The following is a 67,309-nucleotide window of genomic DNA, read 5'->3' on the forward strand; positions in this document are numbered from 1 at the left end:
CCTATGGATGAGGACAATGGGGGGTGGGGAAAGGGCAGAGGGTGGAGTGAGAAGGGGTGGGAAGGAACATTTGTAATAATATGAACAATAAAAATTTATAAATAAATAAATAAATAAATAAATAAATAAATAAATTTCATGCCTAGACGTAGGCTAGAGAAACCTGCATTTGTTCATCAGGGGACACATTCATTAAAGCAGCACTGTCCTTATTACCAAAAATTTTGGATAATCAAATGAGGTGTGTCCATACAATGAATGAATTGCAACACTTTGAGCCAGGTGCTGAATCTCAAACAGTAATACTGAATGGGAGAGACAGCTCACAGAAGACTGTAATGTGAAGTGTGCGTCCATTTACACTCAGCAGAGAGAGCTAGGAAAGAGATGTGTAAGTACACACACACACACACACACATACATACACACACACACACTCCCTTACCTCCTTCAATATCTATTACCAAACCTTGAGTTCATACTGATAGTTCCAATTCCAACCCAGCAAAGTTCATTCTCTCCATCCCCCTTTCTGTATAACTCTCAGCAGTGAGAAACCTCTTTGAGTTCACCAAAGGGCTCAGTTGACTCTGTATTGGGGCCATAACAACCAGAAATTTGTCCCCAGACACATCAAACCTTCCCCTCCATCAGATGCACCAGCCAAAAGTTCAGCTCCACACCATTAATCTTCTGCTGAAAGCTTGGGCCCAACAAAGGCCTGGAGAAGGGCACTGTGTTATTTTTTAATGTCCTATTTCCTGACTCTTCCCTTTTAATATACACTGAGTGGCCAGATTATTATAATCTCTGAAAGCAGAAATCTGGCCACTCTGTGTGTGTGTGTGTGTGTGTGTGTGTGTGTGTGAATTAGAGGCCCGGTGCATGAATTCGTGCATTGGTGGGGTCTGGCCAGGGGGAGGGGACATGGGCAGTTGGCCGCCCTACCTTCTGGTTGAACTCCTGGTTGAGGGGACAATTTGTATATTAGCCTTTTATTATATAGGATATACACTGAGTGGCCAGATTATTATACGTTCAGAGATCATCATCATCTGGCCACTCAGTGTAAATCTAGTTATTGGCACAGTGTCAATAAAAACCAGTCCTTTTTAACAGCATGTAATTAGACAAATCAATTGTGCAACCAAGGTCTTACATGGCTGTAGTATTTGAAATATGAAATCTCGTGATTTCATATGGCCATCTCAGCTTCAGAACAAGGGTTGTGGCATCTGTGTTGAACCAACGTTCACACAGCCCTCAGACCCACATTGGTCTTACAAGTGGTAAGGGAGACAGGACCTGCAGCAGACAGACACACACCTGCGGTCACACGCACCGCAGGCGAACCTGAAGGAGGTTGGTTTGGTTCGGTTTTGTAACCTAGGAAGAGAAGAGCAAACAAGAGACGTTAAAATCTCAGGCATCACAGAGGCCGAGTCCTACATTCCTTATGATGACATCTCCAGACAGAAGTTGAATTTCCGGCCTCTGTGTTGGGCAACACCATGTGGCTTAGACGTGCTGGCCCAACCGGAGGCCCCTGCATGTTAATTACCACTTCTTAGGGCACCTGTGTGGATGAGTCAGGTCCAAACACAATAAGCCGAGCTTTCTGTGCTCAGAAGGAACCTTTGGAGATCATTGGGGGGGGGGGGGGGGGGCGCCGCGATAAAAATGTTCCAAAACATGAAAAGGCAGCAGGATGGCAGTGGGTCCTTGGGGCAGGCGGCTGAGAACCGTGCAGCAGACCTGCCCGGGAAGTCTTCTGATTCTCTGAGGCGCACTGAACGTGTTCCTTCCTATTGATGGTGATTTCTTTGCAGCTCAGGGAGGGAGATTTGTAGAAGACGATGGCTTGGGAAAGCGATTGCTGTCTGGAATCAATGCCCAGCAGTAAATGGTACAAATGATTTCCGTCTGCAGAAAAGATTGCAGTCAGGAGAGGTTGCTGTTTTATGGCCCTGCGGAACAGTGGCTGGTTCTTAAACTAAATTAGCACGTTTACTCAAGCAAGCTTTCTCATTTGCTACACACACTTCCCTCTCTCTCTCTCTCTCTCTCCAACCTTTTGAAGCAGCCTCGCCGTCATGCTGGTTTCCTCGTGAATGATTTGAATAAATCTTTGACACATCCTTACTTTAGAGCCAGAGAGTCATATTTTTAACTTCTTGGAAATTGTGCTTTGACAGCTCCCCTGTCTAGCTGCCTCCTCGGCATCTCCTCTGGGACATCCAGGAGGCGCCTCAAACTTGACAGAGACAGAGCACCTCCAAACTTCATCTCCAAACTTCTCCTCGCCTGTCCTCCCCATCTGTTACAGGTTGGATTGTGTCCCCGAAAGATATGTGGACACCCCAACCCCCAGAACCTATGAATGTGACCCCCTTTGGAAATAGGGGCTGTACCTATTAAATAAAACAAAGCCATTCGTGACGGTTGTCCTGAGAAGAAAAGGGGAACGTGGACACAGACACACAAGGAGGAGGACATGCGACGACAGAGGCAGAGACCGGCAGGATGCAGCTCTAAGCCAAGGACCACCAGCCACCAGGAGCTGGGAGGGGCAGGAAGACCCTCCCATTCAGGTTTCAGAGGGGATGCAGCCCCGAGGACATCTGAGTCTCAGACTACCACCCCCCAGGACCATGAGACAAACAAAAAAGTCTGTTTTGTTTTTTAACCACCCAGTCTGTGGTTCTTGGTTATGGCAGTTACACCTTCTCAGTAGGTGGTGACTTCATGCTTCCTGAATGAGAGAGAATGCTTCCTGATCGTATCTGATGCAACAGCAAACCCTGTGGGCTCCCCTTGAAAATGTGTCCGAGCAGCCCATGTCACCCCCTCCTCTGTTACTCCCTCAGGGTCAGTCCCCACCTCTCCCACCTGGCTATCTCAGGATTCTGACTAGTCTCTGTGCTTCACCAGGCACCTCTATGTTTCTTCTAGTCACAACAGCCCAAGGGATACTGCCACTCCTGTTTTTAGAAGCTCCCTCAACTCAGCAACCAAAATAAACAACCAGCTTAAAAAAAAATGGGTAAGGACTTGAATAGACACTTCTCCAAAGATATAAAATGGCCAATAATGCCCAGCCGATGTGGCTCAGTTGGTTGAGTATTGTCCCATGCACATAGAGGTCACCAGTTCTATTTCTGATCAGGTACATGTCTGGGTTGCATGCTCCATCCCCAGTGGGGGACATGCAGGAGGCAGCCAATCGATGTTTCTCTTTCATCAGTGTTTCTGTCTCTCTGTCCTTCTCCCTTCCTCTCTCCCTAAAAATCAACAAAAACTTACCTTAAAATAAAATAAATTACTGTCATAACAAGAACCAGGAAATTCAAAACTTGAATAAGGAAAAAAAAAACCACACAAACAGATACCAACACTGAGATGAATCGGATGTTAGAACTATCTGACAGGGATTTTAAAGCAACCACCAAAAAAAAATTATCTGGAAATAAATTTTAAAAAAGAAAATTTTAGCAAAGAAACAAGTTATTAAAAAAACAAATGGAAATTATAGAACTGAAAAATACAATACACCAAAATAAAAATTAAAAAAATCTCAATGGCCTCCATAGAACACTTGATATGACAGCATAAAGATTCCATGAACTAGCTAAAACCGGTTTGGCTCGGTGAATAGAGCGTCGGTCTGCGGACTCAAGGGTCCCAGGTTCGATTCCAGCCAAGGGCATGTACATTGGTTGCGGGCACATCTCCAGTGAGGAGTGTGCAGGAAGCAACTGGTCGATGTATCTCTCTCATCGATGTTTCTAGCTCTCTATCCTTCTCCCTTCCTCTCTGTGAAAAATCAATAAAATATATTAAAAAAAAAAATTCCATGAACTAGAAAATAGAACAATAGTATTTCCCCAATCAGAAAAACAGAGATAAAATAAACTGAAAAAATAAAATAACAAAGCTTCAAACCATGGGACTATAAAAAGAAAATTAACATTTGTATCGTTGGATCCTAGAAGAAGAGAAGAAAGCTGTAAAACTGAAAAAGATATTTGAAGAACTAATGCCAGAAACAAATTTGGCAAAATACATAAACCTACACATTGAAGAAACCGAGCAAATCCCAAGCAAGATAAACTCAAATCTATGGCATGCATATAACCAAACTTCTGAAAACTAGTGAAAAGGAAAACATCTTGAAAATGAACATAGAGAAGCAACACATTGCCTTTAAGGGAAAAACAATTGGGATAACAGTGGATTTTTCATCAGAAACCACGAGGCCAAAAGCAAGTGACACATTTTTGAAGTGCTGAAAGGAAAGAACTGTCAACCATGAATTCTATATCTAGTGAAAATATGCTTCAGGCCGAAACCGGTTTGGCTCAGCGGTAGTGCGTCGGTCTGCGGACTGTAAGGTCCCGGGTTTGATTCCGGTCAAGGGCATGTACCTTGATTGCAGGCACATCCCCGGTAGGGGGTGGGCAAGAGGCAGCTGGTTGATGTTTCTCTCTCATCGACGTTTCTAGCTCTCTATCTCTCTCCCTTCCTCTCTGTAAAAAATCAATTAAAAAATATATTTTTAAAAAAAGAAAGAAAATATGCTTCAGGAACGAGGGGATGGGAATAAAAACACTCATAGACCAAAAAAAACCCAAACAAAAAAACAAAACAAAACAACGCTAAAATAATTTATCACTAGCTGAACTTCCTATAAAAAATAGCTGAAGGAGCCGAAACCGGTTTGGCTCAGTGGATAGAGCGTCAGCCTGCGGACTGAAGGGTCCCGGGTTCGATTCCGGTGAAGGGCACGTACCTTGGTTGCGGGCACATCCCCAGTGGGGGCTGTGCAGGAGGCAGCTGGTCGATGTTTCTCTCTCTATCCCTCTCAATTCCTCTCTGTGTAAAATCAATAAAAATAAAAAATAAAAAATAGCTGAAGGAAACCCAGCCCATGTGGCTCAGTGGTTGGGTGTCAACCTGTGAACTAGGAGATCATGCAGGGTTCAGTTCCCGGTCTGAGCACATGCCCATGGTTGCAGGCTCAATCCCCAGTGCAGGGTATGCAGGAGGCAGCTGATGAATGATTCTCATCATTGATGTTTTTACTTCTCTCTCCCTTCCGCTCTGAAATAAATAAAAAATATATTTTAAAAATAGCTAAAAGAAGTTCTCAAACAGAAAAGAAAATATAACAGCCGAAACCGGTTTGGCTCAGTGGTGGAGCGTCGGTCTGCGGAGTGAAGGGTCCCAGGTTCGATTCCGGTCGAGGGCATGTGCATTGGTTGCGGGTACATCCCCGGTTGGGGGTGTGCAAGAGGCAGCTGGTCGATGTTTCTCTCTCATCGACGTTTCTAGCTCTCTATCCCTTTCCCTTCCTCTCTGTAAAAAAAAAAAAAAAAAAAAAAAAAAAAATCAATAAAATATATTTTTTAAAAAAGAAAGAAAATATAACAGAAAACTTACAGCTTCAGAGAGTAAAGAAAAATGCTGGAATGGGTTAAAATAGAGGTAAATATAATAGATCATCCTTTTTATTACAACTTTCTTAAATCATATTGGATTATTGAAGCAAAACTCATAACTACCTAAAATAAAACAAAATGTATAAATAGAAAATATTTTATTTTATTATTTTTTAATATATTTTATTGATTTTTTACAGAGAGGAGGAGAAAGGGATAGAGAGTTAGAAACATCAATGAGAGAGAATCATCAATCAGCTGCCTCTTGCACACCCCTACCGGGGATGTGCCCGCAACCAATGTACATGCCCTTGACTGGAATCGAACCTGGGACCTTTCAGTCCGCAGACCGACGCTCTACCACTGAGCCAAACCGGTTTCAGCTAAATAGAAAATATTTTAGATATCCATATTTTTTAAATGGGGGTGGGAAAGGAAACTAAAGTGGAAGTAAGATTTCTACACTTTGCTCAAAGTGCTAAACTGAAATCTGTAGACTTTGATAACTTGTGCATGTATACTGCAATACCCAGAGAACCACTGAGAAAACTATTCAAAATGTTACGCTCAAAAGCAGTATGAAAAAAATCAAAATAGAATTTTAAATAATGTTCAAGTATCCCACAGAAAGGCAAAGGAGGAGGAGGAGGAAGAGGACGAGGAGGAGGAGAAGGAGGGAATAAACAGAAAACAATAAAATGGCAGGCTAAAGTCCTAATATATCAAAACATGTAATGTCAATGGCCTAAATATACTGATTAAAACATAGATTGCCAGCCCTAGCTGGTTTGGCTCAGTGGATTGAGTGTCGGCCTGTGGACCGAAGGGTCCCAGGTTCAATTCCAGTTAAGGGCACATGCCTGGGTTGTGGGCTCGATCCCCAGTGGGGGTTGTACAGAAGGTAGCCGATAAATTATTCTCTCTCATCATTGTCTCTATTTCTTTCTACCTCTCCCTTCCTCTCTGAAATCAATTATATATATATCACACACAAATTGCCATAGTGGATTACAAAAAAACACACAGACCAACACATGCTATCTATAGGAAACTCACTTCATACATAATGACATAGGTAGGTTAAAATAAAATAATAGGAACTCACACAACTTAACAAAAGGAAGATAAACAATCCAATCAAATCTATCCCTCTCCCTTCCTCTCTGTAAAAAATCAATTTTATATATATATATATATATATATATATATATATATATATATATATATATTTAAAAATGGGCAAAGACCTAAATAGACACTTTTCTAAAGAGGACATAAAGAAAGCCAGAGACATAAAAAAAAATGCTCAAAGTCACTAATCACCCAAGAGATGCAAATCAAAACAATGAGGTGCCATCTCACACCTGTCAGAACGGCTATCACCAACAAATCAACAAACAAGTGCTGGTGAGGATGCAGAGAATAAGGAACCCTCATGCACTACTGGTGGGAATGCAGACTGGTGTAGCCACTGTGGAGAACAGTATGGAGTTTCCTTAAAAAATTAAAAATGGAACTCCCATTTTACCCAATAATTCCACTTCTAGGAATATATCCTGAGAAATCAAAAAGGATATATACACCCCTATGTTCATAGCAGCACAATTTACAATAGCTAAGATCTGGAAACAGCCCAAATGTCTACCAGCAGATGAGTGGATTAGAAAACTGTGGTACATCTACACAATGGAATACTACACTGATTTAAAAAAACACACACACACACAAAAAAAAACCTCTTACCATTTGCAACATCATGGACGGAACTAGAGAGCATAATACTAAACTAAATAAGCCAGTTGGAGAACAATAAATATCACATGATCTCACTCATTTGTGGAATAGAATGAACATAAACTGATGAACAAAAATAGAGCCAAAGAAAAAAATATTTTAGAATATAATAGAAGTAATCTTTTTATTTGCAGATTTTTAATATAATATTTCCTACAACCTTTGGGCTATCATGCTGCATTAGTACAATTTTGATAATATTATTATACTTAGAATCCTTTTTTCTTGAAATATTCAGGTTTAATGCATGCAATATAATAATTAGATAGTTTTCTTGAGTAATTGGTGTTTATTGCATGTAACATTTTTATATTTAAAATTATTTTTTGAAATATTAAGGTTTATTGCATGTGACATTATTATATTAAAGATGGTCTTTCTTGAAATAATAAAAATAAGAATAAATAGTTGCAGGCACATCCCCAGTAGGGGGTGTGCAAGAGGCAGCTAATTGATGACTCTCTCATTGATGTTTCTAACTCTCTATTTCTCTCTCTTCCTCTCTGTAAAAAATCAATAAAATATATTTTAAAAAATAAGAATAAAAATAATAAATAAACAAATAAGTAAATAAATAAGTTATAGGAAATACACGTAACCTATATAATAAAAGAGTAATATGTAAATTAGCCATCACTCCACGGCAAAAATGGCGGCGCCCATAGCAGACGCTGGCTGCATCGCCCAGGCAATGGGAGCCCAGTCTCTGCTGCTTGGCCAGAGGACTGGGAGCCGGACTCTGCGCTCGCGTTGCCCGTGGTGTGAGCTCAGCGTCCAAGTCAAGGCTGTGCTCCGGGAGAGGAGGAGCCTGTGGGGCCGCGAGCCCAGTTTGTGGCCTGGCCTGCCGTGCTGCGAGAAGGAAGAGGCATGCGGGGTGGCGAGCCCAGAATCTCAGTGCCCAGTGTCCACTTCCCGGCCGGCCCTGCAGCGGGAGGGGAGGAGCCCGTGGGGCCCCGAGCAGCGGCAGCCTGTGCCGGGGTCTCAGGCCGCAGGGCCTTGCAGCTGAGCTGCACGATCCCCTGGCCACAGCAGCGGCCTGGGCTGGGGCACGCACCAGCACCATGCGGTCTCCCAGCGGCAGCTTGGGCTCTGGGGTCTTAGACCAGCAGGGCCTCGCACCCAAGTTGCTGGATCCCACAGCCGTGGCTGCAGCCTGGGCTGGGGTCTCAGGCTGGCAGGGCCTTGCAGCTAAGCCGCTCCATCCCCTGGCCACAGAGGCAGCCTGGGCTGGGGTCTCAGGCCGCAGTGCCACGCACTCCCCGCCATGCGATCTTCAAAGCAGCGGTGGCAGCCTGGGCTGGGGCCGTGCACACCCACCTGGCGATCCCCGGCCAGGCTGAGGGGGCAGCCTGGGCTGGGGTCTCAGCCTGGCCGGGGTTCGAACCCCTCCCAGCGGTGGCAGCCTGGGGTCACAACCATTGAGTCACACCAGCCAGGGAGATATAGAGGAATCTTAAATGTTTCTTTTATTTATTTATTTATTTATTTATTTATTTTTAAAATAGCGGTTACTTTTTTTTTTTTTAAATATATTTTTTATTGATTTTTCACAGAGAGGAAGAGAGAGGGATAGAGAGTTAGAAACATCGATGAGAGAGAATCATCGATCAGCTGCCTCTTGCACACCCCCTACTGGGGATGTGCCCGCAACCACGGTACATGACCTTGACTGGAATCGAACCCAGGACCTTTCAGTCCGCAGGCCGAAGCTCTATCCACTGAGCCAAACCGGTCCCGGATTAAATGTTTCTTTTAAAAATATATATATTTTATTGTGTGTTTTTTTTTCAGAGAGGAAGGGAGCGGGATAGAGAGCTAGAAACATCTGTGAGAGAGAAACATTGATCAGCTGCCTCCTACACAGTCCTCACTGGGTATGTGCCCCCAACCAAGGTATATGTTCCTGACTGGAATTGAACCTGGAACCCTTGAGTCTGCAGGCCAATACTCCATCTACTGAGCCAAACCAGCTAGGACTGCCCAATATGCTAAAGAAAAAAACCCTATCTAATAAAGAGGGAATATTCAAGGGAGGGCAGTTGGGAATGATCGGGATGGCAGGGGAGCGGTTGGGCATTGATCAGGCTGGCAGGCAGAAGCGGTTAGGGGCAATCAGGAAGGCAGGTAGGCAAGTAGTTGGGAGCCAATAGTCCTAGATTGTGAAAGGGATGTCTGACTGCCCCCCAGGGTCCCAGATTGGAGAGGGTGCAGGTTGGGCTGAGGGACACCCCCCACCTGCCCCCCCCCATGCATGAATTTCATGCACTGGGCTTCTAGTTTAATATGTATATGAATACAGGTAAAGCTGGGAAGTGGGAACAAGATGAAGGCTTGTATCAATGTCAATGTCCTGGCTGTGATCTTTTACTGTTTTATTATATAAAAGCTTACCTCTGAGGAAGTAGCGCTTTCTGTGTTATGTCTTAGAATTGCATGTTTCTCCATAAAATTTCCAATTAGCCCTGGCTGGTCTGGCTCAGTGGGTATAGCCTTGGCCTTGGATTGAAGGGTCCTGGGGCCGATTCTGGTCAGGGCACACGCCCGGGTTGTGGGCTCAGTTCCTCTGTGAGGCGTGTTCAGAAGGCAGCCAATCAATGATTCTCTTTCATCATTGATGTTTCTCTTCCCCCCTTCCTCTCTGAAATCAATAAAAATATATTTAAAAATTTCTTTCAATTAAAAAAATTCTACAGCTAGGAATTATTTCTTTTTTGTTATTATTATTAGTTTTAGTTTTTTTGTTACTCTTCACCAGAGGGTATTTTTTTCTATAGCTTTTCAGAGAGAGTGGAAGGGAGAGAGGAGAGAGACACATCAATGTGTCTCACCTTGATTAGTTGCCTCCCATACTCTTCCCAACCAGGGTGGGGATCAGACCTGCAACTCAGGTACGTGCCCTTAACTGGAATGGAACCCACAATCCTCCTGTGCACAGGCAGATGCTCGAACCACTGAGCACACTGGCCAGGGCAGAAATTATTATTTTTAAAAATATATATATTTTATTGATTTTTCACAGAGAGGAAGGGAGAGGGATAGAGAGTTAGAAACATCGATCAGCGGCCTCCTGCACACCCCCTACTGGGGATGTGCCCACAACCAAGGTACATGCCCTTGGCCAGAATCGAACCTTTCAGTCCACAGGCCCACACTTTATCCACTGAGACAATGCAGTTAGGGTCAGGTAGGTGTTTTAAGGGAAAACGGCAGATTAGAAGAGATTACACACACTAACATCTTTTCTGTAATCCACCAGCTTGTCTATGAAACCTGGGAGAGGTTTTATGGAAACATCGAATGTGTTCCCTGCGATCCTCCCGCTGAGGGGAGTGAGCGAATTCTAATCATCACAAGACGTGTAACATGAGCACGTTCACCCTATTTCATACAACGTGAGCTGTAGTCCAACCAGGGAGCCAAAACGGGTCTCTGAGCCGAGGTCCGCCTGGAGAACGTCTCTGGCCCCACAGACACGTGCACCAAGGATGGCACATCCCACGTCGACTTCTGACCCGCACTGACGGACTGGCTGGGGTCCTGGCGGCCAGCACCTGGGGCTCCCCCCGAGGGGCTGCTCAGGAGCAACCCGCCGCTCCAAAGCCTCGCGTGGGGGTCTTTCCATCGCAGTCCCCGCGAACAAGGCCGCGCATGGGAGCCCCTGATCGCCTTTAGACGGAAAGGCTCAGGTGCCCCCAGCACGTGGCACCCAGCACGTGATCGCTGTCGATGGAAAGGCTCAGGTGCCCCCAGCACGTGGCACCCAGCACGTGATCGCTGTCGATGGAAAGGCTCAGGTGCCCCCAGCACGTGGCACCCAGCACGTGATCGCCTTGGAGGGAAAGGCTCAGGTGCCCCCAGCACGTGGCTGCCAGGCCTCGGAGCTCCGGTGCCAGAGGCGGGATGCTGAGCGCCTTTACAGGTGAGCGGCCTCCGGGCGCAGCGTCACCGGCGGAGGGCACGCGGGGCAGGTCTCCCGCGGGTGGGCGTCGCGTCCCCAAGGCCCGCCGGCTGGGTGCGGGCCGGCAGCCGGGAACCCGCCAAAGGGCCGCGGCGAGAGCACAGCTGCCCGGCCCGTGCTGGGCCCGCCAGGAACATTGCGGACTGCGCCTGCGCGGCCGGCCGCCAACCGGGACGGGGCTGGAGCGCCTGCGCAGTCCGCCCTGGGCCCTCCTGTCAGCCGCACCAGGAGCGCGTCGCGGAGCAGGTTCCCCGTGCGCACTGCGCCTGCGCGCCACGGCCCCGCCCCCGGCCCCGCCCCGCGCCGCGCGGGGCCCTGGGAGGGAGCGGCGTCCGGCGGCGTCGCGGCGGGCGGGTGGCGGGCAGCGGCGGCGGGAGGGCCGCGGGGCAGACAAAGCCGCGGCCAATGAATGGGAGCGCGTCCGCCTGCGCGTCCGCGGCCCGCAGACCGCGGGGCCCGCCGCCCAGCCCTGCGCCCGCGGTGAGTGCGCGGACCGAGCCGGCTCCGCCTCAGCCGCGAGCTCGCGCCCCGCACGGCCGTCGTGGCGCCGTCGGGGCCGGGCCGGGGTCGGGGCGGGGGTCGGGGGTCGGGGCGAGGCCGGGGGCGGGGGTCGGGCCGGGCCGCACCGCGGCGATGCTGTGTGCGCCGGGCGGGGCCGGGCGGGCCGGGGGACGCGGCTCTCGGGGCCTGGACCCCGCCCGGCCGCCGCTGGGCCGCGGTCCTCAGCCCCGCCCGCCCGCCCGGCCCCGCTGACAGCGGCGGCGCGGAGACCGGGGCCGCACGGCCGCCCGGGGCGCGGGTCCCGGGCCGGGCGGTGTGGACGGACCCTGAGGGGTGAGAGGTGGGGCCGCCGCCCCGCGGGAGCGGACGCCGGTGGCCGGTGCGGACCGAGGGAGGCGCCCCCGCCGATGTGCCCGTGGGGCCGCAGGGACGGTGCCCCCGCGCGGCTCAGCGCCGACGCGAGTGTCGTTTGTGCGGGTCCGGCCGCCGGGGCCACAGGGACGGAAGTCACCGAGCGGAGGGCGCGCGGCTGTCCCCGGCCGGCGGCTGGGCGGCTCCGCCCGCGGGGACAGGTGTGATCCGGGTCTTTGAAGGCACCCGGCCCGTCAGTGCCGCCAGCGCGGACACACTTAGTTTTGGGGACTTTTCTGCAGATATTTCACTTCCACCGGCATTTCCAGGAAGAGCAACCAGGGGCCTTGACTGAATATAGCTTAGGACCGTGGTCGGCAAACCCTGGCTCGCGAGCCACATGCGGCTCTTTGGCCCCTTGAGTGTGGCTCTTCCACAAAATACCACGGCCTGGGCGAGTCTATTTTGAAGAAGTGGCGTTAGGAGCAGTTTAAGTTTAAAAACTGTGGCTCTCAAAAGGAATTTCAATCGTCGTCCTGATGATATTTGGCTCTGTGGACTGATGAGTTTGCCAACCACTGTAGGAAGCAGAGGCGGTGAGGGCATTGCTGGGACATGCTTAAGCTTTCCCGTGTCCTGTGTGTTTCTAGGTATGACCATTCACGTTAATTAATAAAAATATGAATCAGCGCTGGCTGGTGTGGCTCAGTGTTTAGAGCACCGGCCCAGGCACCAAAGGGTCCCAGGTTTGATTCCCCATTTGATCTCCAGCTCTGATCAGGGGTCAGGGAGATCTCAGGGCGCATATGGGAGGCAACCAATCCAGGAGTCTCTCACATGGATGTTTCTCTCTCTCTCTCCCTCCCTCCCTCCCCCTCCCTCCCCCTCCTTCCCTCCCTCCCCCTCCTTCCCTCCCTCCCCCTCCCTCCCCCTCCTTCCCTCCCTCCTTCCCTCCCTCCCTCCACTTCATTCCCCCTCTCCCTCCCTTTCAGTCTCTCTAAAAGAATCAATGGGAAAAAGTATCCTCAGGTGAGGAATAAATAACAAAATTTTGCGTCTATTATATATAAACCGAATCGCTAAGCATAGTTTCAGATGTGTTTCCCATCGCTGCTGTTTACTAGGCCTGAATCAGCTCAAAGTCGTTCATGTGCCCCTTTCCTCCTCTGTGACCTCACCACCTCCATCGCCGAGCCCCACGCTCCCTGTGCGTCTTCCATTCTGGGGGGCATAGGCACCTCTGGGAGCCGCGCCGCCTCGCCGAGCCTTCGGGAGAAGCTGCTCTTTAATGCGCTCTCCTGCCTGTAGAAAGGGGAAGTGGTTTGTTTAGAAGTTGGCTGGTCAGATCCAGTGCACAGTTTTCAATAATCCACTTTAGACTTTAACGAGGCCAGTGTGCTAAATAAAGCAAGGGCATCCCTGTGACTTGTACTATAGAAACACTAGCCGAGACCGGTTTGGCTCAATGGATAGAGCGTCGGCTTGGGGACTGAAGGGACCCGGGTTCGATTCAGGTCAAGGGCATGTACCTTGGTTTCGGGCATATCCCCAGTATGGGGTGTGCAAGAGGCAACTGATCGATGACTCTCTCTCATCGATGTTTCTAGCTTTCTATCTCTCTCCCTTCTTCTCTGTACAAAATCAATAAAATATTTAAAAAAAAAAAAAAAAAAAAAGAAACACTAACGTTTGATGATTTCTCAGTCCCAGAGATAAAAGGAGGGCACTAGGCAGGACTTATAGGACTTTCATTCTAGTGCCGTGAATGAGCCAGATTCCAGTGACGCATTAATTGTGGTGAGGAAACAAAGTCGTCTGGGAGAGGAATCTGCTTAGGGGTTTGGCAGAGGCTCGGAGGTTCCCACTGGGCTGTCCATGGGGATGTGCCAGCTGTAGCCTTAGGTTTTGTCTGCTTGTCATGATGGACATTTTCTCGGGGAAAGCTCTAGGACAAGTTAGAGATGGTCCACGTAGCTTCACAAAGTTTCAAAGGACAGTTCATCTGCATTGGAAGGAAGCTCAGACTTTTAGCCCACTGACTGACTATTTGTCACTAGTTCAGTTATACTCTGTTCTTTAACGCTCATGAGGAGGTTCGAATGCAACTCAAGCTGTGCAAAGAATATTCTTAGCACCTTGGAGAAGGATTTTTAGTAAATTATCAGGGTTGACTGAACGCTATGCAAAGCAGGTGCTCTGCAGTGTTTGCTCTGTGAGGGAAGGGTGTGGGCCCTCTGGGGGTTCCACATCTGCTGACCGGCGAGAAAACACGTTCCTGCCGACACACTCTGGACTTGGGCCTGTGATGCCGGGGTGCCTGGCTGGACATGTCACCGTCCCAAACAATGCATTGTAGCTACCGTTTGCATCGCATTAGCTGGAGTAAGGTGCTTTAAAGCTTACAGGCTGATTCTTCAACAACAGGGCTTTGGGCTGTGAGGGCTCACTTATATGTGGATTTTTCCCCAGTAAATACTATCAATGTACTTTCTCAAATTTTTCTTAACATTTTCTCTATTGTAAGAAAACAATGTACAATACATGGATAGACTGTATGAGTGGGCTATTTCTATTACTGGTAAGGTTTCCAGGCAATAGTAGGCTACTAATAGTTACCTTGGCAGAGTCAGAAGTCATATGTGATTTTTGACTGCTGGATGGGGATGGGAGTCAGCAGTACTATGCCCTTAATGTAAGGGACGTGAGCATGCTGGATTTTGGTACCCGAGGTGGGTCCTGGCACCCATCCCCCATGGGCATCAAGGGGTGACTGTGTGTATCTGTTTCAGGTCCCTGCCCCTCGGGGCTGCCGGAGAGGGACCACCCCGATGGGGAAGTGGAGCTGTGGTGCGTGAAGAGCAGTGATCATGGTCAGTGTGGTCCCTGACGTGGTACTCGCTGGGCTGCAGCCCCCGCAGTCTGATCTCTTCTGTGTGAGGATTGCCTGGTGGGGGAACCAGAGTGGGTGAGTGACATGGGCCCCGAGGTGGCACAGACCAAGAGCCGCCCATGTTGGGTAGGCGCTCGTTCACTCTGCCTGCTCTGGGTTTCCTTGTGAGTTTCTTTGCCCAAAACAAGTAGTTTCAGAGTCAGCAGCTGTCAGTATTCTAATTGCTCTTGGATTTTTAAGGCACTTCTTACCTTTCAGGAGTTGGCTTGAACCATTGGAATCTATTGTTCCTATTTATGTTTTGCATTCTTTCTGAATCTGGCTGCCCCTGTATGTGCCCCGAAAGGTGGCACCTCTCCACGTGGGGATGCTGAGTGCTCCCACGGCCCTCAGCGGCCGTCCTCTGCGCTGATGCCAGCTTTCTGATGCTGCTGTTTCCTCTGTTCCTCACTCGTTATGTGTCTGAGACGGGACGTGGTGAAAGCTCTCCCTCTGTGACCACTTCTCAGGGGAAGCAATTGGCTGGAATATTCAGCTCCACGTTTTTATTCTTCCTTTCTCATTTCTTTCTTCTTCTTTACAGAGAGGAAGAGAGAGGGAGAGTTAGAAACATCAATGAGAGAGAATCATCGATCGGCTGCCTCTTGCACACCCCCCCACTGGGTATGTGCCTGCAACCAAGGTACATGCCCTTGACCGGAATCGAACTCGGGACCTTTCAGTCCGGAGGCCAATGCTCTATCCACTGAGCCAAACCGGTTTCAGCTATTCTTCCTTTTTCTTCTTTGAATATTAGTGCAAGCTAAGGATTTATTCATTAAATTGTAATCTGTTAAAGTGTGTTTTTGATTTTGATTATAACTCTGATGAGTTGAGATCCCCTTCCCACCCAGCATCCTCTGGGAGCACTTCCTTCTGGACCTTGTGTCAGATGTGTCACCATGTTCGTCTGTGAGCACCTCCCTGCTGTGAGCACCTCTCTGGTGGACAGAGCTAGGAAACATATTTTATTTTATTTTTTTAATATATTTTATTGATTTTTTACAGAGAGGAAGAGAGAGGGATAGAGAGTTAGAAACATCGATCAGCTGCCTCTTGCACACCCCCTACTGGGGATGTGCCCGCAACCAAGGTACATGCTCTTGACCGGAATCAAACCCGGGACCTTTCAGTCCGCAGGCCGACGCTCTATCCACTGAGCCAAAAAGGTTTCGGCTAGGAAACATATTTTAAACATCATGAGTTCATACTGATATTTTTAGTACACATTTAAAATCAGTTTTACTTAAATTCTTTGATTTTTTGTTTGTTTGTTTTTTTGTTAATCTTCACCTGAGGATTTTTTTTTTTTTTTTTTTTTTTTTTGCTTCTTAGAGAGCCTGAAAGGGAGGAAGGAATGAAGGGAGAGAGGAGAGAAAATGAGAGAGAGAGAGAAATATCGATGTGAGAGAGACACATTGATTTGCTGCTTTCCCATCTGCCCCCACTGGGACCAGAGTTCAAACCTGCAACTGAGGTACATGATCTTGACGGGGAATCAAACGGGCTGGTACAAGGGCTGATGTTCTAACCACTGACCAACACCAGCAAGAACAATTTCTTGAATTTGTAAAATTTGTACCATTTTTCTATCCTGAAAATCTTTTTTTTTTCTATCCTGAAAATCTTGATTCTTCATACCATTGACATAATTACTTGTTTTATGCTAAAATGTACATAAAATTAAATAAATAAAATAAAATAAAATAAAATGTACATAAAATTGCTAACTTATAATACTATGTTACCTCTACTACTACTAGGAAAGTTTTAAGTGTTTTTGTTTTTAAGTTCTTTTTGTCCTTAATATACACAGTTGACTGTGAGTAATATAGGAGTTGGGAGCAACGACCCCGTGCAGTTGAAAATCCACGGATAACATTGGATTCCCCCAAAACTTAGTTGGCCCGTGGTATCCATAGGGAGTCTGTTCCAGAACACACACACACACACACACACGGATGCTCTCAGGTTCCCTGTATAAAATGGTGTAGATCAACACATACAGTGGCCCTTTGTATTCATGGACTCCCAACTACAGATCAGAACTACGACTACAGGTATTTATTGATGAAAAATCCACTTCTAAGTGGACCCGTGCAGTTCAAATCTGTATTTAGTCACTTGTGTCCTCCTCAGGATGAATAAAGTACCATGTTTAAAAGCCCTTCATGGCCCTAACCGGTTTGGCTCAGTGGATAGAGCATCGGCCTGTGGACTGAAGAGTCCCAGGTTCAATTCCCATCAAGGGCATGTACCTTGGTTGTGGGCACATCCCTAGTAGGGGGTGTGCAGGAGGCCGCTGATTAATGTTTCTAACTCTGTATCCCTCTCCCTCTCTGTAAAAAATCGATAAAATATGTATATATTTTTAAAAAGCCCTTCATGAATATTCTTTTGTTATTGTTACTAATCTTCACCAGAGGATAGTTTTTCCATTGCTTTTCAGAGTGGAAGCGGGGGTGAGGGTAGAGGGTGGGAGGGAAACAAACAATGAAGTGAGAGAGTTAAATCAATTGTTTGCCTCTCGAACTTGCCCTGACCAGGGGGCAGGGAGCAAATCTGAAATCCAGGTACATGCTGGAATCAAACCCAGTAACCTTTGGTACATGGGCCAACGCTGTAACCACTGAACCACCAGCCAGGGTGATGAATACTCTTGTGTGTGGTTTCTCTCTCTGCCTTCCCCTCTCTCTCAAATTAATAGCATATCCTCAGGATAGGATAAAAAATAAAGATTTTGCTGGCTCCCCAGAATTCTGCAATGTGTCCTGTCCGTCACATCTCCCTCCCTCCTTCCTGACAAAAGTAACTGCTGACCTCACTTTATGGCAGTTACCCTCTTCTTCAGAGTCCCTTGGGTGAAGAGTGCACCTCCACATAGTAAAGAGTTGCCTGGTCACATAATTCTTAAGTCTCTATCATCTCTTTCACCTCCACGGGCATGATTTGTGGAGGAGGCCCCGTGGTTGGACCCATATTCCTCACTTTAGATTTTGCTGGTCATGGTCCTCGGGTGAGTGTGATATGTTCCTGTGTCCTTGGTTCCCTGCAAGTCTGTAGTTGCTCTAGAAGCTTAACCATATTCAGGTGTGACCTCTGGTGAGTCTCCTTCATGAGGGTGTGATGTGGTTCTGTGTGGAGGCTCTGAGGTGGGCATCTCGTTTGGATGTTGGCAGGCAGTGAAGCACATGCCTGTGTGCTCTCTGCCATGAGAAGGTGTGAAACGAGATGCTGGGCTCAGTCCCTGAGGGTGCCTGGTTCATGAGCTGGACTTCCAGCAAGAGAAGTCTGTCCTTCCCCATATCTGGTTATCTAATGTCAATGCTCACATCTCAAACTGAAGATCAGTGTGTAATCCTGTCTCTTCTTCAATTTTCAAAATAATGAATCATTTTTCTATCATCCTCCAAAGGTGACCATTTGATTTTATTTTGGTATTATAAACTCATAGGTTTAAACATCTTGGGTGAGTTTTAAGCAGGGACCTCCTTGTCTGCATGACATTCAGTGTTTAGTCTGTGAATTGGTTGTTTCAGAGTTTAGCTGCAGGCTTCTTAGCTCCTAATTGATGTGTCCTTTCTGATAGCAAAGGGGAATGAAATTGATTTCAGAGAGTTCAGCTTTGCTGATTATAGGAGCAGCAGGTGCCTCCAATACACGACTGGCGGGTGAAGGCATCAACTCTAGCCCAAACCAGCCTCTGTATGACATGGAGCGTTTTTTCTGTGTTGCCCCAATCCTTCATTAATAGATTGTTCGATTTTAAATTCCTGCCTTTCATTTTCTTTTCTAGTTTTTTGTTTTGTTTTGTTTTGTTTTGTTTTTAATATATTTTATTGATTTTATACAGAGAGGAAGGGAGAGAGATAGAGAGTTAGAAACATCGATGAGAGAGAGTCATCAATCAGCTGCCTCTTGCACACCCCCTACTGGGGATATGCCCGCAACCAAGGTACATGCCCTTGACCGGAATCGAACCCGGGACCTTTCAGTCCCTAAGCCGATGCTCTATCCATTGAGCCAAACCGGTCCCGGCTCTTTTCTAGTTTTAAAGCATTTTGAAAAAGCGGCTTTTAAAAAGTTAAAGAATGAGCTTTTCTATTTTAATTTACCATTATAGCATTTTTTTTCTATGCAGATTGCGGCTGATAGGTCCCTGGCACTACAGGGCTTGAAATGTGTAAATTAGTTGTGCTTGACCTGATTTCATCTTTTGTAGGTAATGCAGGACCATCAAGATGGCAGCAATCCCGTTTCCAAGGCAACAAGCAGGTCTGCACAGCATGAATTTGCACCTGCACCACGAAGTACTTCATATAACTCCTGGAAAGCAGTGGTCTGCACCCTGAGATGATGTGCTCCTGAGTTACATATTCTGTTTTCCAGTAAAATGTAGGATTAGCCATATACATGAACATCCTGAAAGATATCATTATTTTGAAAACACTGAAGATAATGCATGTCTGGGGGCAAATGGAGAACTTGGATCATTTTCTTACCAACCTAAGATAGCAACAGATGACAAAGCCAGAATAGTTATGGTGAGTCATGGAGAAGAACCAGGAAACCCATCCCCCCAAAGGGGAGGGTGACTTTGTGTCTGATAGAATAAATTTTAAAATAGAAGAGGAAAATGATGGAATTCCAAATCACAGTCTGGAAAGCGTGGCATTTAAGATTGAACAAGAGGACAGGAAAGCAGCTGGCAGTGGTGATGAGCAGGCAGAGATCAGAGCAGCAAGCTACAGCTGTAAGCCCCCGGGGAAGTGTTTCCCGGCTGACCAGGAGGACGAGTACGGGGCCCTGTTCTCACAGTACAGCAGCACGCTGTACGATGTTGCCATGGAAGCTGTGACGCAGAGCCTCCTGTCCAGCCGCAGCATGAACTCCAGGAAGAAGTCTCCGGCCTGGAAACATTTCTTCATCTCTCCTCGGGACAGCACAAAGGCAGTGTGTGTGTACTGCATGAAAGAGTTCAGCCGCGGCAAAAACGAGAAGGACCTGAGCACAAGCTGTCTCATGCGGCACGTGAGGAGGGCGCACCCCACAGCACTCATCCAGGAGGAAGGCAGTGTGTCTCCCCTGGCCTCCCTCTCCTCCCCTGCACTGGTGTTCCCTCCTCAGCCCATCCCCCTGGGAGACCTGGGCACCGTACTGTCACCCATCAAACTTGTCCAGAAAATAGCCTCCAATGTCTCGTCTTCTGAGCAGGTGGCAGAGGAATCTGGATCTGCCCTATCTTCTGAAGAGGTCTCCTCTGATGTGTCCACCTCTGAGAAGTACAGGCAGGAAGAAGCCCTGGTGGAGCCACCCCAAGCCCTCCCCACTCCCCATGACGACTCTGCAGAGAGCGGGCCGGAAAAGAGCCTGCCACTTCCAAAGAGCACCTCTGGATCGCGCAGGTGGTCCGCGGTCTGGAAGCACTTCTACCTGTCACCTCTGGACAGCTCCAAGGCCGTGTGCATCCACTGCATGAGTGAGTTCAGCAGAGGGAAAAACGGGAAGGACCTGGGCACCAGCTGCCTCATCCGGCACATGTGGCGGGCGCACCGCGCCATCGTGCTGCAGGAGAAGAGCAGGGGAGCATCCATGCCCCCACCCTACTCCACGCCCCCAACACTGCTGCCCGCCCTCCTGCCTCCTGAGAGAGATCCAAGCTTGGTGTCCTCATCGCCAGGCAACGAAGTTCAAGAGCTCCCCTCGGCGTCCTCCTCCCCTGACCAGCTGACTGAGCAACTGCAAGCGTATCTGAAGCCTGGGGATTCGCCAGCGGAAGATGCATCGGTGCTGTCATCCTCTGATGATGTGGGCGAGGCCTCGTTGGTGTCCTCCCCGGAGAAGCAGCAGGGTGATGGGTCGAGCCCTCACATGGGGGAATCTGGTGTTGTCTTCCAACAGAACCAAAAGGTGATGAAGAGACTGAAGTCGGAGGTCTGGCATCACTTTTCCCTCGCCCCCACGGACAGTCTGAAGGCAGTGTGCAGACACTGCGCCTGCGTCATCAGTCGAGGAAAGAAGGGTGACGTGGGCACCAGCTGTTTGATGAGACATCTCTATAGGCGCCACCCAGACGTTGTCGGGAACCAAAAGGGCCTCCTGGAGGCTGGTTTGGCCGATCCTCCGTACAACACCTCGGCCTCCACAGAAACTCCCTCCAGATTAACTGACCTTCCATCCGTGGTCACCAAAAGCAGTCCAGTTCTGTTTCCCGTTCACAGCAAAAAGACCTCCAAGCTGTGGAATCACTTTTCTGTCTGCTCTGCAGACCCCACTAAGGTCGTGTGCTTGCACTGTGGCCGGACGATAAGCAGGGGCAAGAAGCCCACTAACCTGGGCACCAGCTGTCTCCTGAGGCATCTGCAAAGGTTCCACGGGAGCGAGCTGAAGACCGATGGCCCCAATACCGTGCTGCCCTCTTCTCCGGGCGTCAGTGTGCCCCTGAGTGCAAAACTATCAGGAGCTTCCTCCTTTGACGACACTGGTGAGAAGTTGTATGATTCTCATCCAGTTGCCAAAAAGATAACAAGTCTCATAGCCGAAATGATTGCACTTGACCTTCAGCCATATTCTTTTGTTGATAATGTTGGCTTTAACAGGCTGCTCGAATACTTGAAACCTCAGTACTCTTTGCCCTCCCCTTCCTACTTTTCCAGGACAGCTATCCCCGGAATGTACGATAATGTGAAACAGATCATTATGTCACACCTTAAGGAGGCTGAGAGTGGTGTGGTCCACTTCACGTCTGGAATATGGATGAGTAACCAGACCCGGGAGTACCTGACACTCACTGCTCACTGGGTCTCCTTCGAGTCGTCAGTCCGACCTCACTGTGAGGACCACCACTGCTCAGCACTGTTAGACGTGTCACAGATTGACTGCGACTATAGCGGCAACAGCATTCAGAAGCAGCTGGAATGTTGGTGGGAGGCCTGGGTGACCTCCACTGGCCTTCAGGTTGGCATTACAGTGACTGACAATCCCAGCATAGGAAAGACGCTGAATGAAGGGGAGCACTCCAGCGTGCAGTGCTTCAGTCACACGGTGAACCTCATTGTCCACGAGGCCATTAAAAGCCAGAGAATGGTGCAGAACTTACTGAGCATCGCTCGGAAGATATGTGAGCGGGTGCTGCGCTCCCACGCAGCAAAAGAGAAGTTGGCAGAGCTGCAGAAGGAGTATGAGTTGCCGCCCCACCATCTTATTCAGGATGTCCCGTCCAAATGGAACACGTCGTTCCACATGCTCGAGCGGCTCATTGAGCAGAAGAGAGCCATTAACGAGATGTCCATCGAGTGTAACTTCAGGGAACTGATCAGTTGCGACCAGTGGGAGGTCATGAAGTCTGTGTGTCATGCGCTGAAGCCCTTTGACGCTGCGAGTCGGGAGATGAGCAGCCACATGTCCACCCTCAGCCAGGTCATCCCCATGATCCACATTCTGAACAGGAAAATTGAGATGCTGTTTGAGGAGACCATGGGCATCGACACCATGCTGAAGTCTCTGAAGGAAGCCATGGTGAGCCGACTGTCCGCCACCCTCCACGACCCCAGGTACATCTTTGCTACACTGTTGGACCCTCGTTACAAAGCCTCCCTGTTCTCCGAGGAGGAGGCGGAGCAGTACAAGCAGGATTTAATCAGGGAACTAGAAATGCTGAATTCTACCTCAGAGGACATACCTGTCTCCAATGGGTGTGCTCCAGGCTCCCCATCGACAGACTGCAGTGGGGACGAGAGCCTGTGGTCACTCATGGCCAAGATAAAAAAGAAAGGCCCAAGAGAAAAGATGAAGCTTCCTGAGGCCATGGTGCTTTCTTACCTGGAGGAGGAGGTGCTTGAACACAGCTGTGACCCACTTACCTACTGGCACCTGAAGAAGTCTGCCTGGCCAGGACTCTCAGCCTTGGCCGTCAGGTTTTTGGGTTGTCCCCCGAGTATTGTCCCTTCAGAAAGGCTGTTCAGCACTCCCACTGAGAACGGTAGCTTTGGCCAGTCCAGGTTCATGATGGAACATTTTGAAAAACTTATCTTTTTGAAAGTGAATCTTCCATTAATATATTTTCAGTATTGAAATCACAATGGAGCCACCAGGCTACAGATGTTGTTGCTCTTTAGGCACCAGCTGTTTGTCACGGGCTGTTGGTTGGCACCAGTCGGTGCCAAGGAGGACATCAGACCAGGCACTCTCAGGTCCACACTGAGTTTCTCTTGCAGTCTCACCGTAATGTCTCTATGTGCCTTACTCCTAGTCCTTCAAGCCAGGTACCGCGGTGTGTGTTTCGAAGCCACTAGAAATAGCCTGTCTTGTCAATTATGAGATATGGTGTTTAGGTTTTAATCCATAACTGTAATTGTTTTTAAAAGCTGGGGGTTAGTTATTTGTTTTACTAGAAAGACAGAAGATGTAAACAGTTTTATTCCACAGGCTTTTTATCCAGTTATGTAAGAACAACAAATCAGGTACTGTATTTTAGTTAAAAATTACTTTAATTGCAACAAAGCAGCCTTTGTGGCTGTCAGATAAAATATGGAAATAGATGGAGTAGGAGCCATCCTGAGTGGTTTTTACCTGCATCTCTAACATAATGTGAGGAGTGCAGAGAATATTGTGGAAGATGCTGTTCACTACAACAGAGATGTGGCATTTGAAGACAAGATAAACTTAAATGTGTCATGGAATGTCAGTCACATGGTGCTGGTAAGAACTTGCCCATGTTGTGTTCGTGTTGAGGTTTCACCTGGTCAGTTACATTGGAGACATCCTGACTCTTTAGAACGTGCTCCTTGCTACCTGTTGTCCAACACGTTTACAGCAGTTCTGGTGATTGAACCTCCAAGCTTCTGACTTAGTGTCTCTGCTTTGAAACTATAGACTTCAAAATAGTGTCTCTATTTTGAAATGTGTGTAGTCCCCCCCCTCCCCCCCATTGGTCAATCACGTGTAAAATTCTTTTCAGAGGAGGTGACTGTTAACAGGGAAGAAGACTGTTACAGGACAGTTGTGAGAGCAGCCTTCAGTGTTCCGTGACAATACGGAAGACTCAGTCATCACGGGTATTTTAGAATCCCAGGGACATCAGAATGAAATGCCAGTTGTCAGATTCTTTTAACAGTATGTCCTCAGTTTTTGCTTCAACATGTAGAAAAGGATCCCTTTTCTTATTTCATACCAATTAAATATTCTGGGTGAAACAAGTCACTCATTGCCTGTGCCCTTTTAGAAAAGTTGTTTCCTCAAAATACTGTACCTGTTATTATTCTCACTTTGCATTGACTATGTTTTGGTATATTTATAAATGGGGAACTCAGTTTCTGAAATTAAACTTTTTATTTGCAATTTTCCACTGTTGGAGTAAGCTGGCTTTTTCTTCTTGGGATGATAAAGCAGTCATATCCTTTGGGTGCCAGTGCACAGGGAAACCTCGTTCATGCAGCCCTTGAATTTGTGCCTTCGTTCCAGATAGGACATAGGGAGGTGATGAAGTGGTCCTTCCGACAGTTTTCTGAGATGATGCGGACTTGTGTTCGGACAGCTCCTAAAGGTTGTCACGGAGACAGGCCCAGTGCCCATGCATAGTGCCCAAACAGAAGAGCCCGTGGGCAGCCTCGTAATCGCCTTGTCCATGTAGCCTCTCCCGAGATGCTATGCGCAAATTCCCGAATCCAGCCTCTGTTCCGGGAGCACCAATTGGTGAGCCATGCTCATGCGGTTTCCCCACAACTTACATGAGAATCCCTATAAATGTGTGCTCAAGCAATACTGTGTGTAAAGACGTTACCAGTTTGAGATCCGGGCTGTCATCAGTCTTCCCTGTGCTGGGTCTAACCAGATCCAGGTGAGTCCAGAAGGCCAGAATAAATTTCCTGGAGATTCAGTGTTGGACTCACGGCTTTCCTCAAGGAAGAGTCCCTCAGCTTTTTATCTGGGTTGGAAGTAGCCCTGCCTCACAAGGTGGAGGTCATGGGTGGCTCCTGGCTGGGGGCCCTGGCTCTTGAGTGCTCAGGTGAACTTGATATGGGAAAGGTTTCCTTGAAGGGTCTGTACACCTGGTGCCAGACTGATGGTCTCAGTCGTTGAGGCCTGTAAACTGCTCCTGCGCCTCCAGTTCACCAGCCACAAGCTAGGGCTCCCGACCCTCAGGAGCCTGTGGAACGTATGAGGCCCTGTGCCTGCTGAGCACCATTTGTCTCGGTTGCCAAGCTCATGTCAGGGATAAGCACTGATGTATCTCCTTTCGTGCTCATGCTCCAATGGTTCAACGTGGGTTTCCACTATAGGGGAGGGTTCACAGTGTACGGACAGCTCCTAATGGTTGTCACGGAGACAGGTCCACAGAGCCGGATGTTTGCTGTTGGGTCCATTACAGGACAAGCTTGCTCACTTCAGAGGACAGAGAACATGGCCCAAGGGATGGACCTCAAGTGATGGGCCGGCAGCGGTTCTTTGCGCATTCGCTCATGTTAACTAGAAACAGGTCCTGTGAGCGCTGCGGAAACAGTCAAACCTGTGTCCCTGGGCTGCTGACCAGGCGGCTGTGACAGGCCCAATGCTAACAGCTGTCTGGTGTTGCTCATAGCTGGTCCTGATACCGATGTTTTCCTATAGAGCAGTGTTTCCCAAACTTTTGACATATGTGCACCCCTTCTATAATTTTTGTAACGCTGAGTACCCCTCGTACTCATGAGAACGTAGAATTAGGCGCAGCTAAGCACGGGGCAGTGCGTATCCCCACCAAACTCCGGTGCAACGTGTACCCCCACCAAACTCTTCCCCCACCCCTGGGGGTGCGCGTACCACACTTTGGGAAACACTGCTATAGAGGAATGCAACTGGAAATGCGACTGCTCTTGGCCATCCCGCTATAGCTCGCTCAGACCGAGTACCAAGCTGTTCCTTCCCTGCTGTAGGTGATATCTGGGCCGGAGGCCCTTCTCTGGTCACTCCTAATGAAAAGCTCTTAGTCTTGGGAACTGTCTCATCTCAGTGAATGAATGCTGTTATATGTTAATAAAATGTTGGTGCTGAAACCAGTTTGGCTCAGTGGGTGGAGCATTGGCCTGCGGACTGAAGGGTCCCGGGTTCGATTCCGGTCAAGAGCATGTACCTTGGTTGTGCGCACACAGCACCCTGGCCTGCCTAGCTCCATCCACAGAAGGGACCTAGAAGCAGACCTCCCGATAGCAGTGAGCACATTTTGTATCAGATCTTGGTTTCTAAAACCATTTCCTGCCAAATGGTGCCCTCAGAGAAATGAATGGTTCCAGAATGTAGACAGAGGCCTAGAAGAGCCAGAATGCACACCTTATGCCATGAAGTAGGACAGTGCTCCAGAAGTTACCATGATGGGGCATGTGATAGCCTGACGGCCCATGGAGTGAATCCTGCACAATCTGAACACAAGATGAGTAGACGGGGTGACTCTCAGACCATCAGGCCCAGCAACAACTTGGACACACATGCCAATAACTGACACATATTTGAATGCTGAGAAATTATCCATGAGTTGACAAATGCCAATCATAGATAAATAAGTACTGAAAAATGGGCAAGGACTCACACACAGTGCCCAATGCTGACTGGCAGAGGTGGAGGCCCTGCAGACTGCTGGCCGCATGGTCAGCAGGCGCCACGTGTGGCACAGCTGCAGGAGGTCCTGGTCTCAAGGGTCTGAAGGCTGACAGTCAGCTGCTGTGGAGCAAACAGTGACTGCAGTGCCTTTCCTGGACACACGGGGGTAGTCAGGTCCAGGCCTCCCAGTAGGCAACTCACTCTCGAATGATCAGATGATAGCTTGTCTTTATGCACTTGAGTTGTGCATATGTGCATGTGGTATGTGTGTGCACACATGTGCAGTGACACCCCATTCTTTATATTAACTTTGATGTCAGACACACTTTGGCTAATTAATAAATGTGGTTCAGTAAAGCATAAATGTGCCCAATCTATATATATAAAAGGCCAATATGCTAAGTGACCGATCGCTATGACGTGCACTGAGCACCAGGGGGCAGACATTCAATGCAGGAGCTGCTGTGATGTGCTCCAGCCATTTACAGAGAAACGGCATTGTGGACTTGGCGCTGACAAAGCAACACTCAGCTTCCCCCAAGTGGGACACAGGCCTTGCCACCACCCCAGAGCAACAGCCCACCAAATCGCAGCCGAAGCTGCCATGGTGCAAAATGCGGCCCACAGCCCAGCCCAGCCTGGAAATGGTGGCTGTGAGCACTGGGTGTCACGTAGCAACACCTGGCTTCCTCTCCGTAGTGACCAGCCTCCTTGGAGTTTCTTCAGCCCAGGAATACAACTTGCTTTATAGCCAGGTGCAAACATTTTACACTGTAACCAAATGTTTGTGAAGCATTTTCCTGTGCCTCATCTCATTTGATCTTCACAGAAGTCGTGGAGTAGGTAGATAGGAGACTTAGGGAAAGCCTATTTTCTTTTCATTAGCCAGAACATGGAGATTTAGAAAGTTTAGATACTTGACCCGACTAAAAAGTAAGAAATGGTGGACCTTAAAAATGACTTCAGGTTTTCTCACTGCACAGAATATAGTCAGACACTGCTTCAGTTAAATGGTTTACCCTTTGTTTTTTCTGCACGATCTACAATAATAACCTGCTTTGTGTTGATATTTACTGATGTGTTGCTAATAATTATCTAAAAGAGAAGTTAGGGTGCTTCACTGGGCTGGAAAAAGTTTGGCTAATTCAGATAGCAGGTCTAATTAAGCAAGCTTATTCTATATAAATAAAAGGCTAAATTGACTCGCACATATGCAATACATATAAAGCTCTCACTGGTGCCAGTTGCAAACACGTGTTTTGATCTGTCATAGTTGAGCGTTAATTTGGTTGATGCTTCTGTTACAGAAAAAGGGTGAATAGTGATATTAAAATATTTCTTCTAATTAGTTTCCTTTCAATATGCAAGAATCCATGCACTGTGCCATAGTTCATCACATAAAAATAAAACCTAGCCCTCGCTGGTTTGGCTCAGTGGATAGAGCGTCAGCCTATGGACTGAAGGATCCCAGGTTCGATTCCAGTCAAGGGCACATGCCCAGGTTGCAGGCTTGATTCCCAGTAGGGGGCATGCAAGAGGCAGTCGATCAATGATTCCCTCTTATCATTGATGTTTCTATCTCCCTTCCTCTCTGAAATAAGAAAACACACACACACACACACACACACACACACATTTTTTTTAATAAAAAATAAAACCTCGGGGAAGGCACTCTCTGGAAACATCACATGTAAGACTGCTAAGAAGAAGATGTACAAACTTTAATTCTCATTCTCCTTGAACGTGTATGTCTGAAGTATCCTCGCGATGGAACCGTGTCCCTGGGAGGGTGGGGTTAAGGGGGCACTCCATCCAGCAGGTGCAGAGGCTCCGACGTCACAGCCACAGACACGCAACCTTCCCCCGGCTGCACTTGTTAGGTGCCAGGCCCCAAAGCGGCTTCCAGGGCAGCCAGCAGCTTGGCCACCGCTCCGTGTGCAGGCCCACGTGGGGCCCTCCTCGGGCGGCGGGTGGCTTCGGCCAGCCTTCGGGCCCGTGGAGGAGGCACGGTGTGCGTGTGGCTGTGCCTGTGCTGTTCTTGTCGGGCGCTGGGCGTTCCCTCAGGAGGGCCCGCGCCGTCTCTCCAGAAGCACCAGCTTTGTCTGCAGGTTGACGCTGAAGGGAGGCAGCGTGGTCAGGTTCAGACTGACCCCCGTGGTGCCCACGACGCTGGCCAGCACCCGGTGTGTGTCCCGGTAGAGGGCCAGGTGCCCCGGGGCCGCCTCCATGAGCAGGTGCGTGTAGGCCAGCATGTGCTCCGACCCGGGCTGCACATCCTCCCTCTTCTCGTATCTGCAGACAGAGCGGTGACCTGGGCGGCCCCACGCCGGCCCACCCGCGGCCCCACCCCGTCACCCTCGGCAGAACAGACCTCCAGCCGCCGTTGACCTCCAAGAACCGGGACACGCCCGTCTGGGCAGCAGCCACGTCGATGTGCAGGACGACGTCTGGGGAAGACCGTGTGGTTAGAGCCGGGCCGGCCGCCTCCGCCCGGGCCCGCGGGGCCGGGCACCCACCTGTCTGGGGCGGCACCAGGTCGTGCAGCCGCTGCATGGCCACGCCGCCGGGGTAGTTGAAGTGGGACACGTACAGGGCCGTGGCCGAGTGGGCGGCATTCAGCACCAGGTGCCCCAGCACCAGGAGGGAGCCTGCTCGGTGCAGCCAGGACTTCCTGCCGTTGTTCAGCCTGCGGAGAGCGCTGTGGAGTGAGTGGCAGCAGCGGGTGGAGAGATGTCCCCACGGTGAACCTGGCGTCCCCTCCGCTGAGTCCTAACGAGTGCAGCCCCAGGCAGGTACGTGAATTACTAACGGAAGTTGCAGCTTTTCTCTGAAATTCCACCCAAAGTGACAATCTAAAACTGCCATCAGAATGTGAGCACCCCGTTATGACTTAGATTCGAGCACAGCCCGAGGCCAAACACTGAATGCCGCACGGCCTGTAAGGCAGCCGGCGGGCAGGGCGGGCAGAGGCCACAGGGACCTGAGCCACGGAGAACACCTTAGGGGGCCCTGACCTGACTCCGCTCAGGCCCTGCCCAGCCTTTCGCACCAGGCGCTGGCCAGCGGCCTGCAGTCGGTGTGAACCGTGTCACCGCACCGTCTTCACGGTTCCAGCCCAGCCTGGGGGGACCGGGCCCTGGGCCGCTCATGGGCTGTGACTGCAGAGCTTGTGAGTCTGAGTCCTGTTTCTGCCTTTTGAGATGCAAACCTACCACCCACACCTTCCCCCTGGTCCCCGGGTCCATGTCCAGGAGTGGGGGGAGGCCCCAGTGCACCGCTGCCTCCTGCCAGACACACAGCTTGACCCTCTCCAGTCCCCCCCACCTGCCTGCCCCCCACGCCGGACTATAGGTCAGGGCGAGTTCAGTGCGTGGCACCCTCCCCACCCCTGCAGGGCGCCACGGAGGACTCCACGCTCACAAGGGGCTGGCTGGGACCCGATGAACCAGGGCCCCTTTCTCAGCCCGGAGGCCAGCCAGCCTGCCGCTCTGAGCATCCGCCTTCACCGACCCGCCTCACACCCTCCCTGCCTGGCCGCGCTCTCCTGCGCCCGTGTGGCTGAGCCTGGACGCTTAGCACAGCCAGGCAGACAGGCCTGGGACACGCGTGCGGGTTAACCGCACAGACGGACCGAGCAGCGCCACTGGCCAGTGCGCGGCCCAAAGGCTGCTGGGCAGAGCAGGCTGCCGTTTCCCTGAGCCTCGGCGGCCGGGGCAGGAGCCCGGGGCACTCACAGGCGGGCGCAGCCCCGGGCAGCCACGGCGTTCAGCAGGGGGAAGGTGTAGATGATGAAGCGCAGCTCCTTGTGGGGGAGCAGCGAGTACAGGGCCACGAAGCCCAGGGCCGGCAGGAGCAGCGCCCAGGCCCTCCTGTCCACGAGGCCCAGCGGCACGAACAGCAGGCTGCTGCCCAGGCCCCGCGGCAGAGCCGAGTAGAAGTACCACAGCAGCGGGGAGGTCTGCGTGGGAGGTCAAGGAGGCCACGTGTCAGCGACAGCCACGCACCCGTCAGCCGGGTTCAGGCCAGGAGCACAGGAAGACACAGCCCGGACAGGTGTCTGTCTGGGGCGCCTGCAGCCCTGGGCCCCAGGGCACCACGGGGTCCCCTTCCCTCGGGGCGAGGCCAGGCTGGGCCTGGGCAGCAGCACCATGTCCAGGGCACGGTGACCAGGCTGTGGGACCTTCCCCTCCCGTCCTCCTTCTCCGTGGAAACCGCTGTCCGGTGATGGGTGCGCTGGGGACTCGGCCGTTCTTCCTGTGGGTTCAGATCCCACAACGAAGCGCCAGGAAGCAGAGTCGCAGGGCTGAGGGGGGAGCTGGGCCGCGAACGCAGGCGGTTTCCACAGGGCGGGAAGCCGGAGCAGACCCAGCCCCCTGCAGGGTCCCCTGGGCGGACAGGGTGGAGGTGCCGGTCCTGGTGCTGGAGGTGCTGCCACACCCTCCTCAGGTGCCCCGTCGGGTGAGACGGCCCCTCGCCTGGCCTGAGCGAGGCCCTGGCTGCGGCACCCTGCCCCACGGCCGTCCCACAGCGACAGGTAAAGGATACGCCCCAGTTGGAGCTCTTGTTCTGGACGGTGTTGTACCAGAGCACGGTGCCTTCCGGCCACACGAGGTAGCGCCAAAACCAGGAGTCCACAGCCACCGTCAGTCCTGGCAAAGCAACGGGCTCTCAGGACAGCGCCGGGCTCAGCGGGCGGCCAGGCTGCGGGGGGAGGGCAGCCCGTGCCTCAGGCCCCGGGCCCACTGGCTCGGGGCCTCGGTCCTCCGGGGAACTTCCTGTGGCCACATGACCTGGGCGCAGCGGGAGGCGAGCGCCTTAGGGGGTGCCCGGGGAGCATGGCAAGGGCTTTCTGATGCTGCTCAGGTTTCAAAGGAGTCTCCTTTAGTGACAAAGCCCAACCCTCCCAACTTCTTCGTTTCTGGAGCGAGAGCCCCACTCACCGAGGCAGAGCAGGCCGGCGGGCACGGCGTGGCGCAGGGCCCTGGCCACGGACAGCCGCCGGGTGCAGAGCAGCAGCAGCAGCACGAGGCCCAGGAGCAGGCTCAGCTCGGCCCGGAAGACCAGGATGGCGAGCGCCGAGAGCCGGATGAAGCGTGCCCAGCGCTGCTGCAGCCAGGCCGCCAGGGCCAGCAGCACTGTGGACCCAAGAGCGGCCGTTACCCTCGTGGGAGAGCCACGCAGGCCAGAGGCAGCAGACACGGCTCAGGACCAGGCCCCCTGCAGGCCAGGCCCCCGGACCTCCCGCCCCTGCCCCTGCTCTGCCCCAACCCTGCATCCTGCACCGTCTCACAGCCAGGACCCGGGCATCTCCAGAGCCTGGGGCTGCATGTGCAGTGCCCCCCGCGGCCGTCCTCCCGTCCTCCACTCCATCCTGCTGCGCTCAGCACGTCCTGCTGGCTCCGCCCACGGTTCACGGGGAATGGTGCCCTGCTCACCACCTCCCCACGTGCTCAGCCAAGGACCCCTCCCCAGGGCCAGGCCACGCCCTACCGGGTCAGCACAGACCCCCAAACCCACGCATCCATGGCCTCCCTGTGGCCCCCAATCTGCCTGGGGCATCGCCAGAACACCCAGAGCGAGCTGCCATCTGCCCCAGTCCCTGCACAGGGAGCCGTCCCAGGTGCGCCCTCTCCTGGAAGTGCACCGCCACCAGCTGAGAGCAGACGCCACTGCCCTCCCGGCTGTCCTGTCCCTGTCCTGTCATTGTCCCCTCACAGGGCTGTCCTGTCCCCTCACAGGGCTGTCCCCTCACAGGGCTGTCCCCTCACCGTCCCCTCACAGGGCTGTCCCCTCACAGGGCTGTCCCCTCACAGGGTGTCCGTCACTGACGCCCACAGGGAGCAGCGATCACCTGGCAGGCCTCCTCAGCGGACACTCACCTGTCACCCACAGGTGTGCCCGAGCCCAGTGAGAGGCGTGGGAGCCATCGGGCCCGACGGTGTCAGCTACGTACCCAGGGGCAGCGCCAGCACGTTGGGCAGCGTCCGCGTGCAGTAGAACATCAGGTGGAACTGCGAGGCCGTCATCCAGCAGAACAGGGAGGCCGCCGTGGCCCCAAAGTGCCGTCGCACTTCCTTCTGCCAAGTCCAGAGTCCAAACATCACCCCGAGTCCGAGGACGGCTCTGACTGGACAGAGGAGACGGGCGTGTGGCTGGCCACGCGGTCTTCGACGCCGACGTGGCCGCTCAGGGACGCCGACAGGGCAACAATGGAGGGGAGGGTCTTTGGTGTTACTAAGGTGACCGGATGTCCGGTCTTTAACCATTTGTCCCGTGGCGTTTTAAAAATCGGGACTTTTTTAAAACGCCACGGGACGCGGGACAAATTGTTAAAAATCGGGACTGTCCCACCAGTCTTTCCAAAAATCGGGACTGCCCGCCAAAAGCGGGACGTCTGGTCGCCTTATGTTAGACATGACTGCACGTGGGGAACAGGTGGCCCGAGGCCTCACTGTGACTGAGACGCGGGCAGGGCGGGCAGGGTCTGTACCAGGGTGCCGCGCCCAAAACCGGCACCAGGAGCCCCCACCTGGCCGGGACACTCCAGTGCCGCATGCTCAGAAGGTCCCCACCCTCCCGCCTGAGCTCCCAGGTGTCCCAGGGACCAGCCGCATGTCTAGCTGCCGGTGTGACTGCAGGCTGCCTCCGGAGAGCCCAGCGGCTGCCCCTCGGGGACCTGCTCCTCGGGGACCTGCTCCTCGGGGTCCTGGCCCCTCGGGGACCTGCTCCTCGGGGACCTGCTCCTCGGGGATCTGCTCCTCGGGGTCCTGGCCCCTCGGGGACCTGCTCCTCGGGGACCTGGCTCCGGGGTCCAGCCAATGTGCCGTGAGGACGTGCTTGCGTCCGTGGGGGAACGTGAACACGGTCCGGGTTTGGACTGGCGGGAACGGAGGCTGCAGAGCTCGGGGCAGACAAACGCACCAGGCTCTGCACCGCAGCCTCGGGCGGCGGGAAGGGGCAGACACCGCGTGGCACGGTCGCGAGGGGCGCTCGGCTGGGCTCCCTGTCCCGGTCGCACCCGGAGAGGGCTGACGTCTGACCTCGCCCGTGCTCTGAAGCGCCTGCTGCGTGGCCGAGGGCGGCCGGGCCCAGGTGGACACAGCGGGGCGGCCTCGGCTGGCCTGGCCCCGGCCCCGGGCGGCCCTTACCTGCCAGCTGAGAGTAGAACTTGGACGAGCCCAGCAGAGAGAGCGCGCACACCGCGGGGCTGGACAGCGCGGCGAGGACCAGCGGCCCCAGGAAGGTCCGGGGCACCACGCCCGGGAACTCCAGGTGGTCGTACTGTGGGGGGAGAGGGGTAGGGGCAGGGGCAGCGGCGGGGGGTCAGGGGCAGGGTCAGCGGCTGGGGGGTCAGGGTCAGTGGCGGAGGGTCAGGGTCAGGGTCAGTGGCGGAGGGTCAGAGTCAGGGTCAGCGGCGGGGGGTCAGGGTCAGGGTCAGCGGCGGGGGGTCAGGGGCAGGGTCAGCGGCTGGGGGGTCAGGGTCAGTGGCGGAGGGTCAGGGTCAGGGTCAGCGGCGGGTCAGGGTCAGCGGCGGGGGGGGGTCAGGGTCAGGGTCAGCGGCGGGGGGTCAGGGTCAGGGTCAGCGGCGGCGGGGCCAGGCCGGCCTCACCTGCTGCACGTCCAGCCGGTGGTAGAGCAGGTCGTGCGCCGCCTGCAGGCTGAAGCTCTCCTCCACCTTGGTGTAGGGGCAGGCGGCCAGGTGCGCGGCGGCCACGGCCACCAGCAGCCCCAGCAGCCGGCGCTGGCGGCCCGCGTCCCGCGGCCTCTTCCCCGCCATCGGCGGCAGCGCCCGCGCCCCTCGGGACCTCCGCGGCGGCTCCGGGGGGAACGGGGGCGCCTTGAGCGAACCCGCGGCGCGGGCGCCGGGGGAATGCGGGTTCCGGGCCGCGGAGGAGGGAGGAGGCCGGCGGCGTCCCACGTGGACACACGCGGAGGCCGCGGGAGCTTCGGCTCGGACCCCGCCGCCCACTCGCGTCCCGGAGCGCGGCCGGCCCTCCCGGCGGAACGGGACGGCGGAAGCCGGGGAGCGGGCGGGGGAGCCCTTGCCCGACTCCAATATGGCCGCCGGGCCCGGCGGGCGCCCCGTCCGCCCTGAGTAAAGATGGCGCCGGGGGCGGTCCCCTTGGACGCTGACCCGGGGCCTTCCTATTGGCCACCTCGTGGCGAGCTCTGATTGGGCCACATGCGGACGGGGCGGACGCTCCCTGCCAATGGCGTGGCGCGGGCTGGCAGGGGGCGGGCCCAGCCCGGCGCCGTCAAGTAGCCCCGGGAACCGCGGAGCCGGTGGGCGGCGGAGCCGGAGCGCCGTTTCCCTCTCGGCCGCTGCCCTCGGCCGCCATGCGCCCCCCGGCCCGGGCCGCGCTGGGGCTGCTGCTGGGGCTGCTGCTGGGGCTGCCCCGCGAGGCCTCCCCGAAGCCGACGCCCTGCAGGCGCTGCCGGGAGCTGGTGGACAAGTTCAACCAGGTGGGCCGCCCCCTCCTCTCACCCCGGCCCCCCGACCCCGAGGGACCGGGAACCCGCCGTGGGCCGAGCCCCCCGCTATGGGCCGGGCCCCCCCACATGGGCCGGGACACCCCTTCATGGACCGGGACACCCCACATGGGCCAGGATATCCCACATGGGCCGGGGACACCCCGTATGGGCCCAGGTCACCCCCCAGATGGGCCAGGACACCCCACATGGGCCGGGGACACCCCGTATGGGCCCAGGTCACCCCCCAGATGGGCCAGGACACCCCACATGGGCCGGGACACCCCGTATGGGCCCAGGTTACCCCCCAGGTGGGCCCAGGTTACCCCCCAGGTGGCCCGGGCCACCCCCGCGGTGCACAGGGCCCCCAGGGACGGGAGCCTGAGCCGCACCCCCGCAGGGAATGGTGGACACGGCCAAGAAGAACTTCGGCGGCGGGAACACGGCCTGGGAGGAGAAGTCGCTGTCCAAGTACGAGTCCAGGTGGGTGCCGCTCCGAGCGCCGCTGTCCTGGGCGCGGCGCCCCCTGGCGGCGTGCAGGATCCCTGCAGCGCGGTCACTGTGCTCTGGCCGGAGCTGACCCCTGGCCGCCGCAGGCCCTGTGGCTCCCGTCCTCACAGCAGACACGCTGGCCTCTGCCAGGCGCAGGGACAGAGTCCATCCCACGAGCTGTCAGCGCCGGCCTCCCCTCTGCCAGAGCTCCCACGCCCAGCTCCAGGTCCCCCTGGGGACCCCCTGACTGCCCATCACCCTGAGGATGGAGAGGCCTCCCTGACACCCACCCCCTCCAGTTCAGTCCTCTGCATGGCACCCCGCGTGGCCACTGGTGGGGCCTCAGCACTGCCCTGTAGGAGGGCTGACGGGTGCCAGGCTGACCAGGTGCCAGGCTGACCTGACCAAGTGGCGGGCTGATGGGTGCTGGGCTGACGGGTGCTGGGCTGATGGGTGCTGGGCTGACCGGGTGCCGGGCTGATGGGTGCTGGGCTGACAGGTGCCAGGCTGATGGGTGCTGGGCTGACCGGGTGCCGCGCTGATGGGTGTCGGGCTGACCTGACCAAGTGCTGGGCTGATGGGTGCCAGGGCTGACGGGTGCTAGTGCCAGGCTGACAGGTGCCGGGCTGACCTGACCGGGTGCCGGGGCTGATGGGTGCTAGTGCCAGGCTGACGGGTGCCGGGCTGACCTGACCGGGTGCCAGGCTGACCTGACCGGGTGCCGGGCTGATGGGTGCCGGGCTGACGGGTGCCGGGCTGATGGGTGCTGGGCTGACAGGTGCCAGGCTGATGGGTGCTGGGCTGACGGGTGCCGGGCTGATGGGTGCTGGGCTGACGGGTGCCGGGCTGACCTGACTGGGTGCTGGCACTCCCTTGCAGCGAGGTCCGGCTGCTGGAGATCGTGGAGGGCCTGTGCGGGAGCAGCGACTTCGAGTGCAACCGCCTGGTGGAGGAGCACGAGGAGCAGCTGGAGGCCTGGTGGCTGCGGCTGTGAGTTCCGCTCCGGTCACGGAGCCACACGCTCCCTTTTCGGTGACTCTGAAGTCACGTCACCCTCAGGGGAGTTTTGGCGGCCGGGCAGAGGGCGTCCGCACCCCGGCTTCCCACCCCGGCCGTGGCCCAGCAGCCCAGCGGGGACGGGAGGGTGGCCCGCCTGCGTCCTGGGGTTGCGAGAGGCCGGAGCGTGTTTGCAGTGACCTGCGGTTTTCTCTGAGACACGCGTGTGAGGCTTAACAGACACTCTTAACTCCCCAGGAAGAAGAAGCACCCTGACTTGTTTGAGTGGTTTTGTGTGAAAACGCTGAAAGTTTGCTGTCCTCCGGGAACCTATGGCCCCGACTGCCTCGGTACGGCTCCTGGCGAGACCCCGCGTTACCACGACGATCCCTCCTCCGAGCCCACCGGAGGGTTCCGCTGGCCCTGCCGGGGCCGGCACGCGTGGGAGGCAGCTCCGTGGCCCTGGCCAGCTCTCCGCACAGCAGAGGCCGTCTGAGGGCGCGGCCATGGGCGGCTGTGCCTCAGTGGGTCAGGGCTGAGCCCCCTCGGTCGGCATCACTCACGTGGCCGGCGGGCAGTGCGGCGCGGTGTTCACGGTCAGGCCCTCGCTGACCGGAGCCGCTCCTGCCTGCCTTTCCCGCTTCTGGTGGCGTGTGGCCTCCTCCGGCCGGTCTAGCTGTCCATCGGCTCCATGCCCGCCCCCCCACCTGAGCCTCCTCGTGCTGAGCCGCAGTGAGGCTGCCCCACGCCCTCTCCACGCTCAGGCCGCGGTGCCCAGGCGGCTCTGGGGTCTTGGCAGGAGGCTGCTCCGAGCTCGACGTGGCACTGGCTCTGTGAGAGTGTGCCCTGGTGCCCTGATGGCTCTGTGAGGGCGTGCCCATGTGCCTCTGCATGCCCTGATGGCTCTGTGAGAGCGTGCCCATGTGCCCCTGCGCGCCCTGATGGCTCTGTCCCACACGTGCCCTGGTGCCCCTGCGCGCCCTGATGGCTCTGTCCCACACGTGCCCTGGTGCCCCTGCGCGCCCTGATGGCTCTGTGAGAGCGTGCCCGTGTGCCCCTGCGCGCCCTGATGGCTCTGTCCCACAGCGTGCCAGGGCGGGTCCGAGCGGCCCTGCAGCGGGAATGGGCGCTGCAGCGGAGACGGCAGCCGGGAGGGCGACGGGTCCTGCCAGTGCCACCCGGGCTACCGCGGGGCCCTGTGCACCGACTGCATGGACGGCTACTTCAGCGTGCTGCGGAACGAGACACACAGCGTCTGCACAGGTACCGCCCGCCCGGCGCCCGGCGTGCAGGGCAGGGGAGAGGAGGGGGGAGGGACAGGATAAGGCACCGGGGGTCGCACTTCCTGTCCCTACACAACCCCCAGGGAAGTGTCCCTTTCCCCCTGACCCCTCGGGGGCAGCTCGGGGCAGTTCTGTGGCTCCCACGGGACCTTTTCTTGTGACCGGCGGGTGGCTGGCGTGTTCTAGTGCAGGGCCTGCCCCCTGCGCCCTGGGTCCCTGCTGAGTGGCCCAGTGCATGGGGCGTGGGGTGCAGAGGCCGGGGGGGGGGGGGGGGCCTGCTGTCACTCAGGCCAAGCCCCGCCATGTCACTGAGGACGGCGGGAGGGCTGGGGCCGCATGGAGGACCTCCTGGTCCAGGTCCCTCGGCGAGGACACGCCATCTGCTCACGGGGTGCTGGAGGTGGGCCTTCGGGCCGTTACCTGGGCCCCCTCAGTGCCTTCAGGCAGACAGACCCTCCGCTGTGCTCGGCCCCACGGACCCCTCGGTGCCGTGGGCGGGCGCCCTCTCGGCAGCATGCTGGCTGGCTGCTGGGGGGCTGTTAGTCCACGGCTGGCGGCGTGTCAGCGCGTGTCCTCCTCGGAGGGAGACCCTGGCGTGCAGGAAGCCACCTGGTCCCCTCCTGACGGCGCCCCCTGCCCTCCAGCCTGCCACGAGTCCTGCAAGCTGTGCACCGGCCCTACCAGCAGAGACTGCACCCAGTGCCAGGCCGGCTGGGCCCCCGAGGACGGCGCCTGCGTGGGTGAGGCTGCTGGCCGCCCTGCCCTCCCCACCTGCCCGGGGGGGTCTGCCCTCCCACCGCCCGGGGGGGCTGCCCTCCCACCGCCCGGCTCTGCCCTCCCCCTGCCCGGGGGGGGGGGGTCTGCCCTCCCACCGCCCGGCTCTGCCCTCCCCCTGCCCGGGGGGGTCTGCCCTCCACTGCCCGGCTCTGCCCTCCCCCTGCCCGGGGGGGGGGTCTGCCCTCCCACTGCCCGGGGGGGGGTCTGCCCTCCCACTGCCCGGGGGGGGGGGGTCTGCCCTCCCACCGCCCGGCTCTGCCCTCCCACTGCCCGGGGGAGGGAGTCTGCCCTCCCACCACCCAGCTCTGCCCTCCCACTGCCCAGGGGGGCTGCCCTCCACTGCCCGGGGTTCCACTGCCCACAGCGGGAGGCCCTGGCTCACGGCGTGTCGGTTGCAGACGTGGACGAGTGCGCGGCGGAGACGCCCCCCTGCAGCGAGCAGCAGTTCTGCCAGAACGTGGGCGGCTCCTTCCAGTGCGAAGGTGAGGCGGGCGCCGCCTCTGACCGCTCCTCTGCGCTCCGGTTCTCAGCCCCGGCGCCCCTCCTCCTTTACAAGCCGGGGGCGGGGGGCAGTCCAGGAAGGTTCCAGAAGGCGTTCCACAGAGAGGGAGTCCCCACGGCCTCCTGGGAGGCACGGGCTGCGGGGGGACCATCTCCGCGTCAGTCGGCCCTGCCTCGGCCGAGGTGGCCGTGACTGCCCAGCTGCCCGCTGTAGCCCGTCGGCAATTCTCACGCTCCCCCTGCTGTGGGGCCGCTTCCCGAGTGCTCCGCCAGGGACGGCCGTGCTGGCCTCGGGCTGAGGCTGGGCCGGGGAGGCTGCCTGTCCCTGTCGCATGGACCGTCAGCCCTGCTGCCCGAGCGGGGCTCCGGCAGGCGAGCCGAGAGCCCCGAGGTTGTGTGGAGACCACTGCCCCCAGGTCCCCGTTCTGTCCCCTGGGCCTGAGCTCCAGGCCCATCGGCATAGACTCCCTCGCCCGTCCTTTGCGGGAGACGGGTGGGGGTGCAGAGCGCCTGCCAGCCCCGCACGGCGGGTGTGGGCCCCTGTTCTCGGCTCGGGGGTTCAGACCCGGCTGCCCTGGAGGCGGGCGGCTGCTGTCACTCACGGTCTCTCCTCCTGTTTCCAGAATGTGACCCCACCTGTGTGGGCTGCACGGGGAAGGGCCCGGGACAGTGCAAGGAGTGCATCGCCGGCTACACGAAGGAGAGCGGCCAGTGTGCAGGTCAGCACGTGTCCGCGGGGCCATGGGCCCGGCCGAGGGGCCCGGCTGAGGGCCCCCAGGAACGGCCAGCGCCGGGGACGGACCGGCTCAGGCTCCCTGCAGCCCCAGAGGCAGGGGAGGGGGCACGGCGACACAGGGCTGCCCCGGTGCCCACACGGCCCCGCCCCTCGTGCTGTCCGGCCTCGCACCCACATTGGCCGCCAGCTCCTGGGGCGTCCCCAAGGCCAGACCGCGGGGCCTCGGGTTCCAGGCTTCTGCCCGCAGCTCCCCTGGTGCCGCCTCTGCTTCCTCCCGGGAGCCCAGCGTGGAGCTGCGTGTTACTGCTCTCCCCGCACTCCCCTGCTGGCGTTTCTGAGTCCTGGGCGCGCGTGTGCGTGGGTGTGTGTGTGTGTGTGTGTGTGACAAACCCCATCACCTATAGTGCATCTGGTGTGTCCATTAATGTGTGCGCGTATATGTGTGTGTCCGTGTATGTGTGTGCGTGGCGAACCCCGTCACCTGCGGTACGTCCGCGCAGAGCACTGGCTTATCGGGGACTTGCTTCCAGACGTGGACGAGTGCTCGCTGCCGGAGAAGCCCTGCCTGAGGAAACACGAGAACTGCTACAACACGCCTGGCAGCTACGTGTGCGTGTGCCCCGAAGGCTTCGAGGAGACGGAGGACGCCTGTGTGCAGGCAGCGCAGCCAGCGGGGGAGGGTGAGTGGGGAGGTCTCCCTGCGGCTGGCCGCTGCCCGCTGCCCTCTGCCCTCTGCCCTCTGCCCTCTGCCCCCTGCCTGGGGGTCACGGGCCGCATGAGCTCCTGGTTAAATCCACACGGAAAGTGTTTGGCGGTGGCAGGGTTCCTGGCAGACGAGGGGCTTCCCTGTGGGGACAGAGCTCCCTGCAGACACGAGGGGGGCGGTGCCAAGGGAAGCCCTGGACCATGACGTCAGGAGATGCTGCAGAGAGGGATGGGCTAGGGAGGAGGGGCGGGGCCTGGGTGGAGGGCGGGGCCTGGGGCGGGATCTGGAGAGGGCGAGGAGGCTGGGGAGGAGGGGAGGAGCAGATCAGACCAGGGCTCTGCCCCCTCCGAAATCCTTGGCTGCAGCTGTGGCGGGGGGGCGGGCGGAGGGTTTGGACCGCACCGTCTTTTGGGGCACAGTTCCTCCCGGACGTCTAGAAGCCCTAGGAGCAGGTGGGGTGAAGAGCAGTGTCCACAGGGACGCTGGTGGGTGTCCAGCCTGAATCCGCTGTGTCAGACTCGCCCAAGTCCTGGCAGGACGCAGGAGCGAGCACAGGCCGCCCTCCCGCCCTGCTGACGGTTTTCCCGGCTCCTGTTTGCTTCCTGGCAGAAGCCACCGCGGAGACCCCCACACCGCCGCCCTCCCGCGAGGACCTGTGACTGAGGAGCCCCGAAGCCAGACCCCTAAGTTATTAGCCGACGCCCGGACGGCCGCCCGCCCCGGCCTCCCCGGTCCCCAGGCCCCGGAGACGCTGCCTTCAAACGGTTGATGCCACCGGCCCTTCAAAAAGCTGCATTTCTGGTTCTTACACAGATTGTCTATTTTGATACCGTTCTTTATAATAAAACTCACCACTGAAGGTAGGCCTACAACACATGTGCGCTGTCTCCTTGGGAAGTGTGTGCGCTGAGGCTGGCGTTGTCGTGCGGCTGCACCTGTCCCGCGGGAGCCGTGGCTGCTGAGCTGCGGGCACAGGCAGGAGCAGCCTGCAGCTTCGGGGTCCCCTGCCCCCTCCCGGGCGCCCCCTCTGCGGGCGCGCCCCTCACCCTCACATTCAGTCAAAAGCTTAACTGGGTGCTGTCAGGACCCAGCCTGTGGCCCCTCGGGTGAGTGGTTGAGGGATCCAGAGAGTGGGGCCTTCGGGCGGGGCAGCCAGCATTGGGGTTTTCAGCACCACTGAGGAAGGGCACACTGTGGGATGGGGGGGCTGGACGGGAGACCGCCCCCATGTTCTCACAGGCCAGTGGGGCAGGCGGGCTCGGCCTCTGCTCCGGCCCCGGCTCGGACACCCCGAGTGACGCAGTCTGGCCCCTGGGCAGCTTGCCCCTGGCTCTCCCTCTCCGCGTCTCAGCCCCATGCCCTGCATGTCTGTGTGTGGGGGGGCGGGGCATGAAGCTGCGTGTCTTTGTGTCTGTGTGTGTGTGTGTGTGTGTGTGTGTGGAGGGGACATGGAGCTGTGTGTCTGTGTGGGACATGGAGTTGTGTCTGTGTGGGGGGGGCATATAGCTGCGTGTGGGGGGAGCGTGAAGCTGCGTGTCTTTGTGTCTGTGTGTCTGTGTGGGACATGGAGTTGTGTCTTTGGGGGGGGCATGGAGCTGCGTGTCTTTGTGTGTGTGTGTGTGTCTGTGGGGGGGACGCAGAGCTGCCAGCCCTGGGCTGGGGACCCCCGAGCTCCTAGAGGGACCTGGAGTCTGGTGGGCTCAGCAGGGGACCGACTGGGAGCCCACAGGGGCATTCACCGCCGATGCCATGGTGCCAGCTGAGGGGTGAGGCTGGGTCGGCCAGAGGTGGTGGGAGAGGTTGTCCGAGGAGTGATGGCCGAGGGTGTGGAGGGGGCGGGTCCGGCTGTGGGACTCTAGGGGGGGAGGGGGGGAGCCTGTGGGCAGGAGGAGCTGGAGGAGGTAGAGCAGGTGAGCGCTGGGGCAGGCGAGGGTGCCAGGGAATGGCGGTGGGTGGATAGGGAGGCCCAGAATGCTCTGAGGAGGAGGGTGGGACAGGAAATTCCCTGGAGGGAAATGGGTGGGAGGGGAGGCGGGGCGGTGACCCAGGCTGGCTCCCAGGAGGGACAGGAGGGGAGACAGGGGAAGCCCAGGCCGGCTCCCAGGGGGGACAGGCCATGCTGGACACTCTGGTCAGCCAACCCCCCGGCGGGCCTCGTGGTCCGGGGAGCAGAACTGACCCCCCCATTCCAGCCGGAACCAGGGAATCGCAGGCCTGGGGGAGCCACCGAACTGGACCTGTGGCCGCTGGGTGGCGCTGACAGCCCATCATGGCCCGGTCACCCAGCAAGCTGCCCCTCCCACCCTGGCCTGTGGGCACCGGTGTCCCCTCCGCCAGAGGGCCTGGGGCGTCCTGAGGAGCTGGCAGCGCCAGGCAGTGGAGAGGGGCCTGTGTCCCGCAGCTGGTGCCCCCTCCTGGCCTGTGTCTGGGCCCCTAGGGGCAGCAGCCCTCCCTCCTGCTGGGACCACCTCTTGGGCCTGTGGGGCCTGGGGAGGCACATGCCAGGCTGGCCCTCACCGCTCTGCTCTGGGTCCCCCACGTGGGTTCCCGTGGCCCCTCCCCTTCCCCACCCCTCCCTCCCTCCCCTGGGCTCTGCTCAGCGGCCCCCTAGAGCACTGCCCTGGCCCCTCTGAGGCCCATCCCTGTGAGGCCCCCCTGTCCTCCGACCTCAGCAGGGGACGGCTCCTCGGAGAGACCCCGCCTCAGGCCTGTGGCCAGGACGCAGAGGGAGGGACCCCGGCCTGTGGGGGGGTGGGGGGCACCTGACCCCACAGGACCTGGCAGGCTAGGCCAGGGGTGAGGGGCACAGGCAGGGCCCTGGGACCACGGTGGTTGAGGGTCCGTGGGCTGCGGTGCAGGGACGTGGGTTCTGGGGGCTGGGATGTTGGGGCCCTGGTGTGGGGTCTGGCCCTGCCTGGGGTGTTTAGCGGGGGAATCCCCCCTCTGGCAGCGACCCCAGCTGGCCTTGCAGCCTCCCCTCCAGCCCTGGGGTCCGGGGGGCAGTGGGGACCACAGCGGGGGCCACACCACCTGGCCCTCCGGGCTCCTGGGCCAGAGGGCGACGTGGCCAGCAGGTGGCGCCGCGCAGCCACGCGGGCAGCCCCTCGCCTGAGCTGGGAGCTGGGCCCAGGCCCGCAGGAGCAGGTGGGAGGGGAGGGTGCTGCGGGCGCTGCCCAGGTTCAGGGGGCCCGTCCCTTGGGGGGACCGGGCCGGGAGGGCTGCTGACCTGCTTCCGGCCTGGACACCGGGAGGGGCCTCTGGTCACCGTGGGGACCTCTTCTCCTCGGAGCCTCCCCCGACTCTGCCCCGCCCCCCGCCCCCTGTGTTCTGCTCCCCGCAACCCGGGCCCCGGCCCTGGCCCGGCTGAACCTCACTGCTTTTTAAAAAGTGTTTTATTGATTTTTTTACAGAGCAGAAGAGAGAGGGACAGAGAGCTAGAAACATCGATGAGAGAAACATCGACCAGCTGCCTCCTGCACACCCCCCACTGGGGATGTGCCCGCAACCAAGGTACATGCCCTTGGCCGGAATCGAACCCGGGACCTTACAGTCACTCCTCCCGGCCCGGGTCCGCCTGTGCCCCGCCCCCCCATCCCGCGGGGGTCCCCCCCCCCAGCGGAGGGAGGAGTGACGCAGGGTGACGCGGCCGCACTTCCGGGAAAGCGGGGGGCGGGGCCTGCGCACTCGTGACGTCACGGGAGCGCCCCGCGGAGGCGGCGAACGGGATGCCAGTTTGGGGGCTGGAGCACTGGGGGCCCCCAGACCCCCCACCATGGGCTCAGCCCCTTCCCTGCTGGCTGAGGGCATTGGGGCCCCAATTCCTGCCTGATGTGCCACGGCCCCCCCATTCTCCATGGGACCCCCCATTCTCCACGGGGACCCCCCATTCTCCGCGGGGACCCCCCCACTCTCCACGGGGACCCCCCATTCTCCGAGGGGACCCCCCATTCTCCGCGGAATCCCAAATTCTCCACGGCCCCCCCATTCTCCATGGGACCCCCCATTCTCCACGGGAACCCCCCATTCTCCGCGGGGACCCCCCATTCTCCGCGGGGACCCCCCCATTCTCCGCGGGGACCCCCCATTCTCCGAGGAATCCCAAATTCTCCACGGCCCCCCCATTCTCCACGGGAAACCCCCATTCTCCGCGGGGACCCCCATTCTCCACAGGAACCCCCCATTCTCCACGGGGACCCCCCATTCTCCGCGGGGACCCCCCATTCTCCGCGGAATCCCAAATTCTCCACGGGCCCCCCATTCTCCATGGGAACCCCCCATTCTCCGCGGGGACCCCCCATTCTCCGCGGGGACCCCCATTCTCCACAGGAACCCCCCATTCTCCACGGGAACCCCCCATTCTCCGCGGGGACCCCCCATTCTCCGAGGAATCCCAAATTCTCCACGGCCCCCCCATTCTCCACGGGAAACCCCCATTCTCCGCGGGGACCCCCATTCTCCACAGGAACCCCCCATTCTCCACGGGGACCCCCCATTCTCCGCGGGGACCCCCCATTCTCCGCGGAATCCCAAATTCTCCACGGGCCCCCCATTCTCCATGGGAACCCCCCATTCTCCGCGGGGACCCCCCCATTCTCCGCGGGGACCCCCATTCTCCACAGGAACCCCCCATTCTCCACGGGAACCCCCCATTCTCCGCGGGGACCCCCCATTCTCCACGGGATCCCAAATTCTCCCTGGGGCCTGGATGAAGGTGTCCAGCACCTCCCTGCCCAGCCTGCCCGCCCCCCTCTGTGACCTCAGGCCCTGCCTCCGGGGTGTGGGGGGGATGGAGGTGGGGGTGGAGGGGTGGGGTGTGGGGGGTTGGGAGGGAGCAGGGAGGCAGCCCTGCCAGGTGGGTCTCGGACTCAGCCCCCCCCCCCCCCCGACGGCACCAGATGGGACCTCCCAGGCTTGGGGCGGGCGGGGAGCAGCCCCTCCTGATGGATCTGGGGAGCAGGAAGGGGTGAAAACCTGGAGGGGTGTCCCCGTTGCACCTGCACCCTGTGGTGCCCCCAGCTGGTACCCCCGGGAATGAGGGCAGTCAGCAGGGGACGGCCACCCACACCCTCCACACCGACCTGGGTGCCGCCCAGCGGAGCCCCATTTACTGCGGGGCCACCCCGCTGTCCTGGCCGCCAGGACCCTCAGCCAGGTCACTCCTGACCTCAGACTAGAAATGGGGCGCTCCCCAAGGAGGTCCCCACGCCCCCACCCCTCCCTGGGAACCCCTCCCTGGGACCCTGCCTCCTGGGCCAGGCATAGCCTGCCTCAGGGCAGAGTGGCTGAGAGAGTTGGGGGCACCTGCTGGAGACCCCCCGGCTGGTGAACCCCACACCCGCCTCCGCTGCCGCCAGAGAACAGTGGCCCTTGTCTGGCTGCGGGGGGAGGGCTGGTGCCAGGCTCCCGCATCCCGGCGAGAGCGGCCCCATTAAGAGACGTTTGTCCATTCACCCTCCGGCCTCGGCCTCGCTATTAATAGCCGCGTCCGCTATAAATAGCCCCAGCCCCTCCCTCTGGCCGACAGCTCACAGTCCCCCCACACACCCGGCTCCCCGCTCCCCGCACCCCGCTCCTCGCACCCCGGCCACGCAGCTGCACACGCCGGGTGCCCGGCCACCCTGCTGCCCCACGCCGGGCGCACAGCCCAGCTGCCCCGGGGCCGGCCGCACCCCCACGCCCAGGGCCGCGGCTCCATCCCCGCTGGTCCCTCGTGGCCGCGGGGGGAGCAGGCCCGTGGCCCTCACTTCCTCCTCTGCGGGTCCGGCCGCCCCCTCCCCGGGGTCCAGGCACACTGGCCTACGCCTGGGGTCCCTGCAGGGGGGTCGCCTGGGGGCCGTTCCCTCCTCCCGGGTCCCTGGCCCCTCGGGGATCCCCTGGTGTCTGTCTGATTGAACACCAGGGGCCCCTCCGGCCATGCTGGCGGGAGAGCCACCCGAGGGAGGCCCTGGCTCCTCTGCCTGCTCCCGGGAGGCCAGCCTCCGAGCCATGCTCTGCGCGCTGCGGGTCGGGCCTGAGGGTCCCGGGGCCCGCCAAGCCCCAAGGGGCCCCGCTCCGCACAGCCTGCCCACTCTGGCTCTGGGGACCAGCCCCGGGCTGGGCGGGCGGCCCCGGGGCTGGGCGGGGGCCCTGACTGCCTGGCCCGCTCACCCTCAGTTTGGACCTGCAGGCTGGTGCCCGGCGGGCGGGGGCTGGAGGCTGTGCGGTGCCAGGAGCAGAAGCGGCAAACAGCCCTGTTTACGGAGCCGGCGGAAAGGGCGCCGCGCTGGCCGCGGCCTTCCCAGGGGACAGAGGCCTTTTGTTGGGAAAACAGGAAGAGAGGATTTCCAGGACCGCGGCCGCCCGCCCGCTTCCGCCCATTCTCTGCCGCCGGCCGCCGGCCGCCTGGTGTCCGTCCCCGGCCTGTGTCCCTCTGACTGGCCGCAGGCCCGGGCCTCAGCTTCGGGCGGAGCCACAGTCCGTGCAGAGGCCTCGCCTCGGTGTCCCCAGAGGCCGGCCCGACCCCGGGCACACGGGGCGAACACCTGCCCGTACCTGCAGGCCCTGCTCCTGCCGGCCGGCCGGCCCGGAGCCCGAATCCACGGACAGACCAGCCCCGGCCAGGAGCACAGGGTGGGGGCTCTGTCCGTCACAGCCGGCCTCGGACACGAGATGCCGGGCGCACAGAGGGCAGTGCCCGGCAGGGGAGGGCAGCGCGGGCTCGGGGAGGCAGGGACAGTCTGGGCCTCTCCCACCCCCATCCCGCCCTCCGCCCCCTTCCCCCTGAGGGCACCTGTGGTCACGTCACTGCTGCCCAGGCCGGCGTCCAGCCTGTGGCCCACACACTGCTCACCAGCTAACCCGCCACCGTGCAGCCACGTGTACACGGGCGTGTGCTCACGCGCATGCACACACATGCAGCATTGTACACGCGTGTGCAATCACACACACACAACCCCCAAGCAGACACACGGGCTCCCATGGCCAGCCCTGGCCCCGTGTGCAGGGTAAGACCCCCCGCCCCCCGTCTCCCTCCGCTGCCCCCACCCTGCGGGGCTGCCGGGAGGGGCCACGGGGCGCCTGGCACGGGATGCAGCTGGCCGGCCGGGGCGGCCGGCATTGCCCTCCCGGCCCAGGGTTTCTGACCCTGAGTGGCGCCCGGTGGGGCTCCCCTGTGACCTCAGTCCTTTGGGGGATGGGGGGACAGGGGGCACAGGGTGGCCTAGGGTGGGGTCAGGAGGTCAGCCGGCCCTGGGATCCTGGTCCCTGACAGGTCGCTCACCTGCGTGTCATTCAGCCGCCGCCTCTGCGCGCCTGTCCACGCCGGCCCACCAGTTGGGGTGGGAGGGGAGGTGATGGTGTCCGGGGGGGCTCTGTCCAGCCTGGGCAGCTGACGCCCACCCCCCACCTCCCGGGACCCCTCCCCGCTGTCCCCGGCTTCCTTCTCTGCTGCCCGAGGCCAGCCACCAGGAGGAGAACAGGTAGGTGGGGAGAGGCTGTGCAGGGAGCTCCCGGCAGCCACAGGCAGCCGGTGGGCCTGGGTGGCATGGCCGCTGCGGACAGAGCGGCTTGCCCCTGCCTGGGCCTCGGAGTCCTGCCCAGAGGGGCCGGTGCCAGGGGCAGCCCCGGGGCCTCTGCCCTGGGCCGCGCGGCAGGCAGTGCCCACGCCCATGGGGACCCCAGACCCTGACCCAGCCCGGCCCAGGTCTGGGCGGCCGCACGGCGGGAGGGGAGGGGAGGGGAGAGGAGGGGAGAGGAGGCAGCCCCTGAGTGGGGACCCTGCTCTTCCTGCCCACCCAGGTGCAGGCCCAGAGGGGGCGCAGGGAGCCCCGGAGGCCGGGCCCTGGTGCCGGGAGGGGTGCAGGGGGGGAGGGGAGCCCTCACAGGACCTCAGGAGCTTTGAACAGTTTGCCTGGAGACCACTTCCCCAAAAACCACCTCAGGTACTCAGCCCCGACCCCCCACCCCAGAGCAGAACCCCGAAACAGCCACCATGGGGGACGGGGAGCATGGGGCTGTGGCTGGAGGGGCCCAGGGCCTCCCTGCCTGGGACGCTCGGGCCCCGGGCCCAGGTCTTGGGGAAGGACCCACAGGCAAGTCCAGGAGGAAGGTTTTCTCCATGAATGAGGCTCCCTGCCCGCGGCTCCCTGCCCGGGGGACCCGTTCCTGACCCAGGCCCCGGGGTCTGGCCCTAGGGGCCCCTCCCTCCTGGCCTCCGGGGCCTGGGTGAGGCAGCCCCACCCCCGCGGGCCGGGCTGGCCACTCCGCTGACCGTGCTCTGTGCAGCTCGGCTGAGCTTCGTGCTGTGCCCAGGAGACAGGGCCCCCGGGGACCTCGGCCTGCAGAACCCCCGCCCCCCCCCCCCCCCCCGTCCCTGAGAGCGACCCCTCCCGCCCCCCCTGCCCTGTGCACGGCCGCCCGGCCCCCTGCCGGAGGCGCAGAGCCAGCGAGACGGCCGTGTGTGTGTGTCTGTGTGTGTGTGTGTCTGTGTGTGTGTCTCTGTGTGTGTATGTGTGTGTGTCTGTGTGTCTGTGTGTCTGTGTGTCTCTGTGTGTGTGTGTCTGTGTGTGTGTGTGTCTGTGTCTGTGTGTGTGTGTCTCTGTGTGTGTGTATGTGTATGTGTATATGTGTGTGTGTCTGTGTGTGTCTCTGTGTGTGTCTGTGTGTGTGTCTGTGTCTGTGTCTCTGTGTGTGTATGTGTGTGTGTGTCTGTGTGTGTGTCTGTGTGTGTGTGTGTGTCTGTGTGTGTGTCTGTGTGTGTCTCTGTGTGTGTCTGTGTGTGTGTCTGTGTCTGTGTGTGTGTCTGTGTCTGTGTGTCTCTGTGTGTGTGTGTGTGTGTCTGTGTGTGTGTCTCTGTGTGTGTATGTGTGTGTGTGTGTCTGTGTGTATGTGTGTGTCTCTGTGTGTGTCTGTGTGTGTGTCTGTGTCTGTGTGTGTCTCTGTGTGTGTGTATGTGTGTGTATGTGTGTGTGTCTGTGTGTGTCTGTGTGTCTCTCTGTGTGTGTCTGTGTGTGTGTCTGTGTCTCTGTGTGTGTATGTGTGTGTGTGAGTGTCTGTGTGTGTCTGTGTGTGTGTGTCTGTATGTATGTGTGTGTCTGTGTGTGTGTCTGTGTGTGTGTCTGTGTGTGTCTGTGTGTGTGTCTGTGTCTGTGTGTGTGTCTGTGTCTGTGTGTCTCTGTGTGTGTGTGTGTCTGTGTGTGTGTCTCTGTGTGTGTATGTGTGTGTGTGTCTGTGTGTATGTGTGTGTCTCTGTGTGTGTCTCTGTGTGTGTATGTGTATGTGTGTCTGTGTCTGTGTGTGTCTCTCTCTGTGTGTGTATGTGTGTGTGTATGTGTGTGTGTCTGTGTCTGTGTCTGTGTGTGTCTGAGTGTGTGTGTATGTGTGTGTCTCTGTATGTGTCTGTATGTGTGTGTGTGTCTGTGTGTGTGTGTCTCTGTGTGTGAGTATGTGTCTGTGTGTGTGTGTCTCTGTGTGTGTGTGTCTGTGTGTGTGTCTCTGTGTGTGTATGTGTGTGTGTCTCTGTGTGTGTGTGTCTGTGTGTCTCTGTGTGTGTGTGTCTGTGTGTGTGTGTGTCTGTGTCTGTGTGTGTGTGTCTCTGTGTGTGTGTATGTGTATGTGTATATGTGTGTGTGTCTGTGTGTGTCTCTGTGTGTGTCTGTGTGTGTGTCTGTGTCTGTGTCTCTGTGTGTGTATGTGTGTGTGTGTCTGTGTGTGTGTCTGTGTGTGTGTGTGTCTGTGTGTGTGTCTGTGTGTGTCTCTGTGTGTGTCTGTGTGTGTGTCTGTGTCTGTGTGTGTGTCTGTGTCTGTGTGTCTCTGTGTGTGTGTGTGTGTGTCTGTGTGTGTGTCTCTGTGTGTGTATGTGTGTGTGTGTGTCTGTGTGTGTGTCTGTGTGTGTGTCTGTGTCTGTGTGTGTCTCTGTGTGTGTATGTGTGTGTGTATGTGTGTGTGTCTGTGTGTGTGTCTGTGTGTCTCTCTGTGTGTGTCTGTGTGTGTGTCTGTGTCTGTGTCTCTGTGTGTGTATGTGTGTGTGTGAGTGTCTGTGTGTGTCTGTGTGTGTGTGTCTGTATGTATGTGTGTGTCTGTGTGTGTGTCTGTGTGTGTCTCTGTGTGTGTCTGTGTGTGTGTCTGTGTCTGTGTGTGTGTCTGTGTCTGTGTGTCTCTGTGTGTGTGTGTGTCTGTGTGTGTGTCTCTGTGTGTGTATGTGTGTGTGTGTCTGTGTGTATGTGTGTGTCTCTGTGTGTGTCTCTGTGTGTGTATGTGTATGTGTGTCTGTGTCTGTGTGTGTCTCTCTCTGTGTGTGTATGTGTGTGTGTATGTGTGTGTGTCTGTGTCTGTGTCTGTGTGTGTCTGTGTGTGTGTGTATGTGTGTGTCTCTGTGTGTGTCTGTATGTGTGTGTGTGTCTCTGTGTGTGAGTATCTGTCTGTGTGTGTGTGTCTCTGTGTGTGTGTCTGTGTGTGTGTGTCTCTGTGTGTGTCTCTGTGTGTGTATGTGTATGTGTGTCTGTGTCTGTGTGTGTCTCTCTGTGTGTGTATGTGTCTGTGTCTGTGTGTGTCTGTGTGTGTGTCTGTGTCTGTGTGTGTCTCTGTGTGTGTATGTGTGTGTGAGTGTCTGTGTGTGTGTCTGTCTGTGTGTGTGTGTGTCTGTGTGTGTGTGTGTCTGTATGTGTGTGTGTGTGTCTCTGTGTGTGTGTGTCTGTGTGTGTCTCTGTGTGTGTCTCTCTGTGAGTATGTGTCTGTGTGTGTGTGTCTCTGTGTGTGTGTGTGTGTGTGTGTGTGTGTGTGTGTCCCGGTGCTGTGCGTGGCTGCAGGCTGAGACGATCGTATTTTGGAGATTTCAGTCAGACACCACCAGCCAGTCACAGGAATGTCACTGCTTTTTGCTGCTGTCGCTCTCCCGTGCCGCCTGCGCGGGGCTGTGCTGGTCCGAGGGCCCAGTGAGGACCATAGTCCTGTCCCTTCGGGCTGGGCGCTGCCCTCCTCCCAGAACTCAGCCAGGCCTCCACCCCCACAGGTCCTCCCCCACCTCCCCGCCTCTCCCCTCCCTATCCTGCCCTCTGACCACCCCCTGCAGCCAGACCCCTCCCAGTGACACCCTCCGGGCTCACCGCCCCCCCCCCTGCACCTGCCGCCAGGCCCGTCCCCCTCTCCCCCGCTTTGTCTCCTGGTCCTGCCTGCCCCTCCTTCCCAGCCTGGCCACGTCTGCCGCCTCCCCGGCCCAGAAACGGGACTGAGCACCCGGGGGTCTCAGAATCCCCCTGACCTGGCGGGGTGCAGGGGGGGGGAGCCCTTCACGCAGCCAGCAGGCCCAGGACGGGGGGGGGGGGGGGGCGGGAGGGGAAGGCGTTGTGGTGGGGGGTGGCCCTGAGGGCACCTGGCCAGTCGCTGACCAACAGAACCACCTCCGGGACGCGAGGACCTGGGGGCGCTGGACAGGGACGCTCTGGCTGGTGAGGTCTCTAACAGACGGGAGATTCTCTGAGGCCTGCAGCTGAGGGCCCGGGGCCGGGGCCGGGTGTGGGGGGCCCGCCTGCGGATGGCCGCAGACCCGCACGGGCACACCCTGGCTCCCACACGCAGCGTGGAGGGCACGGGCACGTCCCGGCTTCCAGGGAACCCATTTGTTATGCAAATGCCCCTCCCAGATCCACGCCCTCCAGAGCGGGTGCTGGCTCCAGCCTGCGCCTGCTGGGCCTGTGACCCCGACCGGGATGAACCCCGTGGGTCGCGCAGCCCTCCCCGCGGTGGTGGCAGCTGAGAGAGCCCCTTCCTGCAGAGATGCCACCTGGGCCCGGCCCCCCCCGCCCTCAGGCCCGCCAGCCGTGGTCCCTGCGGCTCCTGCACCTCCCTGGGTGGGCGGGCGGGCCAGGCCTCTCTCCCGCTGCCTCTTGGAGCCCCGAGCCCACCCCACCCCCAGGGCCAGTCTGTCCACCGGCCCCTGCTGGTCCAGGGCACGGCCTGGGCGTCCAGCTGAGCCCCTGCGGGGTGCTCGGCCTCCGTGTCTGGCTGCTGTGTGGGCCGATGGCCAGGCCCCGCACACGGCTGTGGTGCAGCCCATGGTGCAGCCCGTGGGGAGGCCGGGGGGAGGCCGGGGGGAGGCCGGGGGGGAGGCCGGGGGGAGGCCGGGGGGAGGCCGGGGGGAGGCTGTGGGGAGGCCGGGGGGAGGCTGTGGGGGGAGGCCGGGGGGGAGGCCGGGGGGAGGCCGGGGGGAGGCCGTGGGGAGGCCGGGGGGAGGCCGGGGGGAGGCCGGGGGGAGGCCGGGGGGAGGCCGGGGGGAGGCTGTGGGGAGGCCGGGGGGGAGGCCGGGGGGGAGGCCGGGGGGAGGCCGGGGGGAGGCCGGGGGGAGGCCGGGGGGGAGGCCGGGGGGAGGCCGGGGGGAGGCCGGGGGGAGGCCGGGGGGAGGCCGGGGGGAGGCTGTGGGGGGAGGCCGGGGGGGAGGCCGGGGGGAGGCCGGGGGGAGGCCGGGGGGAGGCCGGGGGGAGGCCGGGGGGGCGCGTGGCCATCCTGGGAACGGCCCCGCAGGGCCACGGCCTCGGACACCCTCGGACACCAGGCCGGCGGAGCGGCGGGAGCCCAGCGGGCACACACGGGCCCCGGGGCCCCAGGCAGGGCCGCTCTGCCCTGGCCCCGCGCCCGGCCTCCAGGCCCAGGACATGCTGTGCCGCCGTGCGGAGCGTGTGTTTGCTCAGGGCGCCTGGCAGCCGGACAAGGGCCCATGGTGTCCCCAGGTGACCCTGCCCCTGACGGCCCACCCGGGACCCTCCTCCACACCCACCCGGCACCCTCCTCCACACCCACCCTGGCACCCTCCTCCACACCCCACCCGGCACCCTCCTCCACACCCCACCCGGGACCCTCCTCCACACCCCACCCGGCACCCTCCTCCACACCCCACCCGGGACCCTCCTCCACACCCCCACCCGGGACCCTCCTCCACACCCCCACCATGATGCCTCACCTCACCCCCCTCCAAACCCCCAACCCATCTACCATCCAAGCCCCTGCTCTCCGGCCATCTTGCCCCTTGCCTCGCCCCTCACCTGTGCCACCCCTGTCCCTGCTCCACACCCCACGCCCGGGTCTCCCCAGCCCACTGCCTCCTGTGCCCCTGCCGCCCTCGGCCCGGCCCCTCCCCAGCGCTGAGAGCCAGGGTTTCCCACGCCCCCCTGGTCGGGCAGGAGGGGTGTGAGAGGAGAGCCCCCGGGGCTGCAGGGGGCAGGCCTCCGTCAGAGGGGACTGGGCGGGTGCTCAGCACCCCAAACAGTTTGAGGGGTCAGGCGTCCGGGGGCAGGTGCAGGCCCCGGGCACTGCTGTCAGGCCCCTGGCTGGCACTGCTCATGGGCGGCTCCGCTGTCCAGTGGAGGGGCCCAGCCACACGGGCCGGGGGGCGGGCCCGCGGGGAGGTCACACCGGCCGGGGTCCCGGGCCTGGGGGTGGTCACACCGGCCGGGGGGCGGGCCTGGGGGAGGTCACACCGGCCGGGGGGCGGGCCTGGGGGAGGTCACACCAGCCGGGGTCCCGGGCCTGGGGGAGGTCACACCGGCGGGGGGCCAGGCCTGGAGGTGGTCACACTGGCCAGGGCCCGGGCCTGGGGGAGGTCACACTGGCCGGGCCTGGGGGAGGTCACACCAGCCGTGGGGCGGGCCTGGGGGTGGTCACACCGGCCGGGGTCCCGGGCCTGGGGGTGGTCACACCGGCGGGGGCGGGCCTGGGGGAGGTCACACCGGCCGGGGGCCCGGGCCTGGGGGTGGTCACACCGGCGGGGGCGGGCCTGGGGGAGGTCACACCGGCCGGGGGCCCGGGCCTGGGGGAGGTCACACCGGCCGGGGGCCCGGGCCTGGGGGTGGTCACACCAGCCGGGGGCCCGGGCCTGGGGGAGGTCACACCAGCCGTGGGGCGGGCCTGGGGGTGGTCACACCGGCCGGGGGCCCGGGCCTGGGGGTGGTCACACCGGCCGGGGGGCGGGCCTGGGGGTGGTCACACCGGCCGGGGGGCGGGCCTGGGGGAGGTCACACCGGCCAGGGGCTGGGCCTGCGGGAGGTCACACCGGCCGGGGTCCCGGGCCGGGGGGCAGGAGGGGCCGGGCCTGGTGGGGGACCAGGCCTGCGGGGAGGCCGGTCACAGCCACGAGAGCCGCTGTCTGGTGTCCCGGCCCCTGGACCTCCCGGCAGAGAGCCGGGCACAGGCCTCCTGCTGGGGACGGCGCTCAGGCTGCTGGTCACACAGGACACAGGCCGCTGGCCGAGGCCCACGGCTCCACACGGGCCTCCCAGTCACGACTCAGCACCCGTGGCCCCCAGGGGCCTCACGCACCGGTCCACACGGCACCTGGGGCACCCCCACGCTGTGTCACTCAGCGGCTGCGCACACGGACACACACACTCCAGCTCCCACACCGAGGCCTCGGCGTCCGGCCTGGAGCACGGAGCTCGCCCGGAGCGGGGACAGGACAGCCCAGCGGGCAGGGTCACCTCTGGCCACAGGGACGCAGGGGGCAGGGCGAGACGCGGGCACCGGGCTGCGGGCACCGGGCTGTGGGCACCGGGCTGTGGGCACCGGGCTGCGGGCACCGGGCTGTGGGCACTGGGCTGTGGGTGCTCCGGGCTGTGGGGGCTCCGGGCTGTGGGTGCTCCGGGCTGTGGGCACCGGGCTGTGGGGGCACCGGGCTGTGGGGGCTCCGGGCTGTGGGGGCACCGGGCTGTGGGTGCTCCGGGCTGTGGGCACCGGGCTGTGGGCATTGGGCTGTGGGGGCTCCGGGCTGTGGGCACCGAGCTGTGGGGGCTCCGGGCTGTGGGTACCAGGCTGTGGGTGCTCCGGGCTGTGGGGGCACCGGGCTGTGGGTGCTCCGGGCTGTGGGCATCGGGCTGTGGGGGCTCCGGGCTGTGGGCACCGGGCTGTGGGTGCTCCGGGCTGTGGGTACCGGGCTGTGGGTGCTCCGGGCTGTGGGGGCACCGGGCTGTGGGCTCCGGGCTGTGGGGGCACCGGGCTGTGGGTGCTCCGGGCTGTTGGGGCTCCGGGCTGTGAGGGCACCGGGCTGTGTGGGCACCGGGCCTCTCACTGCTCCTCCCGCCCCGGCTCAGGCTCCTCCTGGGCCCAGCCCTGAAAGGGCCTCAGGTGGGGAAACTGAGGCAGGGCCCAGGGGAGGGACCCTGCACAGGCCTGAGGCCGGCTGGCTAGGCAGAACCGGTCTGACCAGGTGCGTGTGCGTGTGTGTGTGCGTGTGTGTGTGTGTGTGGTGTGTACCCACACGTGCGCAGGAGGCCTGGGGCCTCGCCAGGAGCAGGCGGCTGAGGTCACAGCCTGCGTCATGGGCAGCGCCCGGGGCGCCGGCCAGCGGGGTTGGCAGAGCGGGAACTGGCCGAGCCCGGAGGCCGGTCACGGGGTGGGGCTGGCAGACTGTGGGCCGAGGCCCAGCTCGGGGTCCTGCCGGCTCTGCCCGCCCCCCTCACCCAGCAGCCTGGCTGGGGGGCTGCTGCTCCCACCTCCGGCCACACCCCCAGAGGCTCCGCCCGGCAGCTGTCAGTCTGCAGGAGCCTGGGCCCCTCGCCCTGTGCAACCCCCTCCCCTCCCCCCGCCTGCCCCCGGGGGGCTCCTCCTGCCCGCTGGGTCCCGCCCCAGCAGGCCCACCTCTCTGAGGCCGCCTGCTCCCGGCACCCTGGCCTGCCTGGTCCCTCTATCCCAGCCTCCGCTCCCCACTCTCCTGACCCCCTGTCCTCCCCATGAGACACCCCAACTTCTGTCCTGATGTGCCTCTCTGCGGAACGAGCACAGGGCCGGTTTAGGGGGCGCCCCAGCGTCCTGGCCTTGGGCTCTGGCCCTCCCCATCTCCGCCTCAGCCCGTTAGCTGCCCCGGCCCCGGCTTCCTGCCTGTGTGCTGGCAGCACTGCCCACCCGGCTGGCAGCTGGAGCCTGTTTCCCCACCTGTGAATGGGGCCCCGGGAAGGGCCCGCCCCATCTCTGCCCTCAGAACCCCGCGGGGCACAGGGTGGTGTGCGGGCCTCAGCAGACGCCTCAGGCGGGTGCCGGGGGCTGGGACCCAGGACCAGGAAGGGTACCCAGGCCTGACCCCGAGGCCTGACCCCGAGGCCAGTCCAGCAGCCCTGCCGCCCCGGCCCGGCCCAGTGGGTGCTGGTCTGGAGGTGGAGAGGCTGGCAGAGGGCTTCCCCGCTGGGAGGGGCTGGAGAGGCAGGAGCGGGTCCCCCTCAGGAGCCCCCACCTGCCCAGCACACAGGCACCGCCCCGCCACCCACACCTCCCCCCGGAGTCCTGGTGCTCCCGAGTCCTGGTGCTCCCGAGTCCTGGTGCTCCCCGAGTCCTGGTGCTCCCCGAGACCTGGTGCTCCCCGAGTCCTGGTGCTCCCCGAGACCTGGTGCTCCCCGAGACCTGGTGCTCCCCGAGACCTAGTTCCTCCCGAGGACCTAGTGCTCCCCGAGACCTGGTGCTCCCCAAGACCTGGTGCTCCCCGAGGACCTGGTGCTCCCCGAGGACCTGGTGCTCCCTGAGTCCTGGTGCTCCCAGAGACCTGGTGCTCCCTGAGACCTGGTGCTCCCCGAGTCCTGGTGCTCCCCGAGGACCTGGTGCTCCCCGAGACCTAGTTCCCCCCGAGACCTGGTGCTCCCCGAGTCCTAGTTCCCCCTGAGGACCTAGTGCTCCCCAAGACCCATTTTGCAATTGCAAAAACTGAGGCCCACACACAGCTCTGCCTTTCCTCCCCAGGCGAGAGGGACCCAGGGCGGGACCCAGGGAGGGTTCTGAGCTGGGGAAGGGGGGGTGTTCAGAGCTGCTCCAGACTCTAGAAGAGGGAACAGAGGATGTGGGGGGGGGGGCCTGGAAGTGCTGTGGCTGTGGCTGTTGCTGTGGCCGGGGCTGTGGCCGTGGCTGAGGCTGGGACCATATAGGTGGGGCTGTGGTTGTGGCTGGGGCTGGGGGCCATACAGGTGGAGCTGGGGCTGGGGCTGGGGCTGGGGCTGTGGCTGGGGTTGGGGCTGGGGCTGTGGCTGGGGGCCGTACAGGTGGAGCTGGGGCTGGGGCTGTGGCTGGGGCTGGGGTTGGGGCTGTGGCTGGGGGCCATACAGGTGGGGCTGGGGTTGGAGCTGTGGCTGGGGCTGGGCTGTGGATGTGGCTGTGGCTGTGGTCGTGGCTGGGGCTGGGGCTGGGGCTGGGGCTGGGGCTGGGGTTGGGGCTGTGGCTGGGTCTGGGGTTGAGGCTGTGGCTGGGGGCCACACAGGTGGAGCTGTGGCTGTGGCTGTGGCTGTGGCTGTGGCTGTGGTCGTGGCTGGGACTGGGGCTGGGGGCCATACAGGTGGGGCTGGGGCTGTGGCTGTGGCTGTGGCTGTGGTCATGGCTGTGGCTGGGGGCCACACAGGTGGAGCTGGGGCTGGGGCTGTGGCTGTGGCTGTGGCTGTGGCTGTGGCTGTGGTCCTGGCTGGGGCTGGGGCTGGGGGCCATACAGGTGGGGCTGGGGCTGTGGCTGTGGCTGGGGCTGTGGCTGTGGCTGTGGTCCTGGCTGGGGCTGGGGCTGGGGGCCATACAGGTGGGGCAGGCGGATTCCAGGATCAGTGTTGTGGGCGGTGGCACCTCAGTCCCAGGTCACGGAGGTGCTGACTCGCCCGCCGGGGAGGGAGTGAGGGAGGGACTGCAGGTCGAAACCCCGACGCTGTGTCCCAGAAACCAGGAGTCAGCCTCCCTCCTGCCCAGCCGCCCGCGGGAGCCTCTGAGGGAACCACGCAGGGTGGGGCCAGACCCAGCGACGGGTGTGTGTGTGTGAGTGTGTGTGTTTGTGTGTGTGTGCGCGCGCGCGTGCTCGCGCGCGGGCAGAGGGCCTGCGTGGGCACTGCCTCCAGCCGTGCGGGGAGTGGCTGCAGACCGACCTGGCGCAAACGGGAGGGCGCCCCGCGTGGACCCCAGGGCCCCGCATTGCTGTGCGGCGATGGGGGAACCAGGGGCACCGAGCCCTGCCTCCCAGCACAGCTCCCGGGGCCCTGCCCTGAGCAGGCCCGGCAGAAAGGCCGAGGGGTGGTGGCCCAGGTGGGCCGGTCAGTGCCAGGCTGTCCCAGCAGCTGGGCACACCCCCAGGCTGTGGGGCCGGCTCCTGGGCTGCTGTGGGGACACTGCCCTGGGGCCCGGGGCCGGGGACGGGAGGGTGGCCTGCAGCACAGGCCGGCCTGCAGGACCCTGACACTCTCCACCTCCAGGCCAGGCTCGGCCAGGGGCAGGAGGCAGGAGGGTCTGGGCAGGGGAGGTGCGGGGGCGGGGAGCCTGAGTTCCTGCCATAGTTCTCATTCCTCCGTCCTCGGGGTGACTCAGCGGCTCTGCCCCAGCGGCAGCACCCCCACCCGCAGTCCCACCACGAATGCACTGCTGTGTGTCCGTGTGCGCACCTGTGCATGCCCTGCCCCCACGCCCCCTCCCTCAGGGTGGCCCCAGCCCGCTCTCCCGGCTCCTCTGGGGAGTTGGTCCAGCTGTGCTGACAGGGTCCGGCCCTGGGCCCCGGGTGGCCCTTGGGCCTGCCCATGACCCCACCGGGGCCGGGCCTCAGCTCCCCATCTGGACGGTGGGCAGGCTGGCCAGACGCCCTGTCCAGCCCTCAGCCACACCCAGCGCAGCCACATCCCCTCTGCCAGAGGGGCTGGGAGGAGGACCCCTGCCCCGGGGGGAGGGGAGCCAGGAGGCCTGACCGGGCGTGAGGACGAGAGGGCAGGTGACCAGTGTGAGCGCAGCCCCTGCCGTCCTCGCGGCCAGCTGGCAGCCTCTGCCCACACCGCGTGCTGCCCTGCTCTACGGTGAGGGCCCTGGGCCCGGCTGGCCAGCCCCGGGGTTCTGGGTGTCTCCCAGCTCCTGGCCCGGAATCCCACGCCACTGCCATCCCTGCAGGAGGCCCGCAGCGTCCCGCCCTGCGTGGAGGGCAGGGGGAGCAGGCAGGGGCACCTCGCCGGGAGCTGGGGCACCTTCTCATTGGGGTCCACGTGGCCTCTGGCCTGGCCGGGGCCCCCCTCTCACTCCCCAGGATGGGGCAGCCCTGAGGCTGGAAGGAGCCCGGCCAGGGCCCAGCAGGCTCTCTCCTGGTCACGGCCCCCGGGTCAGGCGCCTGAGGAAAACGCAGGCCCAGCGAGGGCAGAGCCCAGGTCCCGGGGGCCCTCGAGACTGCCGGTCCCCGCTGGAGCCTGAACTCGGGATGGTGGGGGGCTGGCCAGCATCCCCACTCCTCCTGCTCCAGGGGCTCCCCCAGGACAGCAGGCTGAGGCGGGAAAGCCTGCAGCGGGGTGTGGCTGGGTCCCCAGCCTCCCGCCCCCTGTCCCACACAGGCCGGGCCGATAGCCGCGGAGTACGGGTGTCCTCGGTGGTCACTGCTCCTCCATCCGGCTCTGCCCCGCTGCATCCTGGGATCTCAATGCCCAGTGGGCGCTGGGGAGGCCCCCAGGAGCCAGACCTGTTCCTTTTCCCAAACCCGCAGCCAGGGGTGTGGGAGGAGGTGCAGCCGGGCAGCTCGGCCTCCCACACCTGGCCGGGGTGGGGGCGGGGGAGGGGGACGTGCCCCACCCTGGCTGGGCTCCACGCCCAGGACCTGCCCCTGCCCCCCGGCTGCTGGCTCCCGCAGGCAGGACGGGAGAGGGCGCGTGGGGCAGGCCCAGGGAGCTCGCGTGCCAGGGCTGCCTCCGGGTGCTGGGGGCCACTCAGGCCCTGCCCCTCGCTCAGGAGTGGGGCCCCTCCGCCACCCTGGTTCTCCTGAACCATCGAAGCAGGGGACCCTCGAGGGCGGGTGGGCTCCGAGCTTGCGGGTGCTGCCTGGGGCTGCGGGCAGGGACAGATCGAGCCTGACCTGAAGCCGCCTTCCATCTGCCGAGCTTCTCTCCCACACGGCTGTCTGACCGGCCGTCCGTCCATCCGGAGTGGGCTCCTTCCTGGCGGTGACCCTCTCCCCCAGGCTGTACCCGAGGGGCGGATGGGGCACCAGGGCTCACTGAGGGCGCCTCTCCGAGGCCATCGGGGTCTCCCTGGCCCCTCTCTAAGGGGTGGCTCCTCCGTGGCCGAGGTCAGCGTGGCCGGTGGGGCTGAGCGAAGTGCCTCGGAACCCCCGCGGTGCCCGCACAGAGCGGCCCTTCCTGCTTTTTTTAACATTAAAAACATATTTTCATTGATTTCAGAGAGGGGAGGGGAGAGGGAGAGAGAAACATCAATGATAAGAATCGTGATCAGCTGCTTCCTGCACGCCCCTCACTGGGGATGGAGCCCACAACCCTGGCCTGTGCCCTGACCGGGAATCGAACCGTGACCTCCTGGTTCAGGGGTTAAAGCTCCACCATGAGCCACGCCGGCCAGGCCAGAGCGCCCCCTCAGAGAGGAGACCTGGCTGGCTCCAGCTGTGCAGCTCGGACCCAAACCCTGGCCCCGGGCAGTCGCAGGTGCCGCCTCCAGAGTCCGCTGAGCAGTACCCGGGGGGGGGGGCCTCCCCTCGAGGCCTCCTCCTCATCCTCACCCGGGCCTGTGCCCGCAACAGCCAGAGCCCCCAGGGCTGCATCTACCAGGCGCCCACTGTGTGCTGGGAGCCCCTCCTTCGGGCCCCTCCTCCGGGCCTGCACGGGGTGACCAGAGCCCCCACGGACAGACAGGGGGGCCAGGCAGGGCATGGTCAGTCAGTGCTGGGGGGGGGGAGAGACTGGCTGGCACTGAGGCTGGGTCGGGGTCCGGGGGAGGGTGGGCCGGGGTCCGGGGGAGGGTGGGGAGGGAGAGACCGAGGGTTGCCGGGGACCAGGCCGGTGCAGACGCGGTGCCCAGTGTGGCCTGGCCGTCCCAGGGCAGAGTTCACCAGGCTCTGTCCACCAGCGCCCACGGACGCACCCCCAGCCCTGGCCCCGCCCGGCCGCCTGTGGGGAGCATTGCAAAACCCCGGCGGGCCCCCTGGCTGCCCTCCCGGCGGGTGAGAGGCTGCGGTGCGGGTGTGAGGCCAGTGGAGGCCGGGGGGGGGGGGGGGGGTTTGCAATGGGGGGGGAACCTGGTGTGAGTGTGTGTGTGTGTCCCTGTGTGGTGTGTGTCTCTGTGTGTGTCCCTCTGTGTGTGTGTGGTGTGTGGTTGTGTGTGTCTGTGTGTGTCTCTGTGTGTGTGTGTGTGTGGTGTGTCTGTGTGTGTGGTGTGTCTGTGTGTGTGGTGTGTGTATGTGTGTGTGTGTGGTGGGAGGTGTGTGGCTATGTGTGTCTCTGTGTCTCTGTGTGTGGTGTGTGTGGGTGTGTGTCTGTGTGGGGTGTCTGTGTGTGTGGTGTGTGTGTGTGTCTGTGTGCATATGTGGGGGGGCTGTAGCTGTGAGAGACAGTGTGAGTGGCCTGGGCCCTTTGTCCACTCTCCTCTTCCTCCCTAATCCAGGGCGGCCAGCCCGGCCGTCACCATGGGGACAGAGCCGCTCCTCCCCCGCAGGACGGGATGACCTGGGGGCTGGCCGTTTCTGGGGTCCCTTCCACAGCTTCTCCGTCACCCTCACCCCAGCCTGCTCCCCTCGGAGGAAGAGGGGAGCGTGAGGAGGGCGGGGTGGGCAGGGTCCTGGCGCTGTCACTGGGGGGCCCCTTGGTGGGGGGTGGAGGCCGGCCTCCTGTCAGCGGGGCTGCAGGGTCAGGGTGCCTCCGCCTGGCCTCCCGCCGCCTGCTGCCATGGAGGAGGGGAAAAGGGCCAGGCCTTCCTGCACTATTTTTTTTTCCAGTTTTTTTTTTAATAAATTTTTATTGTTCATATTATTACAAATGTTCCTTCTCTCCCCCGCCCCCCCAATGCTCTCCTCTTCCTGGACTATTTTTAAGGCCCACTGGATGGGCCTTCCAGGAACCAGGAAAAAAACAGATGACCAGCGTCCGGTGCGGCAAAGGGCGTGGCTCAGGCCTGCGGGCAGGGGGGTGGGGGCCGGTGGTCACTCACCGAGGGCCACGCCCAGGGCAGAGAGCAAAAGGCTCTTGGGTCTCAGACTTGGCTCCACCCCAGCTGGGCTCTGCAGCTGGGGAACCCCTCCGGCCTCGGGCCTGCCCCCCTGCAGGGTAGGGGCCGGGTGAGGCGGGCACTCACTGGGCAGAGTTGTCTGGCGCACCAGGGCCCCCAATATCCTGGACATGAGGCCCCCGTGGCTGCACCAGCAGAGAGATGCCAGGCCCCCTGCCCAGCCCCCTCCTTGGGCCCTGGAGGGCACAGGCCGACTGACCCGTCATGGAGCTCACAGCTGGAACAGGATGCTCACACAGGCGCGCGCTCTCTCTCTCTCTCTCTCTCACACACACACACACACACACACACACACACACACGCACACACGCTCTCACACACGCAGACAACAGCGTGTCTGCAACACACACAACTGTCTGGGGAGAGGAGGAAGGCTCTAAGGGATTCACCCAGGAGAGAGGCTGCCTCCTGCTGTCCAGGCCGGGGTCCCGCCCACTCAGGAGACCCCGCGGGGCTGGGAGGGAGGAGGGCAGAGGAGCGGGCACGCACACCGCCCCTCCCGGCCGCTGAGTGAGTGTCCACTGCTGAGCGGGGGAGACTCCAGGTCTTCAGGTCAAGCTGGTAGGGTTCACGGGGTGCTGGCTTCCGAAGGTGGACTCCAAGGCCAGAGGCCAGTTGGGCGGGGCCACTGGGGAGGCCCCGGGGCCCTCGGCCCCTTTCCAGGACCCACACTCTGCCCCGGAGCTCCCTTAGGTCCGGGCCCTCAGGGCAGGAGGGAGCTGGGCAGGTGCTGCTCCCGGAAGAATCTAAGCTGTGCGGGGGAGGGGTGCACGCGGGGGAGGCTGCAGTGGTTGGGGGAGCCTGTGGCGGCCCTGTGCACACTGGGGGTCCCCCAGGCCTCTTGGCTCCCCCAACCCTCAACCCTCTTTGGGGCCCGAGTGGAGGCATGGTCGTCCCGTTCCGACCCCGGGCTGGCACAGGATGCCCACACCGAGCCCCGAGCCGCTCAGGACAGTGGCCTTGGCGGGCAGCCGTGGGGCCGGGTCGCACCGCCGCCCAGGCGAGTGGCCGTGTAGGAGGTTCGGGTGGGCCTGGCTGGCCGGGCGCTGACCGCGGTGGTCAGGGGGTCTGTGGGCGCGATGGCCAGCCCCGGGCCCGGGGGCAGCCAGGTGGGTGCAGACCGAGGAGGCGCACAGAATGGGGGGGGGGGGGAGGGCAGCAGGGCTGAGGTCCCAGGAAGACGCGAAGGCCCTCGGGGCTGGAGGACAAGCCGGGCTAGGAATGAGCCCCGAGGGTGGGCAGGGTCCCGGGCGCTGCCGGTTCCGGGAGGGGCAACGCCGCCTCCCCGCGCGGACTGCGGGCCACGCACACGCACACGCACACGTACGGGCCTGGGGCAGCGCGAGAGGCGCCCCCCGGGACCCCGTCCGTCCCGGGACCCCCATCCATTCACAGCAACGGACGCCCCTGCCTCCCTCCCGGTCGCTAAGGCGCGCGTGTCGCCGGTGACCTTCCCGGCGCAGCCTGGGTGGGCCCACGGGAGGCCCCGCCCCTCCCGCGCGCCACGATTGGCCGAGGCCGCGGTGCCCTTTGAAAACAGAGGCTCCCTTTGGCTCCCGCGGCCCCGCCCTACGCGCCTCGGCACCGCCCGCGCGAAGCTGCGCGTGCGCCGAGCTGTATGTGCGCGCGAGGCGGTTCCCTCCGCGCCCGGCGCCTCCGCGGTCCACTGAGGCGAGGTAGTCCCGCCGCCCGCCGCGCCCCCGCCCGCCGCGCCCCGCCCGCCCGCCGCACCGGCCCCGAGGCGCCGCCCGGCCTCTCCCCGCCGTCCCCGCAGCGGCTCCGGCGGGCTCCCGGGGGCGGCTGCCGCGCGGACCCGGCGGAGGAGGGCGGTGTCCCGCTCGCCCCGCCCCCGCGGAGGGATACGCGCGTCCGCGGCCCAAAAGCCCGGACGAGGCGGCGGGAGTGCGAGCCGCTCAGTCTGCCGCGCGCCCACGCGGTCCACGCAGCTCGCCGGCCGCTGCACCGCGTGACGGCCTCGCCCGCGCGCGTCTCGCCCGCTGCGCCAGGGACCGGCGCTCCCGCCGCGCCCGCCGCCTGGGGCTCGGGGTCCGCGCGGCCGGGGAGGCCGCCCTCCCGCGTCCGGAGCCGCGCCCGCGCCCGCGCCCGCCGCCCGCGATGCTGCTCTCCAAGTTCGGGTCGCTGGCGCACCTGTGCGGGCCGGGCGGCGCGGACCTCCTCCCGGGGAAGACCCTGCCGCCGGGTACGCGGGGGCCGGGGGGCCGGGGGGCGCGGGGGCCGGGGGGGCTGGGGCTCCGGGGGGCGCGGGGGCCGGGGGGAGGAGGTGCCGGGGAGCGAAGGTGCCGGAGGGCTGGGGCTCCGGGGCGCGGGGGGCCGGTCGGGGCTCCGGGGGGGGCGGAGGGGCCGGGGGGCTGGGGCTCCAGGGGGCGGAGGTGCTGGGGGACCGGGGCTCCGAAGGGCGGGGGGACCGGGGCCGCCTTCGGGCCGCACCAACCCCGCCCTCGCGGCCCCGCAGGCAAGGCGGACAAGGAGAGCTTCGAGAAGGTGTACCAGGTGGGCGCCGTGCTGGGCAGCGGCGGCTTCGGCACCGTCTACGCGGGCACCCGCATCGCCGACGGGCTCCCGGTGAGTGGCCGCCGGGCGGGCAGGGTGTTCCGCCCCGCGCGGCGTGGCCCGGCCGGGCCTCACCCCCGCCTCCCTCCGCCTCCCCCGCAGGTGGCCGTGAAGCACGTGGTGAAGGAGCGGGTGACGGAGTGGGGCAGCATCGTGAGTGCGGGCCGGCGGGCGGCGGGGCGGTGCCGCTGGAGGTGGTGCTGCTGCGGGCGGCGGGGCGGGGGTCGGGCCGGGCCCGGCCGGGCGCTGACCGCCGTGTCCCCCCCCCCCCAGGGCGGCGTGGCGGTGCCGCTGGAGGTGGTGCTGCTGCGGAAGGTGGGCGCGGCGGGCGCGCGCGGCGTCATCCGCCTGCTGGACTGGTGCGAGCGGCCGGACGGCTTCGTGCTGGTGCTGGAGCGGCCCGAGCCGGCGCAGGACCTGTTCGACTTCATCACGGAGCGCGGCGCCCTGGCCGAGCCGCTGGCGCGCCGCCTGTTCGCGCAGGTGCTGGCGGCCGTGCGCCACTGCCACGCGTGCGGCGTGCTGCACCGCGACATCAAGGACGAGAACCTGCTGGTGGACCTGCGCTCCGGCGAGCTCAAGCTCATCGACTTCGGCTCCGGCGCGCTGCTCCGGGACACGGTCTACACCGACTTCGACGGTGAGCGGCGCGGGCGCGTTCCAACGGCCGTAACGGCCGCGGGGCGGGGGGGGGCGTTCACACACAGCCCCCGGCGGATCCCGAGCCGGTTCGGTTCAGTTTGGTTTGGTTCGGGGGGGGGGGGGGGGGCGGAGGGGGGAGGGGAGAGGTGGGCTCAGACCGTTCCTTCTGGCCGTGTTGGGGCGCACGGGTAAGGGGGTGGGGGGACTGGAGGGTCGCGGTGTCTGCGTGTGCGTGTGCGTGTGCGTGTGTGTGTGTGTGTGTGTGTGTGTGTGTGTATCTGTGTCTCTGTGTGTCTGTGTCTCTGTGTGTGCGCGTCTGTGTCTGCGTCTGCGTAGGGAGTGCCGGGCCCCACGGCGCTGCGTGGGCTCCCCTTCCTGCGGGCGCTGCGTGCCGGGAGCGGGGGGAGCGGGCCGCCGGCAGAAATAACCCGCATTGCGGTGCCGGGGAAGCCGGGGCTCCCCGCCCGCCCACGCCTCCTCCCTCCTCCCCTCCCGCTCGCTCCGCAGTCCCCCGCCCCCTCCGCCCACAGCTGATTGTTGTGAAACCCGAGCCGGCGCCCACGTGACCGCGCCGCGCCCGCCCCTCCGCTGCTGCCTCCTCCTCCCCAGCCGCCCGCGCCCCGCCTCTCCCGCCCGCGGGTTTTTCCAGGCGGAGACTCCGCCGGCGCGGCTCCCTCTCCTGGCACCGGCTGCACCGGGCTCTGCGGGCGGAGCAGAGAGGAGCGGGGTCCCGGGGTCCCGGGTGGGCTCCCTGACCGCGTGTCCCCCCCAGGCACCCGCGTGTACAGCCCCCCCGAGTGGATCCGCTACCACCGCTACCACGGCCGCTCGGCCACCGTGTGGTCGCTGGGCGTGCTGCTCTACGACATGGTGTGCGGCGACATCCCCTTCGAGCAGGACGACGAGATCCTGCGGGGCCGCCTCTTCTTCCGCCGGAGGGTCTCCCCGGGTGCGTGCGGGGCCGGGCCAAGGGGGGGCGGAGGGGGGGGACAGGCCCGGGGCGGGGGACAGGCCCGGAGCCGGCCCGCTGACCCCCCCTCCCTCTCCCCGCAGAGTGTCAGCAGCTCATCCAGTGGTGCCTGTCGCTGCGGCCCTCGGAGCGGCCCTCGCTGGACCAGATCGCCGCGCACCCCTGGATGCTGAGGGCGGACGGGGCCCCCGAGAGCTGTGACCTGCGGCTCTGCGCCCTGGATGCGGACGACGGCACCAGCACCACCTCGAGCAGCGAGAGCCTGTGAGGAGGGACGGCGTCTGCCGCGGCCGAAGGGACCCGCTGCCCAGCCCGGCCCGCAGGGCTCCTCCGGGCCTTCTGCCGGGACAGCAGTGACCTCTGACCCTGGTGACCGTCACCTTGGCACTGGGCCTGCTCCTTAGCTTTGAGTGCCTTTCGAACGCTGCTCTCACGGGACTGGGTTTGCTCAGCTGTCTGTCCAAAGACCCCAGGGCGGTCCGTCTGTCCAGGCGGTGCTGGACCCGAGCCTGTCCCTGTCCTTTGCTTCCGGAGGCACCCAGGCCAGGCTGGACCAGGAGCACGTGTGCCCCATGGCCTTGTCTGGACCACGAGCACGCGTGTCCCGTGCCCACCTCCCGCACCGCCTCCGGGTGCCTGGGGGCGTCTGTGCACAAGCAATGCAACGCGCAGG

General features: G+C 61.0%; 4 protein-coding genes and 1 long non-coding RNA gene across 7 annotated transcripts in view; 3 read left to right on the forward strand and 2 right to left on the reverse strand.

Moving 5' to 3' along the window:
• The first annotated feature begins 11,489 nt into the window (after positions 1–11,489).
• ZBED4 (zinc finger BED-type containing 4) lies at positions 11,490–24,317 on the forward strand. Of its 2 annotated transcripts, XM_084877005.1 has the most exons (3): positions 11,490–11,670; positions 14,832–15,007; positions 19,194–24,317. In XM_084877005.1, exon 3 carries the CDS (start codon positions 19,523–19,525, stop codon positions 23,042–23,044), a length of 3,522 nt encoding a protein of 1,173 aa, XP_084733131.1. In that variant the 5' UTR covers positions 11,490–11,670; positions 14,832–15,007; positions 19,194–19,522; the 3' UTR covers positions 23,045–24,317. The 2 variants fall into 2 exon arrangements, with proteins under 2 accessions (XP_084733131.1, XP_084733130.1); XM_084877004.1 differs by lacking the exon at positions 14,832–15,007.
• A 3,850-nt stretch (positions 24,318–28,167) lies between these two features.
• Positions 28,168–34,542, reverse strand: ALG12 (ALG12 alpha-1,6-mannosyltransferase; the record flags this gene model as incomplete). 2 transcript variants are annotated; one of them, XM_084877287.1, is made up of 9 exons in its annotated part: positions 28,168–28,834; positions 28,914–28,989; positions 29,059–29,228; positions 30,277–30,500; positions 31,088–31,191; positions 31,483–31,677; positions 32,496–32,669; positions 33,691–33,823; positions 34,152–34,542. In XM_084877287.1, the coding sequence occupies 9 exons, from the start codon at positions 34,317–34,319 to the stop codon at positions 28,603–28,605; spliced, it is 1,476 nt and encodes a 491-aa protein (XP_084733413.1). In that variant the 3' UTR covers positions 28,168–28,602. The 2 variants fall into 2 exon arrangements, with proteins under 2 accessions (XP_084733413.1, XP_084733412.1); XM_084877286.1 differs by having other exon boundaries at positions 28,914–29,228; positions 34,152–34,319.
• On the reverse strand, positions 32,817–33,684 carry LOC311619195. Its single transcript, XR_014794458.1, has 2 exons — positions 33,341–33,684; positions 32,817–33,264 (listed from the first exon to the last, which is right to left on the reverse strand). It is a non-coding gene; the product is annotated as an uncharacterized lncRNA (long non-coding RNA).
• Positions 34,543–34,782: 240 nt separating the features above from the next.
• CRELD2 (cysteine rich with EGF like domains 2) lies at positions 34,783–41,374 on the forward strand. The gene is made up of 10 exons (XM_084877289.1): positions 34,783–35,005; positions 35,412–35,494; positions 36,383–36,493; positions 36,758–36,849; positions 37,586–37,762; positions 38,427–38,522; positions 38,958–39,041; positions 39,684–39,779; positions 40,327–40,476; positions 41,112–41,374. The coding sequence occupies exons 1-10, from the start codon at positions 34,880–34,882 to the stop codon at positions 41,159–41,161; spliced, it is 1,065 nt and encodes a 354-aa protein (XP_084733415.1). The 5' UTR covers positions 34,783–34,879; the 3' UTR covers positions 41,162–41,374.
• A 23,055-nt stretch (positions 41,375–64,429) lies between these two features.
• The window catches only part of PIM3 (Pim-3 proto-oncogene, serine/threonine kinase), a 3,324-nt gene continuing 444 nt past the window's right edge, over positions 64,430–67,309 (forward strand). Inside the window, exons 1-6 of the mRNA XM_084877690.1 lie at positions 64,430–64,653; positions 64,927–65,036; positions 65,127–65,177; positions 65,298–65,664; positions 66,439–66,615; positions 66,720–67,309. The exon at positions 66,720–67,309 is cut by the window's right edge and continues 444 nt beyond it. Of these exons, the coding sequence (XP_084733816.1) occupies positions 64,569–64,653; positions 64,927–65,036; positions 65,127–65,177; positions 65,298–65,664; positions 66,439–66,615; positions 66,720–66,904 (975 nt within the window). The 5' untranslated portion in view covers positions 64,430–64,568 and the 3' untranslated portion in view covers positions 66,905–67,309. The remainder of the gene's footprint in view (positions 64,654–64,926; positions 65,037–65,126; positions 65,178–65,297; positions 65,665–66,438; positions 66,616–66,719) is intronic.

Source organism: Pipistrellus hanaki (genome assembly GCF_964339955.1).
Source record: "Pipistrellus hanaki genome assembly, chromosome: 3".
Taxonomy (NCBI): Eukaryota; Metazoa; Chordata; class Mammalia; order Chiroptera; family Vespertilionidae; genus Pipistrellus; species Pipistrellus hanaki.

Excerpts from the sequence above, each read along its gene's own strand:
- ZBED4 (XM_084877005.1), top strand. The coding sequence starts at position 19,523 with ATGGAGAAGAACCAGGAAACCCATCCCCCCAAAGGGGAGGGTGACTTT.
- CRELD2 (XM_084877289.1), top strand. The coding sequence starts at position 34,880 with ATGCGCCCCCCGGCCCGGGCCGCGCTGGGGCTGCTGCTGGGGCTGCTG. Across the intron at positions 36,494-36,757 it reads GAGGCCTGGTGGCTGCGGCT|GAAGAAGAAGCACCCTGACT; the intron begins GTGAGTTCCGCT and ends TTAACTCCCCAG. Across the intron at positions 38,523-38,957 it reads CGAGGACGGCGCCTGCGTGG|ACGTGGACGAGTGCGCGGCG; the intron begins GTGAGGCTGCTG and ends TGTCGGTTGCAG.